Source organism: Rhinoderma darwinii, chromosome 4 (assembly GCF_050947455.1).
Source record: "Rhinoderma darwinii isolate aRhiDar2 chromosome 4, aRhiDar2.hap1, whole genome shotgun sequence".
Lineage (NCBI taxonomy): Eukaryota > Metazoa > Chordata > Amphibia > Anura > Rhinodermatidae > Rhinoderma > Rhinoderma darwinii.
The window spans coordinates 77151568-77223656 of NC_134690.1; the positions used below are offsets into that span (position 1 = coordinate 77151568).

Below are 72089 nucleotides of genomic sequence, written 5' to 3' on the forward strand. Positions count from 1 at the left end.
ATAAAAAAACAGAAAGATACAATCCCTAATTTATTGACTAGGTGATGTTATTTGGGCACTGTGTGATTAAATTATTATCTGTTAAAATCCATCTTGTGTGTTGAATGCAGGGAACTTTGGCACGCACTGCCGTTGCTTAGCAACGGATCCGTGATAAACGGGCGGCACACGGATGTCGTCCGTGTGCCGTTTGGTTTATTGGACGGACGCATAGATTTCAATGGGCCCCACGGTCACTGAACGATGGACAAAAGTAGGACATGCACTTATTTTGACGGAATGGACGAACAGAACCGTCAAAACAACTGAAGTGTGCCTGGCCCCATAGAAATGAATGTGTCAGGGTGCTATTAGTTACAAAATCAGATAGCACCCTGAATAAATTACTGAAGTGGGCATAAGGGCTTTTAACTGAAGTGGGCATGATGCCTAAGGCCTCATGCCCACTTCAGTTATTTTCTTCAGGGTGCTATCCGTTTTTTTAACTGATAGCACCCTGACACATTAATTTCTATGGGGCCATGCACACTTCAGTTGTTTTGACGGTTTCGTTCGTCTGTTCCGTCAAAAGTAGTGCATGTCCTAGTTTTGTCCGTCGTTCAGTGACCGTGGGGCCCATTGAAGTCTATGGGCCCGTCAAAAAAACGGACTGCACACGACGGACTCTCTATTCTCTCTACTCCAGTCCAAAAGACTCCACAAAAGACAAATTAGAAGTTTTCCATTAACCCCTTAAGGACGCAGCCTAGTTTTGGCCTTAAGGCTCAGAGCTCATTTTTCAAATCTGACATATTTCACTTTATGTGGTAATAACGTCGGAATGCTTAAACCTACCCAAGCGATTCTGAGATTGTTTTCTCGTGACACATTGGGCTTCATGTTTGTGGTAAAATTTGGTCGATATATTCAGTGTTTATTGGTGAAAAATTGCAAAATTTAGAGAAAATTTTGAAAAAATTGCATTTTTCAGAATTTAAATGCATCTGATTGTAAAACAGACGGTTATACCACCCAAAATAGTTACTAGTTCACATTTCCCATATGTCTACTTTAGATTGGCATCGTTTTTTGAACATTCTTTTATTTTTCTTGGACGTTACAAGGCTTAGAACATAAACAGCAATTTCTCATATTTTTAAGAAAATTTCAAAAGCCTTTTTTTTAAGGTTCCTGTTCAGTTCTGAAGTGGCTTTGTGGGGCCTGTGTATTAGAAACCCTGATAAAACACCCCCTTTTAAAAACTAGACCCCTCAAAGTATTCAAAACAGCAGTTAGAAAGTTTTTTAACCCTTCAGGCATTTCACAGGAATTAAAGCAAAGTGGAGGTGAAATTTGCAAATTTCATTTTTCTTGCTGAATTTCAATTTTATTCATTTTTTTTTCTGTAACACAGAAGGTTTTACCAGAGAAACACTACTAAATATGTATTGTCCAGATTCTGCAGTTTTTAGAAATGTCCCACATGTGGCCCTACTGCGCTCGTGGACTAAAACACAAGCCCTAGAAGCAAAGAAGCACCTAGTGCATTTTGAGTCCTCTTTTTTATTAGAATATATTTTAGGCAGCATGCCAGGTTTGAAGAGGTGTTGAGGTGTCAAAACAGTAGGAATCCCCCAATAGTGACCCCATTTTGGAAACTATACCCCTCAAGGAATTAATTTAGGGTTGTTGTTACCATTTTGACCGCACAGTTTTTTCACAGCACGTATTTGAATTGGGCTCTGAAATGAAAAAAATTTCATTTTTTCCAATAAAATGTCATTTGTGATCAAAATTTCTTATTTTCACAGGGAACAAAATACTCAATTTTGTTGCCCAATTTCTCCTGAGTGCATCAATACCCCATTTGTGGCAATAAATTTCCGTTTGGGCCCATGGGAGGCCTCAGAAGGGAAGGAGCGCTGTGTGTTCTTTGGAGTACAGATTTTGCTGGTTTGGTTTTCGGGTGCCATGTCGCATTTGCAGAGCCTCAGAGGTATCAAAGCAATGGAAACCCACCAGATGTGACCCCATTTTGGAAACTACACCCCTCAAGGAATTCATTTATGGGTAATGTGACCATTTAGACTCCATAGTTTCTTCACAGAACTTATTTGAATTGGGCTGGGAATTAAAAAAAAATATATTTTTTCCAATAATATGTAATTTTAGCTCAAAAATTCTTATTTTCACAAGAAATAAAATACTCCATTTTGTTGCCCAATTTGTCCTGAGTGCGGCAATACCCCATTTGTGGTGATAAACTGCCGTTTGGGCCCATGGGAGGGCTCAGAAGGAAAGGAGCGCTGTGTGTTCTTTGGAGTACAGATTTTGCTGGATTGGTTTTCGGGTGCCATGTCACATTTGCAGAGCCCCAGAGCTATCAAAGCAATAGAAACAAATCACAAATAACCCCATTTTGGAAACTACACCCCTCAAGGAATTCATTTATGGGTGTTGTGACCATTTTGACCCCATAGTTTTTTCACAGAACTTATTTGAATTGGGCTGGGAATGAAAACAAAATTATTTTTTTCAAATAATATGTAGTTTTGGCTGAAAATTTCTTATTTTCACAAGAAACAAAATACCCCATTCTGTTGCGCAATTTGTTCTGAGTGCCGCAATACCCCATTTGTTGTGATAAACTGCCGTTTGGGCCCATGGGAGGGCTCAGAAGGAAAGGACCACCATTTGGCCTACTGGGGATTTTCTGGTGCGAAGTCATGTATGCAGAAGCCCCTGAGGTACCAGTACAGTTGAAACCCGCAAGAAGTGACCCCGTTTTAAAAACTACACCCTTAAGGCATTCATCTAGAGATGTAGTGAGCATTTTGACCGGAGACCTACACCCCATAAACTGTAATGTGGGTTCTCCCGGGTATGGCAATACCCTACATGTGGCTGTTATCAGCTGCCTGGACATACAGCAGGGCCCAGAGGGGAAAGACGAGGGGGGATAAGCTGTGCGGAGTGCATCAGGGTAAGTAAAATTGGGGTAAATTATAAACCAAGGGATGTATGATAAATTTTAAAACACTTTCATACAGAGCTCTGGTTATTCGGGACACGTGTCACATTGATATATTGTGTCCTTCCTTATCCCCCTCTTATAGCAGACCCTGCACCTCTTTTGACTTTTTCCCTTCTTGCCAGTTTGGGGAACTTCTCCTGGAAAGTGTTGCCCTGGTACGATGCGTGTGGGCTCGCTTCCAGAAGTACTGGGTGCCCACCCCTTCTTGGTCCCTAAAGATTAGGTTCTTGATAATCACCTGCATTGTACAATGCCATCTGTATGATGTGCCCGGCCAGCTTCTTATACCACACCGCATGGCGCTGTAGGGCTTCAGGGCTTGATCTTACAAGTCCATCCCTCCCATGTACCTATTGTAGTCTAGGATGCAGTCTGGTTTGGGGGTGGCCTTTCCTTCATATATCCTAAACCTGTAGGTATACCCGGATGCACTCTCACAGCTTATACATCTTCACGCCATACCTTGCCCTCTTACCCGGCAGGTACTCGCGGAATTGAACCCTCCCTTTAAAATGTACCAGGGACTCATCAATAGAATCACACTTCTCGGGGGTGTATGCTTGGGAAAACCGGGCACTGGAACGGTCTAATAGGGGTCTCCGTTTATACAAACGGTCAAAACTGGGGTCATCTCGGGGTGGGCACGGCTCATTATCAGTATAATGTGAGAAGCGAAGTATTGCCTCATTTATTTATTTTTTTAGGTTCCAGTTCAGTTCTGAAGTTGCTTTGAGGGGCCCATATATTAGAAACCCCTATCAAATACCCCATTTTAGAAACTAGACCCCTCAAAGTATTCACAACAGCATGTAGAAAGTTTATGAACCCTTTAGGTGTTACACAAAAATTTAGAGCAAAGTAGAGGTGAAATTTACATTTTTTTTTGTCAGAAAATCCTCTTTATACCATTTTTTTTATAACACAAAAGGATTTATCAGTGAAACGCAACTTAATACGTATTGCCCAGATTCTGCAGTCTTGAGAAATATCCCACATGTGGCCCTCGGGCGGTAATGGACGGAAGCATCGGCCTCAGAAGCAAAGGAGCACCTAGTGGATTATGAGGCCTCTTTTTTATTAGGCACCATGTCCGGTTTGAAGAGGTCTTGTGGTGCCAAAACATTGGGAACCCCCCAAAAGTGACCCCAATTTGGAAACTAGACCCCTTGAGGAATCCATTGCAGTTTTCTTGGGGTGCATGCGGCTTTTTGATCAGTTTTTATTCTATTTTTAGTTGGCGTGGTGACTAAAAAACAGGAATTGTACTATTGGTTTTTTTTTCGTTTTTTTTTACAGCGTTCACCGTGCGCTATAAATGACATATTCACTTTATTCTGCGGGGCGATACGATTACGGCGATACCAGATGTTTATAGTTTTTTTTTTATGTCTTATGGCGTTTGCACAATAAAATACGTTTTGTAAACAATCATTCACTTTTTGTGTTACCTTATTCTAAGAGGCAGAACTTTTTTATTTTTTAATCAATAAAGCCGTGCGAGGACTTATTTTTTGCGTAACGAACTGTAGTTTCGATCAGCACCATTTTTAGGTACATGCGACTTTTTGATCTCTTTTTATTCCATTTTTTGGGAGGTGAAGTGACCAAAGAATTGTGATTGTGGTTCGGTTTATTATTATTTTATTTTACGGCGTTCACCGTGCGGGATAAATAATGAAATAATTTTGTAGTTCAGGCCGTTACGGACGCGGCGATACCAATTATGTATAGTTTATTTGTTTGTTTATATATTTTTATTAATAATAAAGGACTGATAAGGTAAAAAGGGGGATTTTTACTTTTATTACTTTTAAATCTTTTATTTTCTTATTTTTACACATCTTTTTTTAACTTTTTTTTAACTTTATTACTTTGTCCCACTAGGGGACATGAGGGCAGGAGGCCCTGATCGCTATTCTAATACACTGCACTACATGCGTAGTGCAGTGTATTAGAACTGTCAGCTACTCACTGACAGCAAGCATAGTGGGTCCTGACGTTGTCAGGACCCACTAGGCTTCCGTCTATGGCATCGCCGGACGCCATTGTTTGGTGTCCGGTTGCCATAGTCACCATCGCCGGCCGCTATCGCGTAGCAGGCCGGCGATGGCAGCTTAACCCCTAAAAAGCCGCGATCTCTATAGAACGCGGCTTTTAAGGGGTTAATCAGCGGGGACACAGCGATCGGTCCCCGCTGTAGGAGCTGTGACAGCTGCTGAACAAGACAGCAGCGTCACAGCTCCTGTATGTGTCGGGAGGACGGCCGAAACGGCCGTTACTCCCGAGACGTACTATTACGGCATGGAGCGCGAACGATACAGCTGCCATGACGTAATAGTACGTCAAGGAGCGGGAAGGGGTTAAGGATAAGATTATATAGGAGAATAACGATAAGCTCCTGGTCCCTGATACAAAATCTATACCAGTGTCCTCCAACTATCATATGCCATTATACTGCTGGTGTTATTTGTGTGGCAGAGCGGCATTGGACTCGCCCAGTGATAGAAAATGAAATGTGTGAAAGTAAATATATTATTATTCATTACAGATATGGGGTTATTTTATGTATGTGCATTAAACCCATTATGTATTTTACAGACATTTATAACATCTGATTATGTGGCACCAGTGACAGCCGACATGCTAGAAGATCCACTGTATATATGTAAGTACTATAGCAAATAACAACCTATAGAAATTCTATAATCTGATGTCACCCAGAATGTTCCTATAGAGACACATGACAAGAATGTGGGAACAAATTCTCCAAGGTTGTCAATAGGCAGATCATATATTTGTTGATATGATGAACCATACTAAGCGCACGTCATAATATCTTCACAGTTTATACTTTTTGTTCCAGAAACACTTAAGATCGGCTGCCTGCTGCCAGGGGGACTCTCTGAAGTAATATTTCATCTATATGCGGTATGTACATCATTAGTTACTATATACAGTACCCACCAGTAGCTCTGTACATTGAAAAAGTGATGAGCGGGCAAAATGCCAAGAAAAGCGTAGCAGTGGGGAACTTTGGATAGTTGTTAGGAATAGGCATAATGTAACTTAGGGGTATCTTTGTCCAAAATGCTGGCCACATTGGGACTGAATGTAGGTGTAAGGTAATTGGATGAGGGGACTTAGGGTAGTGTAGTGGGATTTTAGACAGCTTTGGTCTGCCAAGAACATTTGCAATGTGTCAAGGCCTGGTTAAAGTATCTACAATGGCTTCAAGAAGGGAGAGTAGTAACTAGGGGGCCCGTCAATGACCTCGATTTCACGGCGCCATAGGCTGGAATTTCAATAGGCCTAAATTATGCCTAATAGTTTGGTGTGAAACTGGAGGCGGCCGTACCACTACGATGCAATAGAAAAGGACTTAAGTGAGTTGAATTACACAGTCATGATCTGCAGGCATAGGTGATAATGGACACTGGCAGAATGTTTTTATATTTACAGCACTCAAGCGGAAAGCAATGGAAGGTGCCGGGATATTGCCACGTATAGAGCCCCCACAAGTCATGCAGCACAAGAACCTGGACTTGGGGTATACTGGATTGTTTGGAGCCGATGGCTGGAAGTAAGAAGTGTCCTGGCATCAAGGAAGCAAGGCAGGTATCCTCAATGGTATCATTCTAGCAAGAATTTGAGGGAACATGGCACAATGATGGGCCAAGTGCCAGGGTCCTTGCGCAGGGTCCCTGGGTCGGTGAGGGCAACACTATCCCAGGAGGGCCTCATAATCTCAACATGGGAGAGGGACACCTTGGGGGTTGCCAAAATGTTTATAACATGGGGTACTGGCACAATGTTTGGAATTACAGGAGCAGCGCATCTGGATGTAAAGAGAAGCAGAAGAAGGCAACAGTAGCTGGTTGAGTCTGATTCTGATCTGTCAGATGATTATGAGTGGTCTGATGTTGGGGAAAGAAGGGCTGATGGGCAAGACGTTTAAGGTGCTGAAAAAAAATGTTTAAGCAGGATAAAGTAAAAAGGTAAAAGCGGGGAGGCGTGATACCGAAAGCCAATCCTTTACTGGAAAGAGGGGGTAAAATTTGGGGCCAGGAAACATGTTTGTTGATTTCTACCTACACACACTTGTCCCAGTAAATGTTGGGAACGATAAGGGGGAAAGGCTTGTCTAGTTTTTGAGATGTGTATGGAAGCCGCTGCAGCTTAAAGAGGCTCTGTCACCACATTATAAGTGCCCTATTTCCTACATAAGGAGATGGGCGCTGTAATGTAGGTGACAGTAATGCTTTTTATTTAAATAAACAATCTATTTTTACCACTTTATTAGCGTTTATAGATTTATGCTAATGAGTTGCTTAATGCCCAACTGGGCGTATTTTTACTTTAGACCAAGTGGGCGTTGTACAGGGGAGTGTATGACGCTAACCAATCAGCATCATGCACTCCTCTCCATTTATTTACACAGCGCATAGGGATCCTGTTAGAACCTTATGTGCTGTCTTATACTAACACATTAACAATACTGAAATGTTTAGACAGTGAATAGACATTCCACGGGATGTCTATTCACAATCTCTGCACTTCGTTACTATTTCTATGGTAGTTATAGCAGAGGAAGCGTGATCTCGTTGTAACCTGTCATTTACCGCGTAATCTTGCGATCTCTGCATGATACTGATTGGTCAGCGTCATACATTCCCCTGTACAACGCCCACTTGGTCTAAAGTAAAAATCCGAACATGATAAATTCGAAAACAATCTTTCATACAAAGCCCTGGTTTTTCGGGACACGTGTCCAAATTGGTATGTTGTGTCCTTCCTTATCCCTCACTTTGAGCAGACTCTGCACCTCTTTTGACTTTTTCCCTTCTTGCCAGGTGGGGAACTTCTCCTGGAAAGTGTTGCCCTGGTACGATGCGTGTGGCCCCGCTTCCAGAAGTACTGGGTGCCCCCCCTTCTTGGTCCCTAAAGATTAGGTTCTTGATAACCACCTCTTGAAATTCCAGGAAAGTTCCCCTCTGGCCTGCACATCGACGTGGCACGTACGCATTGTACAATGCCATCTGTATGATGTGCACGGCCAGCTTCTTATACCACACCCTCGTTTTCCGCATGGCGCTGTAGGGTTTCAGGACTTGATCTAACAAGTCCACCCCTCCCATGCACCTATTGTAGTCCAGGATGCAGTCTGGTTTGGGCGTCTCTGTACTGCTACCTCGTACACATACCGCCCTGAACACAGACAGCGGATGGAAGGTGCATAAGCCACTCCCCCATCTGCGCACCCGCCCACCGCTGAGTCCAGTAAGTAAGATCAGGAAAAAAGGAAAGTATATGTGACGTAGTCACAAAACATCAGATGGGATTGTAGCAGGTACCTAATACGTAACCATAAGGCAGAGAACTGAGTGGACATGAGTGTGATACTATCTAGACATGTTGTAAACATTGTTATGTGTATGCATATAATGTTTTGAAGAAAAGTGGGGAATGTCCTACAGTAAGGGATGATGATGGTGATCAAGCCAATGTATAAAGCAAAATGCTGAAACCGAAAATGGTGAAGGTGCACATGGTGTGAATATCTAGTGAGAATAAGAACCGCATGTGAAGAAAGAGAAGGGAGACGGTCCAGGATGAAAGTAATAACTAGGGGACCGATATGTGACGAAAATAAAAAGCCAAAATCAAACAATAACCAAGTGAAAGATGAACGAAAAAAACAACCGACAAAAGAAAGAAGACAGAGGGAGGGGGGGGGGGGGTTCGGGAGCATGTGAGTGAATGGATATATTGGTAAACACTCTATGGATGGGATAGAAGTAAATGTGTGTATGGAGGGAACATATGTAGAACCAGAAAGAGGATCATAATCCGTGGAGTGTATATCTGTTCAATGTGAACAATTTTATATATGTGTATATATAAAAATGAGATGTGGCATGAAAACACATACACTACCGTTCAAAAGTTTAGGGTCACTTAGAAATTTCCTTATTTTTGAAAGAAAAGCACCGTTTTTTTTCAATGAAGATAACATTAAATTAATCAGAATTACACTCTATACATTGTTAATGTGCTAAATAAATATTCTAGCTGCAAACGTCTGGTTTTTAATGCAATATCTACATAGGTGTATAGAGGCCCATTTCCAGCAACCATCACTCCAGTGTTCTAATGGTACATTGTGTTTGCTAACTGTGTTAGAAGGCTAATGGATGATTAGAAAACACTTGAAAACCCTTGTGCAATTATATTAGCACTGCTGTAAACAGTTTTGCTGTTTAGAGGAGCTATAAAACTGACCTTCCTTTGAGCTAGTTGAGAATCTGGAGCATTACATTTGTGGGTTCGATTAAACTCTCAAAATGGCTAGAAAAAGAGAGCTTTCATATGAAACTCGACAGTCTATTCTTGTTCTTAGAAATGAAGGCTATTCCATGCGAGAAATTGCCTAGAAACTGAAGATTTCCTACAACGGTGTGTACTACTCCCTTCAGAGGACAGCACACACAGGCTCTAACCAGAGTAGAAAGAGAAGTGATAGGCCCCGCTGCACAACTGAGCAACAAGACAAGTACATTAGAGTCTCTAGTTTGAGAAATAGATGCCTCACAGGTCCTCAACTGGCAGCTTCATTAAATAGTACCCGCAAAACGCCAGTGTCAACGTCTACAGTGAAGAGGCGACTCCGGGATGCTGGCCTTCAGGGCAGAGTGGCAAAGAAAAAGCCATATCTGAGACTGGCTAATAAAAGGAAAAGATTAATATGGGCAAAAGCACACAGACATTGGACTGAGGAAGATTGGAAAAAAGTATTATGGACAGACGAATCGAAGTTTGAGGTGTTTGGATCACACAGAAGAACATTTGTGAGACGCAGAACAACTGAAAAGATGCTGGAAGAGTGCCCGACGCCATCTGTCAAGCATGGTGGAGGTAATGTGGTGGTCTGGGGTTGCTTTGGTGCTGGTAAAGTGGGAGATTTGTACAAGGTAAAAGGGATTTTGAATAAGGAAGGCTATCACTCCATTTTGCAACGCCATGCCATACCCTGTGGACAGCGCTTGATTGGAGCCAATTGCATGCCACAACAGGACAATGACCCAAAGCACACCTCCAAATTATGCAAGAACTATTTAGGGAAGAAGCAGGCAGCTGGTATTCTATCTGTAATGGAGTGGCCAGCGCAGTCACCAGATCTCAACCCCATAGAGCTGTTGTGGGAGCAGCTTGACCGTATGGTACGCAAGAAGTGCCCATCAAGCCAATCCAACTTGTGGAGGGGCTTCTGGAAGCATGGGGTGAAATTTCTCCCGAATTACCTCAGCAAATTAACAGCTATAATGCCAAAGGCCTGCAATGCTGTAATTGCTGCAAATGGAGCATTCTTTGACGAAAGCAAAGTTTGAAGGAGAAAATTATTGTTTCAAATAAAAATCATTATTTCTAACCTTGTCAATGTCTTGACTATATTTTCTAGTCATTTTGCAACTCATTTGATAAATATAAGTGTGAGTTTTCATGGAAAACACAAAATTGTCTGGGTGACCCCAAACTTTTGAACGGTAGTGTATGTGCTTGATATCGCTATCCTTTGCTTTACTGAGATATATGTAACTGAACTCTATATACTTTATGCATAATATGTTTATGTTTCATGCTTTATGTGAAAAAACCCCAATAAAAACTATTGAAACGAAAACACATATGTGCTCTGTAAATAAAAAATGCAAACGACATGTTCGTATATATAACAACGTGAGTATGAATTACATACATGGTGTGGGAAACGGAAAAAAGGAAAAGAAAAGAAGGGAGGGTGGAAAGGAAATGGGAAGGGCAGGGAGGAGAGCTGGGAAAAGGTTGGGAAGAGAGGGCAAGAACTAAAACACTAATATGATACAAAATTAATAAGTATATCACTCATATATGTATGACTGCTTTGGGAGAAACAAGAATATTGAAGCAAAGGACACGTCCGTATACGGTCGCAGTATTCAAATAGTGACCGGTTTCTTCCTGCGTTCTTACTATTGAGTCCACTCAGTAAATCCTTTATAGGGCTATATGTAACCAGTCCTGTAAAGGGAAAAGGAAGACAGGGAGAGGTTAATCAACAATATTAAATATACAATACATGGAACGATTAAAAAACCAGGCCCCTCTAGGAGTCAATGGTTCTAGAAACGGAGCGAAGCTCAGAGATTCATTCAAGCCATGTGGATACATTGCCCCAAGGGTCCATATCCAACGAGTCTCACATTGTGCCAGCTTTTGTTTAACAGCACCTCCCCTCATACCCGATATGATGTGGTCAATCCCTCTCACCTTTAATTGAGATGGATCACAGGAATGATGTAACCTGAAATGTCGGGCTACTGGTTTGAGACCTTCCAAATTGTCCACTTCTGTCGCTCGCTTGATGTCGGACATATGTTCCCTTACTCGGACCTTCAATTCTCTGGATGTAAGGCCAACATAGATTTTGGGACAGGGACATACCGCATAATACACTACAGCTTTTGTGGTGCAGGTTATTGAATAGGTCATGTAGTATATTTTTGTACCTGAGGCATTCGTGAATGTTGATGCCTTCTCTATATTTGGACATGCAATGCAGTGTCAACAAGGATTACAGCCCCATTTCGGGCCCTTAGTCCCAAAAGGATACTTGCTTTTGATTGGATCGTAGTGGCTCCTCACCAGTTGGTTCCTCAGGTTTTTAGAGCGTCTTGCTGTAATGCTTGGGTGTCTGGTGATGAATCTCTCCAGTGTAGGGTCTGTCAATAAAATGGGCCAATATAGTTTAAAAATGTCCCTCATTTGTAACCACCTTGAGTGGTAGCTGGTTATAAACCTTACCTGTGTTTGTGTGTCTGTCTTTTTCTTTGGAAAGAGCAGGTCATCTCTAGTAGTGTGTTTCACCCTGTGATATGCCTTTTTAATGGACCTCATACTATATCCGCGGTTGAGGAAACGATTTTTTAAGTCCTCTGCCTGTTCTTCAAACAATTTGTCTGATGAACAGATTCTCCTAATCCGCAGAAATTGTCCAATGGGGACTGCCTGAATAGTCTGTGGGGGATGGGAAGAAGAAGAGTGTAACAATAATCTGACCGAGGTCTCCTTACGATACATATCGCTTTGCAGAAAGCCATGTATATCCTTGACAAGTTTAATATCTAGAAATTCTATTTGTTTGCAGTGGAATTTATGGGTAAATTTCAGGTTTAACCCCTTAGTGACCGGCCTATTTTAGACCTTAGTAACCAAGCCATTTTTTTTCGTTTTTCCATCGTCTCATTCAAAGAGCTATAACCTTTTTATTTTTGCGTCGAGATAGCTGTATAAGGTCTTGTTTTTTGCGGCACAAGTTGTAATTTTTAATAGCACCATTTTGGGGTACATAGAATTTATTTATTAACTTTTATTAACTTTTTTGGGGGGGAATAGAAAAAAAACAGCAAATTCGCCACACTTTTTTGCATCCTAAACTTACGCCGTTTACCGTGTGGTATAAATAACACAATAGCAACGATACCAAATTTGTATAGTTTTTGTATGTTTTACTACTTTTACACAGTGAAAACCCTTTTTGTTCAAAATTATTGTTTTTTTGTGTTTCCATATTTTTATTTTTTTGCCGATGCAATTGTAGGAGGGCTTTTTTTTGCGACGACTTGTAGTTGTCATTGGTACCATTTTGGTGTAGATGCAACTTTTTGATCACTTTTTATCACATATTTTTTAAGGCTGGATTCAAAGAAAACAGCAATTTTTGCATGGTTTTTTTATTTTATTTTTTTACGACGTTCACCGTGCGGGTTAAAATATGTAATAAGTTTATAGTTGGGGTCGTTACGGACGCGTCGATACCAAATATGTGTAACTTTTTTACTTTATTTTGTTTGTTAATAATAAAGCAGTTTGTAAAGGGGAAAAGTGGGTTTTTCATTTTTTTTCCTTCACTTTTTTTTTTTCACTTTTTATTAAAATGTTTTCACTTTTTTACTAGTCCCAATAGGGGACTTCACTATGCGATCCTACGATCGCATTTATAATACACTGCAATACTTCTGTATTGCAGTGTATTATGCTTGTGCGTGTAAAACGGACAGGCATCTACTAGGTCATGCCAGAGGCATGATCTAGCACACTACAGGCAGACCTGGGGGCCCTTATTAGGCCCCTCGGCTGCCATCGGAGACACAGACATTCGGCGATTTTATTGCCGGGTGTCAGTGGGATGAGAGGGAGCTCCCTCCCTCTATCCAAAACCACTCAGATGCAGTGCACGCTATTGAGCACCGCATCTGAAGGGTTAAACAGGTGAGATCGATACTAATTTCCATCTCACACGTTCGAGCAGGGCCCCCCCCCCCCCCAGCCCTCAGCTACCTCTGGCAGCTGATAGCAGGGAGATTTGACAGCTCCCTGCTCTGTTTACTTATTCCAATGCAGCGACATAAAAAGTTTATTGCGTCGGAATAAAACCTGATAGTGACCGACGTAAAAACACTATGGGGCGGTCACTAACGGGTTAATGTATTCTCATTTAGAATGGTCACGAATGCATTCAACTAAGACATCGCTGTCCCACATCCTCCTTGCAGATGCTATGACCATCGATTCCAATCAAGGAGAAGCTCCTGTCTTCTGTGTCCATGACGTCATTGGCTTCTCCTGGAGTGGACTCCCCGGTCATAGAGTCTGCAATGCTGTGACTGGGGATTCTGCTTCAGGAGTTTCCCCTGATGTCACTGTCCATATATGGACAGAAACATCAAGCAGCGCTCCAGGAGCGGAATCCCCGGCCACACGGGGATTCCGCTCCTTCAGGGAGCTACAGTGTCGCTAGTAGACAGCAGAGCAGGGAGATACCTCCATGCTCTGCTATAGTGCCCCCGTGTAGATAGCAACCCCCCCCTTCCAGTAGAGATAGTGCCACTGTAGCTCCCTGAAGGAGCGGAAACCCCGTGTGGCCGGGGATTCTGCTCCTGGAGCGCTGCTTGATGCATCTTTCCATATATGGACAGTGACATCAGGGAAAACTCCTGTCCTGGGATACCTCCCTGCTCTGCTATAGTGCCGTTGCTACCGCTATAGCAGCCGCAGCAGCTGCTAGCGGCGCCACCGCCCTCATGCCTGGTGTCACCGCTAGCAGCCGCTAAGGTTGCTACAGTGGTAGCGACGGCCAATAAGTGAAGAAGCGCCCGGGTGGAAAGGCGACTGCAGTTAGTGTGTGTATCCCCGCTGGTAGTTGCAACGGCGCGGGGATAAACACACCCGCTGGCGCCCCTCTTGCAGTGTGGCGGCTGGCGCCCTGTGTGACCGCACTGGTCGAACATAGCTAAGGCCGGCCATGCTTGAGGCCTTATCTTGACTTTTTCAATGACTTTTCAATGGATTTTGTTGTGTGATATCACGCTGCAACAAATGATATTTTATTTCACATATAGCGAAAGGTAGTAATCCAAAAATAGGTTTTTAACGTTTCTGTCTATACATTCGACCTTCTTCAGACACGGATTATGACCGTAGATAAGGATATGCGGCGCTTGTGACCTCGGTCGCTGTAAGGTAATTGCGCCATTACTTTTGGATTACTACTTTTCGCTATATCTGAAATAAAATATCACTTATTGCATAATACCTTGGAGTGCTGAGTTCCCATGTTTTATACATTGGCGTGGAAACCTACTCATGGACCCTTGAAACACGGAGTGCTGTGGGATCAAGAAAGTATCACGCTGCAACAAGATATCAGAGTCAAGTTAAAGATGGCTACATCTGTATAACAGTATAAAATCCATCTAGTAACAGATTACACGTTTCATACATTACATGTTCTTAGTCGTAGCCCCTATAATAACACATGTATCTTTCTTCCATGTTTATAAAACAGCAGCCCCATGTAACGCCTATATCCAGTGTATATACAGACAGTCTATCCAAGCAGTAGGAGATAATCGATGATGTAACTGATACTGCAGCCGCTTGAGATGTCACTGATGATGTCATAGATAGTACTAGTCATTAGGTTCTATGTTCAGCTGGATTACACTCACTTTGCTTGATATTGGATCAGTGTGTATCCTACAGCTCACAATTTTTTGACTTTTTCTACAATTTCTGGCAATGACATTTGGACCAGGACTGTGATTGACTGTGTGATTGACAGGTAAGATGCAGCATTTTATCATTAATTATACATGTTACTGGATACGTGAAGTATATATACGCTCTAGAAATCTCATATAATGCCAGATTCACACTGGACATTACTGCAGCAATTTCCAACCACACCAACACCTCACCACAACTATATGGTTGTAGAAGTATTTTTTTCTGGTGATTGTCGGGAGTTGCTGTTGCTTTTTTTTAGACAAACAGTTCAAGTTCCAGTAAAATGTTTCTATTAATGCAACTAACAACTGAACATTTTACATTCAGATTTCAATGTTTCATATTTTCTCATTAAAGTTACAACTTAGTACAACAGAGTATGTTCACACAGCCTATTTTCAGCCGTTTTCCTGGCCGTAAACACCCCAAAAAACAGCCGAAAATACGGAGGCTGAACGCCTCCAAACATCTGCCCATTGATTTTGATGGAAAAAACGGGGGTTTCGATGGTGCGTTTTACGTGGGCGTTTGATAAAATGGTGTAAAAAAAATGGCCCGCAAAAAGTTTTTTTTATGCATTTTTAGCATACAACAATTATAGGCCATGTCCCTAAACATTCTTAAACTATCAGCACTGATTGTATAGTATCAGACCATGGCCATGGACAAAAGGAAATAGCAGCACGCAGTTGTAAATTTAGTCTTACATTTCCAGGAGTAATAAAAGAGGAATGGCACAATGAAGCGCTCTATCATGGTCTCAGGTCCAGGAGTAGGAGGGCTGCTCAAAGTATAAGGAGAGCACCCAACTAATGCCCAGCATATAAAGTAGGAGAGTCCAAGGTAAGTGCCGAATATTTCTTGTATCTCTACACAAGTCATGGACACCAGGGCCTGGGTGTGACTGCAACCTCTTCACCCCTATAGTTGTGTTCTCTGGGTTTACACTAATATTACAAAATGTGTTCAATGTCTGACTCGTCCTGTGATAGAAAATGAAATGTGTGAATGTAAATATATTATTATTAATTCTAGATATGGGGTTATTTTATGTTTATTCCATTATGTATTTTACAGACATTTATAACATCTGAATATGTGGCACCAGTGACAGCCGACATGCTAGGATATATACTGTATATATGTAAGTATTATAGCAAATAACAACCTATAGAAATTCTATAACCTGATGTCACCCAGAATGTTCCTATAGAGACACATGACAAGACTGTGGGAACTAATTCCCCAATGTTGTTAAACCAGGGCCGGTCTTAGGGGTGTGCGAGCTGTGCGGTTACACTGGGTGCATCACCTGTCACTAATGAATGGGGTGCCACTGGTCTTGATCTCTGGGGCACCCATTGCTTGAATACTCAATCCCACTCTTCATGTAAAAAAAAGTAAAGGGCACTGCTCAGGGTGCAGATACATTCCCTTAATAATGGATTACATTACAGTGTGGCAGACAATATCTGTCTGGGGGTGTTATTTGGGCACTGTATGATTGCATTATTTCAGTACTATATTCTACGCCATAAACTGAATTTACACGCTGCAGATTTGCTGTGCGGCAAAATTCAAAAGTGTTACAGGTGAATAGTTACAGTTTCAAAAACTCATCCACATGTAGCAAAAGTAAACGCTGGGAATTTTGCTGCAGCTCTATATTATTATTATTATTATAGACATGCTACATAAAAAAGATATTATGATATTAGTCATATATAAGGGACTTGTTATTTATGTAATTTCCTAATACATTGTTGGACTATGGAGGCAGTACACAGCGCACACAGTGTCTACATTACCAGTACTGCAGTCTGTGCGCCACATACAGGTCCGTCCACATGAAATTGCTGTGTACATGAGCCCCAGTGTATATTTCCTTCATTGTTGGGTTGTCTATACTGAGCATACGTCTGTCTGGAGAAATAAAACTACACAATTATTGTTTTTTTCCAGAACACCTTAATATCGGCTGCCTGCTGCCAGGGGACTCTCTGAAGCAATATTTCATCTATGCAAGGTGTGTCTATTATTAGTTACTATGACACTTTTTGTATGTCCTGGGTCAGAATGCCCCTTTTGTATGGCCCCACAGTAATGAAGCCCCTTTTGTAAGCCCCCACTGAGTCCTTTTATTCCCTATATTAATAGTGCCCACTTTGCACCTATAAAATAAAAAATTATACTCACCTAATAGACGACCAACCGGGTCAGACGTTCCGCTTACTACGAAATCAGCGGCCTGGCGCAGACGGCGTGATTCAGTGACGTCATCCTGCTGGGCCGCTGACATCATTAGTATACTCCCGGTGCCTCATTGGTTACAGGCCTGAACTAGGCCATGGCCTATGAAATCATACGGCAGAGCAGGAACCCAATGGCTCCCTGTGCCGTTATTGTTTCTCCAAATTTCAGGGGCGTATGGAGCCCTGGAGCAGTGGGCCACCCCAAAGCCCTGAACCCCAGGCGTTCACCCTATTTACCCCTTTGGTAATCTAACACTGGTTGAGGACTGTACTCTGTTCTAGATGAAAATATTGCCATTGATTGAGATTTGTCCTAATACATTGTCTTTCTTTCTCCTAGAATTAATTCTTCATAAGAGTTAATGATAACCACATGTCCCAGGAGACCAGATCAAAGATTAAGCAAAGCCCTCCACCTCACCTCACATAATGTTCTACATTCAGCCGGATGTATTCAGTAGGAGAGTCCAAGGTCAGTGTATTTTATTAACTGCATCTCTACACGATCGCACAGGGCGCATTACTGGTCAATACTGAAGAGGGCACAACCACCATAGATGGCCTGAGCACCCTCAACTTGCACTCCCGATCCGACATTTAGGGCACAAACCTATAATATAAAAAAACAGAAAGATACAATCCCTAATTTATTGACTAGGTGATGTTATTTGGGCACTGTGTGATTAAATTATTATCTGTTAAAATCCATCTTGTGTGTTGAATGCAGGGAACTTTGGCACGCACTGCCGTTGCTTAGCAACGGATCCGTGATAAACGGGCGGCACACGGATGTCGTCCGTGTGCCGTTTGGTTTATTGGACGGACGCATAGATTTCAATGGGCCCCACGGTCACTGAACGATGGACAAAAGTAGGACATGCACTTATTTTGACGGAATGGACGAACAGAACCGTCAAAACAACTGAAGTGTGCCTGGCCCCATAGAAATGAATGTGTCAGGGTGCTATTAGTTACAAAATCAGATAGCACCCTGAATAAATTACTGAAGTGGGCATAAGGGCTTTTAACTGAAGTGGGCATGATGCCTAAGGCCTCATGCCCACTTCAGTTATTTTCTTCAGGGTGCTATCCGTTTTTTTAACTGATAGCACCCTGACACATTAATTTCTATGGGGCCATGCACACTTCAGTTGTTTTGACGGTTTCGTTCGTCTGTTCCGTCAAAAGTAGTGCATGTCCTAGTTTTGTCCGTCGTTCAGTGACCGTGGGGCCCATTGAAGTCTATGGGCCCGTCAAAAAAAACGGACTGCACACGACGGACTCTCTATTCTCTCTACTCCAGTCCAAAAGACTCCACAAAAGACAAATTAGAAGTTTTCCATTAACCCCTTAAGGACGCAGCCTAGTTTTGGCCTTAAGGCTCAGAGCTCATTTTTCAAATCTGACATATTTCACTTTATGTGGTAATAACGTCGGAATGCTTAAACCTACCCAAGCGATTCTGAGATTGTTTTCTCGTGACACATTGGGCTTCATGTTTGTGGTAAAATTTGGTCGATATATTCAGTGTTTATTGGTGAAAAATTGCAAAATTTAGAGAAAATTTTGAAAAAATTGCATTTTTCAGAATTTAAATGCATCTGATTGTAAAACAGACGGTTATACCACCCAAAATAGTTACTAGTTCACATTTCCCATATGTCTACTTTAGATTGGCATCGTTTTTTGAACATTCTTTTATTTTTCTTGGACGTTACAAGGCTTAGAACATAAACAGCAATTTCTCATATTTTTAAGAAAATTTCAAAAGCCTTTTTTTTAAGGTTCCTGTTCAGTTCTGAAGTGGCTTTGTGGGGCCTGTGTATTAGAAACCCTGATAAAACACCCCCTTTTAAAAACTAGACCCCTCAAAGTATTCAAAACAGCAGTTAGAAAGTTTTTTAACCCTTCAGGCATTTCACAGGAATTAAAGCAAAGTGGAGGTGAAATTTGCAAATTTCATTTTTCTTGCTGAATTTCAATTTTATTCATTTTTTTTTCTGTAACACAGAAGGTTTTACCAGAGAAACACTACTAAATATGTATTGTCCAGATTCTGCAGTTTTTAGAAATGTCCCACATGTGGCCCTACTGCGCTCGTGGACTAAAACACAAGCCCTAGAAGCAAAGAAGCACCTAGTGCATTTTGAGTCCTCTTTTTTATTAGAATATATTTTAGGCAGCATGCCAGGTTTGAAGAGGTGTTGAGGTGTCAAAACAGTAGGAATCCCCCAATAGTGACCCCATTTTGGAAACTATACCCCTCAAGGAATTAATTTAGGGTTGTTGTTACCATTTTGACCGCACAGTTTTTTCACAGCACGTATTTAAATTGGGCTCTGAAATGAAAAAAATTTCATTTTTTCCAATAAAATGTCATTTGTGATCAAAATTTCTTATTTTCACAGGGAACAAAATACTCAATTTTGTTGCCCAATTTCTCCTGAGTGCATCAATACCCCATTTGTGGCAATAAATTTCCGTTTGGGCCCATGGGAGGCCTCAGAAGGGAAGGAGCGCTGTGTGTTCTTTGGAGTACAGATTTTGCTGGTTTGGTTTTCGGGTGCCATGTCGCATTTGCAGAGCCTCAGAGGTATCAAAGCAATGGAAACCCACCAGATGTGACCCCATTTTGGAAACTACACCCCTCAAGGAATTCATTTATGGGTAATGTGACCATTTAGACTCCATAGTTTCTTCACAGAACTTATTTGAATTGGGCTGGGAATTAAAAAAATATATATTTTTTCCAATAATATGTAATTTTAGCTCAAAAATTCTTATTTTCACAAGAAATAAAATACTCCATTTTGTTGCCCAATTTGTCCTGAGTGCGGCAATACCCCATTTGTGGTGATAAACTGCCGTTTGGGCCCATGGGAGGGCTCAGAAGGAAAGGAGCGCTGTGTGTTCTTTGGAGTACAGATTTTGCTGGATTGGTTTTCGGGTGCCATGTCACATTTGCAGAGCCCCAGAGCTATCAAAGCAATAGAAACAAATCACAAATAACCCCATTTTGGAAACTACACCCCTCAAGGAATTCATTTATGGGTGTTGTGACCATTTTGACCCCATAGTTTTTTCACAGAACTTATTTGAATTGGGCTGGGAATGAAAACAAAATTATTTTTTTCAAATAATATGTAGTTTTGGCTGAAAATTTCTTATTTTCACAAGAAACAAAATACCCCATTCTGTTGCGCAATTTGTTCTGAGTGCCGCAATACCCCATTTGTTGTGATAAACTGCCGTTTGGGCCCATGGGAGGGCTCAGAAGGAAAGGACCACCATTTGGCCTACTGGGGATTTTCTGGTGCGAAGTCATGTATGCAGAAGCCCCTGAGGTACCAGTACAGTTGAAACCCGCAAGAAGTGACCCCGTTTTAAAAACTACACCCTTAAGGCATTCATCTAGAGATGTAGTGAGCATTTTGACCGGAGACCTACACCCCATAAACTGTAATGTGGGTTCTCCCGGGTATGGCAATACCCTACATGTGGCTGTTATCAGCTGCCTGGACATACAGCAGGGCCCAGAGGGGAAAGACGAGGGGGGATAAGCTGTGCGGAGTGCATCAGGGTAAGTAAAATTGGGGTAAATTATAAACCAAGGGATGTATGATAAATTTTAAAACACTTTCATACAGAGCTCTGGTTATTCGGGACACGTGTCACATTGATATATTGTGTCCTTCCTTATCCCCCTCTTATAGCAGACCCTGCACCTCTTTTGACTTTTTCCCTTCTTGCCAGTTTGGGGAACTTCTCCTGGAAAGTGTTGCCCTGGTACGATGCGTGTGGGCTCGCTTCCAGAAGTACTGGGTGCCCACCCCTTCTTGGTCCCTAAAGATTAGGTTCTTGATAATCACCTGCATTGTACAATGCCATCTGTATGATGTGCCCGGCCAGCTTCTTATACCACACCGCATGGCGCTGTAGGGCTTCAGGGCTTGATCTTACAAGTCCATCCCTCCCATGTACCTATTGTAGTCTAGGATGCAGTCTGGTTTGGGGGTGGCCTTTCCTTCATATATCCTAAACCTGTAGGTATACCCGGATGCACTCTCACAGCTTATACATCTTCACGCCATACCTTGCCCTCTTACCCGGCAGGTACTCGCGGAATTGAACCCTCCCTTTAAAATGTACCAGGGACTCATCAATAGAATCACACTTCTCGGGGGTGTATGCTTGGGAAAACCGGGCACTGGAACGGTCTAATAGGGGTCTCCGTTTATACAAACGGTCAAAACTGGGGTCATCTCGGGGTGGGCACGGCTCATTATCAGTATAATGTGAGAAGCGAAGTATTGCCTCATTTATTTATTTTTTTAGGTTCCAGTTCAGTTCTGAAGTTGCTTTGAGGGGCCCATATATTAGAAACCCCTATCAAATACCCCATTTTAGAAACTAGACCCCTCAAAGTATTCACAACAGCATGTAGAAAGTTTATGAACCCTTTAGGTGTTACACAAAAATTTAGAGCAAAGTAGAGGTGAAATTTACATTTTTTTTTGTCAGAAAATCCTCTTTATACCATTTTTTTTATAACACAAAAGGATTTATCAGTGAAACGCAACTTAATACGTATTGCCCAGATTCTGCAGTCTTGAGAAATATCCCACATGTGGCCCTCGGGCGGTAATGGACGGAAGCATCGGCCTCAGAAGCAAAGGAGCACCTAGTGGATTATGAGGCCTCTTTTTTATTAGGCACCATGTCCGGTTTGAAGAGGTCTTGTGGTGCCAAAACATTGGGAACCCCCCAAAAGTGACCCCAATTTGGAAACTAGACCCCTTGAGGAATCCATTGCAGTTTTCTTGGGGTGCATGCGGCTTTTTGATCAGTTTTTATTCTATTTTTAGTTGGCGTGGTGACTAAAAAACAGGAATTGTACTATTGGTTTTTTTTTCGTTTTTTTTTACAGCGTTCACCGTGCGCTATAAATGACATATTCACTTTATTCTGCGGGGCGATACGATTACGGCGATACCAGATGTTTATAGTTTTTTTTTTATGTCTTATGGCGTTTGCACAATAAAATACGTTTTGTAAACAATCATTCACTTTTTGTGTTACCTTATTCTAAGAGGCAGAACTTTTTTATTTTTTAATCAATAAAGCCGTGCGAGGACTTATTTTTTGCGTAACGAACTGTAGTTTCGATCAGCACCATTTTTAGGTACATGCGACTTTTTGATCTCTTTTTATTCCATTTTTTGGGAGGTGAAGTGACCAAAGAATTGTGATTGTGGTTCGGTTTATTATTATTTTATTTTACGGCGTTCACCGTGCGGGATAAATAATGAAATAATTTTGTAGTTCAGGCCGTTACGGACGCGGCGATACCAATTATGTATAGTTTATTTGTTTGTTTATATATTTTTATTAATAATAAAGGACTGATAAGGTAAAAAGGGGGATTTTTACTTTTATTACTTTTAAATCTTTTATTTTCTTATTTTTACACATCTTTTTTTAACTTTTTTTTAACTTTATTATTTTGTCCCACTAGGGGACATGAGGGCAGGAGGCCCTGATCGCTATTCTAATACACTGCACTACATGCGTAGTGCAGTGTATTAGAACTGTCAGCTACTCACTGACAGCAAGCATAGTGGGTCCTGACGTTGTCAGGACCCACTAGGCTTCCGTCTATGGCATCGCCGGACGCCATTGTTTGGTGTCCGGTTGCCATAGTCACCATCGCCGGCCGCTATCGCGTAGCAGGCCGGCGATGGCAGCTTAACCCCTAAAAAGCCGCGATCTCTATAGAACGCAGCTTTTAAGGGGTTAATCAGCGGGGACACAGCGATCGGTCCCCGCTGTAGGAGCTGTGACAGCTGCTGAACAAGACAGCAGCGTCACAGCTCCTGTATGTGTCGGGAGGACGGCCGAAACGGCCGTTACTCCCGAGACGTACTATTACGGCATGGAGCGCGAACGATACAGCTGCCATGACGTAATAGTACGTCAAGGAGCGGGAAGGGGTTAAGGATAAGATTATATAGGAGAATAACGATAAGCTCCTGGTCCCTGATACAAAATCTATACCAGTGTCCTCCAACTATCATATGCCATTATACTGCTGGTGTTATTTGTGTGGCAGAGCGGCATTGGACTCGCCCAGTGATAGAAAATGAAATGTGTGAAAGTAAATATATTATTATTCATTACAGATATGGGGTTATTTTATGTATGTGCATTAAACCCATTATGTATTTTACAGACATTTATAACATCTGATTATGTGGCACCAGTGACAGCCGACATGCTAGAAGATCCACTGTATATATGTAAGTACTATAGCAAATAACAACCTATAGAAATTCTATAATCTGATGTCACCCAGAATGTTCCTATAGAGACACATGACAAGAATGTGGGAACAAATTCTCCAAGGTTGTCAATAGGCAGATCATATATTTGTTGATATGATGAACCATACTAAGCGCACGTCATAATATCTTCACAGTTTATACTTTTTGTTCCAGAAACACTTAAGATCGGCTGCCTGCTGCCAGGGGGACTCTCTGAAGTAATATTTCATCTATATGCGGTATGTACATCATTAGTTACTATATACAGTACCCACCAGTAGCTCTGTACATTGAAAAAGTGATGAGCGGGCAAAATGTCAAGAAAAGCGTAGCAGTGGGGAACTTTGGATAGTTGTTAGGAATAGGCATAATGTAACTTAGGGGTATCTTTGTCCAAAATGCTGGCCACATTGGGACTGAATGTAGGTGTAAGGTAATTGGATGAGGGGACTTAGGGTAGTGTAGTGGGATTTTAGACAGCTTTGGTCTGCCAAGAACATTTGCAATGTGTCAAGGCCTGGTTAAAGTATCTACAATGGCTTCAAGAAGGGAGAGTAGTAACTAGGGGGCCCGTCAATGACCTCGATTTCACGGCGCCATAGGCTGGAATTTCAATAGGCCTAAATTATGCCTAATAGTTTGGTGTGAAACTGGAGGCGGCCGTACCACTACGATGCAATAGAAAAGGACTTAAGTGAGTTGAATTACACAGTCATGATCTGCAGGCATAGGTGATAATGGACACTGGCAGAATGTTTTTATATTTACAGCACTCAAGCGGAAAGCAATGGAAGGTGCCGGGATATTGCCACGTATAGAGCCCCCACAAGTCATGCAGCACAAGAACCTGGACTTGGGGTATACTGGATTGTTTGGAGCCGATGGCTGGAAGTAAGAAGTGTCCTGGCATCAAGGAAGCAAGGCAGGTATCCTCAATGGTATCATTCTAGCAAGAATTTGAGGGAACATGGCACAATGATGGGCCAAGTGCCAGGGTCCTTGCGCAGGGTCCCTGGGTCGGTGAGGGCAACACTATCCCAGGAGGGCCTCATAATCTCAACATGGGAGAGGGACACCTTGGGGGTTGCCAAAATGTTTATAACATGGGGTACTGGCACAATGTTTGGAATTACAGGAGCAGCGCATCTGGATGTAAAGAGAAGCAGAAGAAGGCAACAGTAGCTGGTTGAGTCTGATTCTGATCTGTCAGATGATTATGAGTGGTCTGATGTTGGGGAAAGAAGGGCTGATGGGCAAGACGTTTAAGGTGCTGAAAAAAAATGTTTAAGCAGGATAAAGTAAAAAGGTAAAAGCGGGGAGGCGTGATACCGAAAGCCAATCCTTTACTGGAAAGAGGGGGTAAAATTTGGGGCCAGGAAACATGTTTGTTGATTTCTACCTACACACACTTGTCCCAGTAAATGTTGGGAACGATAAGGGGGAAAGGCTTGTCTAGTTTTTGAGATGTGTATGGAAGCCGCTGCAGCTTAAAGAGGCTCTGTCACCACATTATAAGTGCCCTATTTCCTACATAAGGAGATGGGCGCTGTAATGTAGGTGACAGTAATGCTTTTTATTTAAATAAACAATCTATTTTTACCACTTTATTAGCGTTTATAGATTTATGCTAATGAGTTGCTTAATGCCCAACTGGGCGTATTTTTACTTTAGACCAAGTGGGCGTTGTACAGGGGAGTGTATGACGCTAACCAATCAGCATCATGCACTCCTCTCCATTTATTTACACAGCGCATAGGGATCCTGTTAGAACCTTATGTGCTGTCTTATACTAACACATTAACAATACTGAAATGTTTAGACAGTGAATAGACATTCCACGGGATGTCTATTCACAATCTCTGCACTTCGTTACTATTTCTATGGTAGTTATAGCAGAGGAAGCGTGATCTCGTTGTAACCTGTCATTTACCGCGTAATCTTGCGATCTCTGCATGATACTGATTGGTCAGCGTCATACATACCCCTGTACAACGCCCACTTGGTCTAAAGTAAAAATCCGAACATGATAAATTCGAAAACAATCTTTCATACAAAGCCCTGGTTTTTCGGGACACGTGTCCAAATTGGTATGTTGTGTCCTTCCTTATCCCTCACTTTGAGCAGACTCTGCACCTCTTTTGACTTTTTCCCTTCTTGCCAGGTGGGGAACTTCTCCTGGAAAGTGTTGCCCTGGTACGATGCGTGTGGCCCCGCTTCCAGAAGTACTGGGTGCCCCCCCTTCTTGGTCCCTAAAGATTAGGTTCTTGATAACCACCTCTTGAAATTCCAGGAAAGTTCCCCTCTGGCCTGCACATCGACGTGGCACGTACGCATTGTACAATGCCATCTGTATGATGTGCACGGCCAGCTTCTTATACCACACCCTCGTTTTCCGCATGGCGCTGTAGGGTTTCAGGACTTGATCTAACAAGTCCACCCCTCCCATGCACCTATTGTAGTCCAGGATGCAGTCTGGTTTGGGCGTCTCTGTACTGCTACCTCGTACAGATACATGAGTACTGGTGTGGCCATGTATTGTTGTCAATACAAGGACAGCTCTCTTGTCCTTGTACTTGACACACAATATGTTGCTGCTAGAATGTGCCCTGCTCCCACCCCTTCTGAGTGTTTGCCCAAGCAGAGTCTTAGGGAGGCCTCTCAGATTTTTTTCTAGCAGTGCCGCATGCCGCAGGACTTTTGGAAGCGAGGCACTTGAAGAGTGGGACACTGGTATAAAAATTATCCAGGTAGAGGTGGTAACCCTGGTCCAGCAGTGGGTGCACCAAATCTCACACAATTAATGCATTAATTCTCAGTAAGGGGGGGCATTCTGGTGGCTGAATACTGTCCTTCCCTTCATATATCCTAAATTTGAAGGTTATCCGTATAATGTAGGAAGCAAAGTATTGCCTCATAACGCATCCTGGACCTGGCCATACTGTACATCGGGGTGTGGTATAAGATGTCCGTGCTCCAGTAGGTCCTAATGGACAGCTTTTTCAGAAGCCCCATGTTCAAGTGAAGTCCCCAGAACTTGCCCAACTCTGCTGCATATACAGGGGTCCACCTGTGGGATTGGGCATAAAATTATGTGGGGTTCTTAGTAATATACTGTTGGGCATATAAATTCGTCTGGGTGACCATAAGATCTATAAAGTCATCAGTGAAGAACTTGAAAAAGTCAATTTCAGTGAGCCCTGCCATATTAAATTTTATCCCTGAGCTGCCTGTGTACTCTGGGATTTGGGGCTCATAAATGTCTGGTGTGGGGGTCCAAATGGGGTCACTTCGCTCGGGGGCTTGAACTGCGGCGGGGTCATCTCACTCGGGGGCTTCAACTGTGGTGGTGGTCCTGGGGCGTCTCCTAGCGGGTTCCTCTTCTTCATCACTGGATGAGGAGGTGGATAAATAAAACAGAGTCTCACCATCCGACGACTCTGTGTCGGAGGCAAGAAATTAATATGCCTCTTCGGCACTAAATGTCCGTTGGGACATGTTTGATTGCTTCCCTAACTAGGAACAATAGGCTGCTACCTAAACCAGCCAAAAAAAATTGTTGTTTTTATAGAACGAGTGGGCTTCCCTGAGACTAAACCTAACTAGGGCGAGGGTTCCTAACACTAAACCTAACTAGATTTTATTTGAACTTCCCTGAGACTAAATCTAACTACGACGACTATTCCCTGACACTAAACTTAACTAGATTATTCCGAGCTTCCCTAACACTAAACCTAACTACGGTGACGGGTGCCTGACACTAAACCTATCTAGATTATTCCGAGCTTCCCTGACGCTAAACCTAACTACGGTGATGGACCCCTAACGCTAGATCTAACTACGGTGACGGATTCCTGACGCTAAATTCCCTGACGCTATACCGAACTACGCTTTTTGACGGTTCCCTGACACTAACTAACCCTAATACTAAACTAACCAGTTAAATTGTCTAAATTAACTGTACTTTTTATTTTTTTATTTTTATATTTTTGTTTGTTTTATATGTTTTTTATAAAGAAAAAAAAGAAAAAAATAATCCCCAGGGACCAAGAAATTGGTCCTGAAGACTAAGAAGTGGTCAGTGATAGGTGATCACTGACCAAAAACGTGGGCGGAACCCAAGGAGGAAGTGTACAGGAATGGGTAGTTGATGGGTGAGGTGGGATGCCGAAAAAAATAGTTTTTTAGACTTTTTTTTAACCTTTTTTTTACTTTCTCTTCTCTCTCTCTTTCTCACAACCGCTCTGAACGCCTCACTATCTCCAACAGAGGCGTTCAGGGCGGGAGCGGCAGGATGTTATGTCAGGGAGAGGAAGTGAAGAGACCGATCACCCCTATTGGACAGTTACTCACTAACTGACCAATAGTGGCGATCGTGGAGGTGGGACCATCACGACAGGTCCCGGCGTATTGAACTGTGATAGCCTGCTGTCGGAAACAGCAGCTGTCACAGCTCGTGCACGCGCCTGTGGAAAATGGCGATGCATTTTCCCTGCGACATACTATTCCGTCGCTGAGCCCGAACGTGCTGGTCAGCGCGACGGAATAGTACATCGCTGAGCGCGAAGGGGTTAAGATCGATATAGGCCTCATAAGGCAGGATATGCAGGCCATGAGGGAACGTATGTCCCATGCTGAGGAACGCATTTCCGACCTGTAAGATCGGATTGATCCTGTACCCAGGGTCTTAACAGCCTTGGAAGAAGCTGCAGAATTATGGAAGCAGAAATCTGACGACTTGGAAAATCATCTGCGCCGAAATAACATCAGAGTTTTGGGATTGCCTGAAAAAGCGTAAGGTCAAGATTCTATTGCCTTTATAGTTGCATGGCTGCATGAGCTGTTTCCTGATGCAGTGTTCTCTACTGCTTTCGAGGTGGAGAGAGCTCATAGAGTACCGGCACGACCCTTACCACCGGGATCACCCCCTACATCTATGCTGGCACGCTTATTGAATAGCAACGACCGGGACTTGATCCTTCGTCTTGCTCGCAAAAAGCAAGATATTAGATACAATGGAGCTGCAGTGTCTATATTCCCTGACTTCAGCGCGGAGTTACAGAAAAGTCGCGCTACTTTTATGTCGGTGAAAAGGAGGCTTAGCGATCTACAAATCCCATACTCCATGGCGTATCCTGCAAGACTACGTATTGTGGATGGAGATTGGTCACTGTTCTTTGCGACCCCAAAAGATGCCGATGACAGGGTGAGTCACCAGAGCGGAACTGAGACTCTCTGCCGCATCCTGCGTTGATGCTATGCTGACCACTTTAAAGATGGCTGCGTGATTCCATGCGTCCTGCTGTTTTTTTTTCCCCTCTATATGTATCCTTGAACTTGCAATATGTATATATATCAGATGGACGCTACGATGTATCTTTGACATATTGCTTCTTTCTGGCATACTCTGGATAATGAACACGGCTTTCCGTGGTTCAGATAACCGTCATACATGCTTTTTTCTTATGTCTTGATTAGATAGATACTAGGTATTAACTCATATACTAACACATGGGTTCTTCCCTCGTATATATGAAAAGCCACTATGGCGAAGGCAATGTGTCGTCACTGTTGATGCTTAATGGCTTTACTGAATGCTATATTAATATGTTACATGGTACATATGTTCCCCTTTTGTACCAAAGACCTGAAAGGTTTCATGTTTTAAGTCTTACATACCTCCAATGGATCAGTTCGCAGTATAGCTATATGTATATCAGGGACTAGAAGAAAGGGAGGAATCCTCCAGCTCACCTGATTGTAGACGTCACACTGTCTTTAGCGCCCGGGTCCTCGTGTCGGCACACGTAATGGATATAGCAATGAGAAGAAAGGAAGGATCCAGCGCTGAGACCAGGTGATCTGTTAAATTTGGAAACTTCTTCCAAGTTTTATTGACGACAAAGGGTGATTAAAATAGACATTCTGTGTTAGTTCAAAGTCCAAACGGCTCGTTTGAAGGGGAGAGGCGGGTGCCTACGCGTTTCAGACGTGGTCTGCGTCCTTAGTCATGGCTTTCTGTCAAACTCTGACTGGTGCAGGTAGATTTTGTATCCGGTCAGCCATGTGGAATTGATTGCGGTCCAAAGTAATTGTTCTGATGGAACGCTTCCCCATTTTGCATCCGGGAAGCTAATTGGATGAATCTGAGGGCAATAGCCGGACATCGCTGATCAGGTAAGATACATATTTTTTATAAATATAACTTATATTGTGACATTCTTATGATTGTAACATGGATCTTGCTATTTTGTTAGGCAGATGAGAGGACCAGTTGACAGAGTTTGTCTGATTGTGAACACGGTGTGTTAAAATGTATACATGTGAGAGGAAAGTGTGTGGTATAAAATAATTTAGTCATGTTTATACTGGAGATGGATAAGAATATTGATACAATGTATATGTATTATTGTACTTCTTTAGTTTAATTAATTAATTAATTAATTAATTTATTTATTTGTTCCTTAGTATGTAGCAAGTGTTGAATTGAGTACAAATGGTACGTCCATGGGTTCATTTCAGATTTGTATCGAGGGGTTCATGTCATATTATATGCTTGCATTATTCCTTAGAAATAGAGAATAATATTTATTATTTAATCCTGTAGTACTATTTGGAGAATTAAAATTGGACATGTTAATTTTGAGTGTAAATCAGAGCGTGTAAAAGATATATTGGATATATTGGATAGAATGGTCTTGTGCTGCACTTTTGCCCAGGGCAAATGGATTAAATAATAAATATTATTCTCTATTTCTAAGGAAATTAACCCAAGGACGTACCATTTGTACTCAATTCAACACTTGCTACATACTAAGGAACAAATAAATAAATTAATTAATTAAACTAAAGAAGTACAATAATACATATACATTGTATCAATATTCTTATCCATCTCCAGTATAAACATGACTAAATTATTTTATACCACACACTTTCCTCTCACATGTATACATTTTAACACACCGTGTTCACAATCAGACAAACTCTGTCAACTGGTCCTCTAAATGCCTAACAAAATAGCAAGATCCATATTACAATCATAAGAATGTCACAATTAGAGATGAGCGAACTTTTCAAAAGTTCGGTTCGGCTAGTTCGCCGAATTTCACAAACAAGTTCGATTCGGACCGAACTAGTTCTGACCGAACCTGTCACTTCCGTGCGCCGAGCATGCTACTGTCCAGGGTGCTGATAGAGTTAATGGGCTGCACTAACTCTTTCAGCAACCTTGACAGTACATGCTCGGCGCGCGGAAAATACAATTTTAATGTAATAAAAAAATAAAAATAATACGTTCGTACTTACTTTCCTCCTGTCCGGCCTCCAGCGATGACGTTTCATCCCTTTCGCCGCTGCAGCCAATCACAGGCTGCAGCGGCGACATGGATGAAACGTCATCGCTGGAGGCTGGACAGGAGGAAAGTAAGTATGAACGTATTACTATTTTTTTTTGGCATGTGTGTATGTTGGCATGTATGTATGTATGTATGTATGTATGTATGTTGGCATGTATGTATGTTGTCATGTATGTATGTATATATGTGCATGTATGTTTGCATGTATGTTGGCATGTATGTATATATGTGCATGTTTGTATGTATATTTTCATGTATATATTTGCATGTATGTTTGCATGTGTGTATGTTTGCATGTATGTATGTTGTCATGTATGTATGTATGTATATATGTGCATGTATGTTTGCATGTATGTTGGCATGTATGTATATATGTGCATGTTTGTATGTATATTTGCATGTATATATTTGCATGTATGTTTGCATGTATGTATGTTTGCATGTATGTATGTTGTCATGTATGTATGTATGTATATATGTGCATGTATGTTTGCATGTATGTTGGCATGTATGTATATATGTTCATGTTTGTATGTATATTTGCATGTATATATTTGCATGTATGTTTGCATGTGTGTATGTTTGCATGTATGTATGTTTGCATGTATGTATGTTGTCATGTATGTGTATATTTGCATGTATATATTTGTATGTATGTATGTATGTATGTTTGCATGTATGTATGTTTGTTTGCATGAATGTATGTTTGCATGTATGTATGTATGTAGTCATGTATGTATGTATATATGTGCATGCATGTATGTTTGCATGTATGTTGGCATGTATGTATACATGTGTATGTATATTTGCATGTATATATTTGCATGTATGTATGTTTGCATGAATGTATGTTTGTATGTATGTTTGCATGTATGTATGTTTGCATGTATGTATGTATGTATGTATGTATGTTGTCATGTATGTATGTATGTATGTATGTATGTTGTCATGTATGTATGTATATATGTGCATGTATGTTGGCATGTATGTATATATGTGCATGTTTGTATGTATAATTGCATGTATGTGTGTATGTTTGCATGTATGTATGTTTGCATGTATGTTGCATGTATGTTTGCATGTATGTATGTTATCATGTATGTATGTATATATGTGCATGTATGTTTGTTTGCATGTTTTTATTTTTGCATGTATGTTTGCATGTATGTTTATATATATGTGCATGTATGTAATTATGTTTGCATGTATATTTGTGCATGCTTGTATGTATGTATCTTTGCATGTTTGTTTGTATGTATGTTTTCATGTGTGTGTGTATGCATGTATGTATGATAGTTTGCATGTATGTATGTATATATGTGTGTATGTTTGCATGTATATATGTGCATGCTTGTTTGTATATATGTATGTTTGCATGTATGTTTGTTTGTATATATGTCTGTATGGCCATGTATGATACTGTCTGCTGGCACCCTGTATCTAAGTCAACTTCGCGGCAGGCTTCTATACATGGTATAACAGTCAGTATCACACATTAAACTGAATCTAAGCCTACGACATGTTTTATTTCATTTTTTTTTTTTTTACAGGTTTGGTGTTTGGACTACGTCGGTTACGAGGACTACTTCGATGACTGGTTTTTTTTCTACAATAAAATGGTTAATGAGGGTTGTGTTGGGGGTGCTTTATTTCAATAAAATATTTTATCTATATCTTTGTCTTTTCAAATTTTATTACTACCACTTTAGTAATGGCCGCTGTCAACATCCATTACAAAGGCGAGGCTTAGTGTTAGCCGGTGCAGAGGCTAACACTAACCACCATTATTACCCCGGTACCCACCACCACCAGGGGTGCCGGGAAGAGCCAGGTACGATCCAGTACCCGACCATCTGTTGTGATGGTCGGGCTGTGGGGCGGCCGCAGGCTGGTATTATGAGGCTGGGAAGGGCCAAAAACAGTGGACCTTCCCACCCTTGTAATGCTAGGCTGCTGCTGCTGTGTTGTATCTGGCTGGTTATAAAAGTGGGGGGGACCCCACGTAATTTTTTTAAATAATTATTATTTTTTATTTTTTTAAAAAGACATGGTGTTCCACCCAATTTATCATAACCAGCCACAAACAACACAGTGTTATTAGCCTGGGAATGCCAGACTGCTGCGGCCTTGTTTATGGCTGATTATTAAAAATGTGGGGGACCCGTCTATTGTTAAATTTGTTAAATTAAAAAAAAAAACGACGTGGTGTCCCCATTTTTATAACCAGCCCGATACAACACAGCAGCAGCCTAGCATTACAAGGGTGGGTAGGTCCACTGTTTTTGGCCCTTCCCAGCTCTTCCCGGCACCCCTGGTGGTGGTGGGTACCGGGGTAATAATGGGTGGTTGGTGCTAGCCTCTGCACCGGCTAACACTAAGTACCGCCTTAATAATGGACGCTGTCAATCAGCCAACTGCCATTATCTAGGCACTAATAAAGTTTAAAAAAAAACACAAAGACAATTCTTTTTTATTGAAATAAGAAATCCCCAACAAAACCCTCGTTAACCATTTTATTAAAATTTGAAAAAACGTAGATCTACGCAGTAGTCCAACGAATCGAAGACGTAGTCCAATTGGTACATCAAAATCTGCAACAACATAAAAAAACAGTTATCAATGTGAACAATAACAATACTTCTACTCACCTACACACATATATACACGCACACACAAACAAACAACCATACACAAACACACACATATACACAAACACACACATATACACAAATACACACATATATACACACACACATAAACACACACCCATATACACACATATACACAAACACACACATATACAAAAACACACACACACAAACATCTACACACAAACATATACACAAATACACCCATATATACACCCACATATACACAAACACACTCATATATATACAAACACACATAAACACACATATACACAAACACACATATAAAAACAAAAACAGACAAAGACACATACCCAAACACACACACTCTTTCTTTTAAATGCTGCTGGGGAACCCGCTCGATCCACTATATAAGGCTGTGCTATAGTGCAGCATTTAAAAGAAACAGGATCCTGACCTGTCCATAGAGTTTAAGGCAGCACAGAGTATTTCAGGAGATGAGCGTGCAGATTCAGTGCTGCTGTGAACTCTGCTCTTACCATTACGTAGCTCTCAGTCTGTTACCTCTCCTCCACTCCTGTCCTCAAGAACACCTTCACATGATTGGCAAGTCACCACGTAATGGTAAGAGCAGATTTCACAGGTGCACAGAGTATTTCAGGAGATGAGCGTGCGGATCTTGTGCGGGGTGGTGACTTGCCAATCATGTGAAGGTGTTATTGAGGACAGGAGTGGAGGAGAGGTAACAGACTGAGCTACGTAATGGTAAGAGCAGAGTTCACAGCAGCACAGAATCTGCACGCTCCTCTCCTGAAATATCCTGTGCTGCTGTGAACTCTGCTCTTACCATTACGTAGCTCTCAGTCTGTTACCTCTCCTCCACTCCTGTCCTCAAGAACACCTTCACATGATTGGCAAGTCACCACCGCGCACAAGATCCGCACGCTCATCTCCTGAAATACTCTGTGCTGCTGTGAACTCTGCTCTTACCGTTACGTGGTGACTTGCCAATCATGAAGGTGTTATTGAGGACAGTAGTGGAGGAGAGGTAACAGACTGAGAGCTACGTAATGGTAAGAGCAGAGTTCACAGCAGCACTGAATCTGCACGCTCATCTCCTGAAATACTCTGTGCTGCCTTAAACTCTGTGGACAGGTCAGGATCCTGTTTCTTTTAAATGCTGCACTGTAGCGCAGCCTTATATAGTGGATCGAGTGGGTTCCCTAGCAGCATTTAAAAGAAACAGGATCCTGACCTGTCCACAGAGTTTAAGGCAGCACAGAGTATTTCAGGAGATGAGCATGGCCGGCCACAGGCAGCCGGTCGTTTTTCAGAGCCGTGCTCCCATTATGCACACGACCGTAAAAACACCCGTTATTGCGGGTCGTAATTACGACCCGCAATAACGGGCTCATAGACTTCTGTTACCCACGGGTACCTTCCCGTTTTCTCACGGGAAGGTGCCCGTGCCGTTAAAAAAATAGAACATGTTCTATTTTTCTATTTTACGGGCTGTGCTGCTATAATTAGGGTATGTTCACACGACAGCATCCGTAACGGCTGAAATTACGGGGATGTTTCCGCCTGAAAACATCCCCGTAATTTCAGCTGTAACGGCACGTGCAGGCGCTTGAACGCCGCGTCCATTACGGACGTAATTGGCACTGCTATTCATTGGAGTAAATGAATAACGGGTCCAATTACGGCCAAAGAAGTGACCGGTCACTTCTTTGACGCGGGCGTCTATTTACGCGCCGTCATTTGACAGCGGCGCGTAAATATACGCCTCGTGTGAACAGACAAACGTCTGCCCATTGCTTTCAATGGGCAGATGTTTGTCAACGCTATTGAGGCGCTATTTTCGGGCGTAATTCGGGGCAAAAACGCCCGAATTACGTCCGTAATTAGTGCGTGTGAACACACCCTTATAATGACAGCACGGCTCGCAAAAGCGGCCGGCTGCCCGTGGCCGGCCGTGCTTGTAATTACGAGTCGTAATTACGAGCACGGCCCGTAAAATAAAAAAATAGAACATGTTCTATCTTTTTAACGGCACGGGCACCTTCCCGTGAGAAAACGGGAAGGTACCCGTGGCTAACAGAAGTCTATGGGCCCGCTATTTCGGGTCGTAATTACGACCCGTAATAACGGGTGTTTTTACGGTCGTGTGCATGAGGCCCCGTAATGACGGGTGACTACATGTGTGCACCCGTCATTACGGCAGCGTTGCTAGGCGACGTCAGTAAATAGTCACTCTCCAGGGTGCTGAAAGAGTTAACTGATCGGCAGTAACTGTTTCAGCACCCTGGACAGTGACTACCGATCACAATATAGAGTACCTGTAAAAAAAAAAAAAAGACGTTCATACTTACCGGGAACTCCCTGCTTCCTCCAGTCCGGTCTCCTGGCCGTTGCCTTGGTGACGCGTCCCTCGCGACATCCGGCCCGACATTCCTTGATGACAATGCAGCCCATGTGAGCGCTGCAGCCAATCACGGGCTGCAGAGGCCTCTGCAGCCAATCACAGGCTGCAGAGGCCTCTGCAGCCAATCACAGGCTGCCGCGTCAGAAAAGAAGGTTGGACTGGAGGAAGAAGAGGGACTCGTCACCAAGACAACGACCGGGTACGTATGAAATGCTTTTTATTTTATTTTTAATCAGCAGCCTCTTTTCTCTATCAGTGATTGATAGAGATAAGTGGCTGCCGGTTTGTATAATATTTTTGACCGGGTTCGGTCAAAACGGGTTCGGCCGAACTCGGTGAAGTTCGGATTCGCTGCAAACCGAACTTTTCCGGAAGTTCGGACCGAAACCGGGTTCGGTTGTCCCGGTTCACTCATCTCTAGTCACAATATAAGTTATATTTAGAAATAACCGGAAAGAGGAAGCAGAGCCAGAAGCAAGTAAGGAAGGCCAGCAGGAAGGTTAACAATAATTTTGCAGTTTTTAATTTGTTTGTTTTTTTGTACTGAATGGTTGCTTTTTAACCAGTAAGCAGCAGCTCCAATGTGCGTCTAGCTGTGGTGTATTTACGTTGCTCAGCGGTCTCATGCTGCAATCTAGCACATCTTGATGTCACGCTCACAACGTCATAAGCGTTAACTCTAATGTTTAAAACTCTATAGAACTAATGACGAAGCTCTTTATAATGTTTATATATATTTATTTTTTCTTTTACTTAATAATTTTTATTATTGCTAAATGTCCAAAGCGCTGAAGAGCGATCCCAGTGACACCAACTGCTGTGTCTGGATAGGGCAGAGGGAGCGGCTCAGCTTCAGTGTGTGGTAAGCACTTGTGAGCTTGATGCCCCCCTGCTGTAGAGAAGACTGCAAAGGTAAGTGTAAAATGAATAAATGGGTTACATATAGAACTAGAATAATATTTACACACAGGGGTGTAACTACATTGTGCTGGGCCCCATGCCACACTTTTGAATAGCCTCATCCACCTTAAGCATGGACCCCAGAACAGACATAAAAATGTAAACTGATGTACTCCCCACTACTCGCTCCTCTTGCCTTCATGGCCTGGTACACAAGGCCCACTGCCACATCCGGCCGGGCAGCATTAGTAAATTATATAAGACGCAGCATACACCATCCTAACGCCTCGTTAAATACGTTGATCCAATTTTAAGTGGGGCTCGCCCATTCCAGGTCGACCCACCCCGCCCCCCGGTGACCACAATTGTTATGCCACTGTTTTAACAACCTTTTTCTCCTTTGCTCTTATGCATCTATTTTTGATCATAGATGGGGTTTTAAGATTGTACCAAAACAAATCCTGTATCTTCTATTTTGTTTAAGTGAACCTGTTGGCCTGTTAATGTTGCCCTAGCTGCGGGCAGTATGATATAGTGACAGGTGATTAAACTAAACTATGTGTTACTCTAAAGTGCTGTGACATTTTAGAGAAATCATAGCTTTAGCACTGGCATGTGTCCATTGTTAGGGCAGCATGAGTGTGCTAAAAGGTTCCTATTAAAGGGGTTTCCAGTCCTTAAAAATTGATGGCCTATCCTCAAGTTAGGCCATCAATAGCTTTAGGGTCGGTCCGAGCGCTGCTTCCCATACATTTCTTCTTGCTCACTGTGAATCGTCGACACGGATATAGCGTTTATTCACAGTATTGCAGCCCTCTCCCAATGTGTGAAGGCTGCAATACTCTGAATTGCACTACATCTGTGTCGACGATTCTCAGAGAGCAAGTAGAAATGAAGGGGAAGCAGCGCTCGTACAAGCGCTGCACTCCCTTCAAAACAGCTGATCGGCGGGGGTCCCGGTATTTGGACCCCGACCCATCAGCTATTGATGGTCTATCCTTTCGGTACCATCGGCAAGATGGCGCCGGCTCAGCTTCCGGCTCAGACGCTGAGCCGGCGTCATCAGCAGTTTGGTTGTGTGTTGCCATTGTTTGACCTGCCCCAGTCCCGCCCCCTATAGCGCACTGCGCATGTCCGGGATCCCTGTACGCGTCGGGGACCAGGATGTGCGCTACAGCGCTGGGGGCTGGAAGTGGGGCATGCCTCACTTCCGGTTTCGGCAACAGGCATGCGCCGGAATCTCAGTGCACAGAGAAAACGAGCAAGTACACCTGGGTCTGATCCTAGTTAAAGCTTGACTGCATTTAGACACTATGCACTCCTTGAGGAAGCACACCGCGAAATGCGCGTTGGGGTCCTTTGCATGGTATCCTGACTTCCATGAGCACTAATATGGGTAAGGTTTTTTGAAGGGGAGGGGGGGGGGATACTATCCATCTGTGACCTACTGTCTCTTTCATATAAGTGTTTGAAATTTATTTGACTACTATGTCCATAACTAATTGATATTATATGATGATTCAGTGTTCACCGATTTTCCCACCACCCATCCTCCATACTCCTTTTTAGGATATATTACATATTCCCATAAATGATACAGGGAGTCCGCCTCCCATGTTTACTGGAACACTATAGAGTCTTCTTGTCCTTTTTGTACCTTTTTTAAACGGTTTGTCCAAATTTATGTGATCAATAAAGATTGTTATTTTTTATACATATATGGCTTCTATGCTCCGTCCTGTCTCTTTTGTTTAAATGTTTTTTAATTCACAGCCCAATTCAAATAAATTTTGTGAAAAAACTGTGGGGTCTAAATGGTCACAACACCCATAAAATAATTCCTTGAGGGGTTTAGTTTCCAAAATGGGATCACTTCTGGTGGGTTTCCATTGCTTTGATACCTCTGGGGCTCTGCAAATGCAACATGGCACCCGAAAACCGATCCAGCAAAATCTGGACTTCAAAGAACACATAGCGCTCCTTTCCTTCTGAGCCCTCCCATGGGCACAAACAGCAGTTTATAGCCACCAATGTGGTTTTGCCGAACTCAGGACAAATTGGGCAACAAAATGAGATAATTTATTCCTTGTGAAAACAAGAAATTTTGAGCCAAAACTACATCTTATTGGAAAACATTTCATTTTTTTTTAAATTCCCAGCCCAATTCAAATAAATTCTGTGAAAAAACTGTGGGGTCTAAATGGTCACAACACCCATAAATGTATTCCTTGAGGGGTCTAGTTTTCAAAATTGGGTCACTTCTGGTGGCTTTCCATTGCTTTGATACCTCTGGGGTTCTGCAAATGCGACATGGCACCCGAAAACCAATCCAGCAAAATCTGCACTCCAAAGAACACACAGCGCTCTTTCTCTTCTGAGGCCTACCATGGGCCCAAATGGCAGTTTATCACCACAAATGGGGTATTGCACTCAGGAGAAATTGGGCAACAAAATGGGGTATTGTAATGTCGGGGTAGGGAGACAGACAGGTGAGCCCTAATCTACCCGCCACTCAGTCCCCGCCTACTTGCAACGACCCGCCGTAGGTGACGGGGTACAACTAGGCGACGGTCCCTACACTCAATAGGTGCATGACAGACAAACAGACAAGGGTACAAAGAAGCCGGGGATTATACCTGGAGGCAAAACACAAGCAGGATCTTCCTCCGAAGGAGGGCTGGCCATGAAGCTATGCGGCAGTGCATCAGCCTTAATATTTTTAGACCCAGCCCTATAGGTGACCAAAAAGTTGAATCTGGTAAAAAATAACGCCCATCGAGCTTGTCTCGGGTTTAGCCTCCGGGCAGATTCTAGGAAAACCAGATTCTTGTGGTCGGTAAGGACCGTTACCTGGTGCCTAGCCCCCTCCAGGTAGTGGCGCCACACTTCAAATGCCAATTTAATGGCTAAGAGTTTGCGGTTGCCAATATCATAGTTACTCTCAGTGGGCGAAAACTTCCTGGAGAAGTAGGCACAGGGACGGAGATGGGTGAGGGACCTGGTACCCTGGGACAAGACAGCCCCCACTCCCACCTCGGACGCGTCAACCTCCATGATAAATGGCTCCATTTGGTTGGGCTGAACCAGCACAGGGGCCGAGATAAAGCACTTCTTAAGGACCTCAAAAGCCTGGACAGCCTCAGGAGGCCAGTGGAGGAGATCAGCACCTTTGCGAGTGAGATCCGTAAGAGGCTTAGCGATGACCGAGAAGTTAGCAATAAATCTCCTGTAATAATTAGCGAACCCCAGGAAGCACTGTAACGCCTTCAGGGAGGCAGGTTGGACCCATTCCGCCACAGCCTGAACCTTGGCGGGGTCCATGCGGAATTCATGAGTGAGGATTTGACCCAAAAATGGTATCTCCTGTACCCCAAACACACATTTTTCGGTCTTAGCAAACAGTTTGTTTTCCCGAAGGGCCTGGAGCACCTTCCTGACATGCTCAATGTGGGAGGACCAGTCCTTGGAAAACACAAATATGTCATCAAGGTACACTACAAGAAATACCCCCAGGTAGTCTCTTAAAATCTCATTTATGAAATTCTGGAAGACCGCGGGAGCATTACACAACCCAAAGGGCATGACGAGGTATTCGAAATGACCTTCGGGCGTGTTAAACGCAGTCTTCCACTCATCCCCCTCTTTGATGCGGATAAGGTTATAAGCCCCCCGTAGATCAAACTTAGAGAACCATTGGGCCCTCTGAACCTGATTGAAGAGATCAGGAATCAAAGGAAGGGGATACTGGTTCCTTACAGTGACCTTATTCAAGTTTCGGTAGTCAATGCATGGCCTAAGACCACCATCCTTCTTCCCTACGAAGAAGAAGCCAGCACCTACCGGAGAAGTAGAGGGGCGAATGTAACCCTTGGCCAGGCATTCCTGGATATACTCTCTCATGGCTTCACGTTCGGGACAAGAGAGATTAAATATCCTACCCTTAGGGAGCTTAGCTCCTGGTACCAAATTAATTGCGCAATCGTATTCTCTATGAGGAGAATGGGAAGTTGCCCACGGGAACACCGTGAGCAACAAGCGAGGTGAACGAGCCGAGTCAAACCAGGAGATGAGCGAGGTACAAAAACGCAGAGCAGAAGAGTGGTCAGTAAAGCCAAGGTTAATAACAAGCAGAGGGTCAGTAGTTTAAAAAGCTGCAGCAGGGCCAGGAAACCAGCAGAGAAGAATCACAAGCAAAGGAGGAACAGGAAAGGCAGGTATAAATAGACAGAGGGCGGGAGCTAGCTCCGTCTGGCCAGGTTGTGATAGGCTCTCCCACTCCTAAGCCTGCCATCCTGAGTGGTGGAAGATGGAGTCAGTCTCACAGACTTAGAAGCAGGTGCAGACTGATTACCTATGGGCGTTGACACAGAAGGTGTGTCTGGCAGATCCTTTACAGGTATTTTGTTTCCTGTAAAAATAAGAAATTTTGATGAAAAATTATATTTTATTGGAAAAAATTTCATTTTTTTTATTTCACAGCCCAAGTCAAATACGTGCTGTGTAAAAACTGTGGGGTCAAAATGGTAACATTAACTATAAATGAATTCCTTGAGGGGTGTAGTTTCCAAATTGGGCTCACTTTTGGGGGATTCCTACTGTTTTGGCACCTCAACACCTCTTCAAACCTGGCATGCTGCCTAAAATATATTCTAATAAAAAGAGGCCCCAAAATGCACTAGGTGCTTTTTTGCTCCTGGGGCTTGTGTTTTAGTCCACGAGCGCACTAGAGACACATGTGGGACATTTCTAAAAACTGTGGAATCTGGACAATACATATTTAGTAGTGTTTCTCTGGTAAAACCTTCTGTGTTACAGAAAAAAAATGGAATAAAATTGAAATTCAGCAAGAAAAATGAAATGTGCAAATTTCACCTCCACCCTGCTTTAATTCCTGTGAAACGCCTGAAGGGTTAAAAAACTTTCTAAATGCTGTTTTGAATACTTTGAGGGGTCTAGTTTTTAAAATGGGGTGTTTTATAGGGGTTTCTGATACATAGGCCCCTCAAAGTTAATTCAGAACTGAACAGGTTTTTGAAATTTTCTTAAAAATATGAGAAATTGCTGTTTATGTTCTAAGCCTTGTAACGTCCAAGAAAAATAAAAGAATGTTAAAAAAACGATGCCAATCTAAAGTAGACATATGGGAAATGTGAACTAGCAACTATTTTGGGTGGTATAACCATCTGTTTTACAAGCGAATGCATTTAAATTCAGAAAAATGTAATTTTTTTCTACATTTTCTCTAAATTTTGCAATTTTTCACAAATAAACACTGAATATATTGACCAAATTTTACCACTAACATAAAGCCCAATGTCTCACGAGAAAACAATCTCAGAATCGCTTGGATAGGTTTAAGCATTCCAAAGTTATTACCACATAAAGTGAATTATGTCAGATTTGAGAAATGGGCTCTGAGCCATAAGACACAAACTAGGCTCTGTCCTTAAGGGGTTAAACGGACATGAAAATGGTGAAGGATGTGTGCATGAGGCCTGAGGGTATGTTCACACGTAGAGTCAAAAACGTCTCAAAATACGAAGCTGCTTTCAAGGGAAAACAGCCCCTGATTTACAGAAGTTTTTTGAGCAACTCGCTTTTTTTGCGGCGTTTTTCGCGGCGTTTTCGCTGTGTTTTCGCAGCCTTTTTTACAGCTGTTTTTGGAGCCGTTTTCATTGGAATCTATGAGAAAACGGTTCCAAAAAGTCCCAAGATGTGTCCTGCACTTCTTTTGATGAGGCTGTAATTTTACGAGCCGTCTTTTGACAGCGACGCGTAAAATGACAGGTCGTCGGCACAGTACATCGTAAAGACCATTGAAAGTAATGGGCAGATGTTGGAGCCATTTTTTCAGACGTAATTCGAGGTGTAAAACGCCTCCATTACATCTGAAAATAGGTTGTGTGAACCCAGCCTAACAATGTGGTATCACTATACCTGGAGACACTGTAGCTGTCGCTGTATTTGTGGACTTTGTGGCTGTCGCTATTTTTGCTTTCCTACCTGCCCCGAATGAAGTTTGTAGGCCAAAGCCAAATAACAAGGCGATTTTAGAATTGTACAGGTATAATGTTTAGTGTAGGGACCCCCTGTATGAAGTCGCCTTGTAGTGGAAGTTGGGCTCACGCAAGTGGATTATATTCAGCGCTACAAATCTCACAATTATAAGTATGGTAGATATAGCAGTAATGCAAATTAAATAAATCCATATACCATGTTTGCGTATATATTAGTTTCCGCATTATACTGCTGTAATTTTGTGTTTTTTTGCTATATTTGGGGACACTGTGGCTTTCACTGTATTTGGAAACACTAAAGTTGTGGCTAAATTTGGGGATATGGTGGCTATCACTGTATTCGAGGACGTCACACCTGCATTTGCAATTTAATTGTTCTGTCACAGGAGCTTCAGTCACCCCTAAAGCCCAGACCCAAACTCCAGTCACTTACATAACTTAGACAAGAAGCCTCAATGACACATATCTGCCATCAACTACTTTACCCACTGATTATTTACTAGGGGTTTAACAAAAATATTGCATTAACCTCTTAATGACCAGCCTATTTTAGACCTTAATGACCAAGCCATTTTTTACGTTTTTCAATCGTCACATTGGAAGAGCTATAACTTTTTTATTTTTGCGTCGACATAGCTGTATAAGGTCTTGTTTTTTGCGGGACAAGTTGTATTTTTTAATAGCACCATTTTTGGGTACATAATATTTGTTGATTAACTTTTATTAACTTTTTTTGGGGGGGGAATAGATGAAAAAAATTTCACCGCTCTTTTTTGTGTCCTAAATCTACGCCTTTTACCTGTGGTATAAATAACACAATAACTTTATTCAGCGGGTTGTTACGATTGCAAAGATACCAAATATGTATAGACTTTGTATGTTTTAGTACTTTTACACAGTAAAAACGCCTATTTAAAAAACAATATTTGCTTTTGTGTCTCCATATTTGAAGAGCCATAACTTTTTTCTTTTTTCGCCCATGCAGTTGTATGAGGGCGTTTTTTTTGTGGGACGACTTGTCGTTTTTATTGGTACCATTTTGGAATAGGTGCGAATTTTTGATTACTTTTTATCACATTTTTATTTAAGTCAGAAATTCCCAGAAAACAGCAATTTTTCCATTGTTTTTTATTTTATTTTTTACGACATTCACTGTGCAGCTAAAATAATGTAATAGCTTTATAGTCTGGGTCGTTACAGTCGCGTCAATACCAAATATCTGTAACTTTTTGCTCAATTTTGTTTTTTTAATAGTAAAGCAGTTTGTAAGGGGAAAAAGTGGGTTTTTCAATTTTTATTTCAAATTTTTTTAAATTAACTTTATTAAACTGTTTTTTGTTTTTTTTACTAGTCCCACTAGGGGACTTTAATATGTGATCCTCCGATTGCTTTTATAATACACTGCAATACTTTTGTATTGTAGTGTATTACTGCCTGTCCGTTTAAAACGCCGGGTGCCGGTGGGATGAGAGGGAGCTCCTTCCCTCTCTCCAAAACCGCTATGATGCGGCGCCCACTATTGAGCACCGCATCTGAAGGGTTAAACGGGTGAGATCGATACTAATATCGATCTCACCCGTTCGAGCCGGGATTCCTCCAGCCCTCAGCTACCTCTGGTAGCGGAGAGCAGGGAGATTTAACGGCTCCCTGCTCTGTTTATTTATTCTGATGCAGCGCCGTGAAAAGGCGTATGCATCAGAATAAAGCCCATTAGTGGCCGCCGTGAAAAGGCGAATTGGCAGTCACTAATGGGTTAAGCTTTTAGGAAATACAGCCATTTATTTACATCATCCCTCCATTTTTACATTTAAAAAACAAATTGGATAAATTAACAAAAGATTTTTAAAGCTCTTTTTATTGAAAATTCAGTAGACAATAAGAAAGATACATTACAGCAGAAATGTCACAACAGATTGTATGAATTACTTTTTACGTATGTACTACAATAAATTGTGTGCATTAAACATTTTCTCTCCCTGTTTTTGGTACAAAAAAATGTTTCCTACAATAGTAAGACATCATGTGGGTCATAATATCAATATACAGTATATGCACATGGTACAGATTAGGAAAAAGAAACCAAGGGAATCCGATTTCCTCATCACATTTCAGAGTTACATCGGATAGGCAGACATTGAAGCCCTAAGTCAGTTCTCAGAGTAAAGTGTGAGTGTGGATGAATAGCTTGTATCCCAAAGTATGGTACATTTTTGGGGACACCACCTATTCTTGTATACCAAGCGCTCATATGGGATTATTGTTTGAATCATATTTTTCCATTTCCTAACAGAGAGTGATTGCCTTGCCATCCACCACATAGCAATGGTTTTCCAGGCCAAGAGGAGGGCCTCCTGTGAAAGTGATTATTTGTAGTAGGACCAGGTATCAAGAAGACAAACATCAGGAGTCATAGGAACTGGCTTCTGGGAAATATCAGTCAGTAAGGATACAATTACCTGCCAAAAGTGTGAAATATTGGGGCGTTGCCATATAAGGTGCCAAAAGTCGGCGTTGACTGCCATACATCTATGACAATTGGTAGATGGACTACAACCCCTTCTAAGCAGTGGCATTGGTGTGAGGTAGCAATAATTTCTTATTGTGAACAGCAGGAGATACTAGAAAGGGATACTCCAGTGCATCCAACCAATCCGCATCTTTTAAAGTGGTATTCTCATCTAATAAAAACTAGGTGAAAAGCTTTGATATTAACCTTAAAGAAACTCTGTCACCAGTTTATAAGTGCCCTATCTCCTATCTAATCTGATAGTCGCTGAGATCCCGCTGTGCTGTCACTTACTCCCACATTAACTTTACCGGACCTACGGGTCAATGACCAGACATCGCCTCCAGCCAGGAGGAGATGTCTTTTCATTCTCCCGACAATCCGGTAAAGTTATTGTGGGAGTGACAGCACAGCGTGATCTCGCGAGATCACGCTGTGCTGTGAGTACAGCTGAACATGAATGAAGAGAAGTGTATGACTCTTTTAAAAAAATAAAACTGATGTTATCTACAATACAGCAACTATCAGATTAGGTAGGAGATAGGGCACATATAAACTGGTGACAGAGTCTCTTTAAGGTTAATATCAAAGCTTTTCACCTAATTTTTTTGAAAGTGTGACCTGGGATATTTTCTTGTTAATAAGATGAGTATTTGGTGTAAAAATAAAACCAGATGATCCCTGCATATAGAGTCAAACTACCATCACTATAGATATAAGGATTATTGTTAATACTTGGCTGTAAGTCACTGACTGTCGGAAGTCTAAACACATGGACATCACTAAATGATGAGTTTCCCTCCTTGTAAAGCTTTGCCGGGCCTTTACTGCAGCCGCCCTCAGTTTGGTTTTCAAAATTGGGACAATGTGTCTATCACCATATCGGGGGAAACTGTGCCTGTCAATATATTTGGGGGACACAGTGATTAACACAATATCTGGGGGCGCTTTGACTGTTAGTATATTTTGAACAATGTGGCTGTCACTAAATCTGTGGACACTGTGGCTGTCATTGTATTTCAAGACACTGTGCCTGTCACTGCATTTGATGACACAGTGGCTGTCATTAGATTTAGGCACACTGTGGCTGTCACTGTATTTGGGTATCTAATATATTTTATAACCCCCGCCCCTCTCTGTTGGTATCTGTAAGGGTATGTTCACACGGCCTATTTTCAGACATAATTTGGGCATTTTACGCCTCGAATTAGGCATGAAAAGACGGCTCCAATACGTCTGCAAACATCTGCCCATTGCTTGCAATGGGTCTTATGATGTTCTGTTCAGACGAGGTGTAATTTTACGCGTCGCTGTCAAAAGACGGTATGTAAAATTACGCCCGCATCAAAGAAGTGCAGGACACTTCTTGGGCCGTTTTTGGAGCCGTTTTTCATTGACTCCATGAAGAACAGCTCCAATTACGTCTGTAAAAGACGCCGCGAAAAACGCGAGTACATGCAAAAGCCCCTGAAATTCAGGAGCTGTTTTCACCTGAAAACAGCTCCATATTTTCAGATGTATTTTGCGTTGTCATGTAAACATACCCTAACACTGAAAGAAAGGAGGGGAGAGCAGATAATGTCAGTCCAGAGGGAGCAGTGAGCTGTCAGATCTATGACAAAAGCAGCAGCACAGCCAGCTATGTATAGGAATTGCACAGACTCTAGAGCAACAAAATGGTAGAACATTTTAAATAAAGACTATTTAGAAAGTTCTTAAATTTTACAATTTAACCAACGCCCACCCATGAACCTTACATCCAATAAATGCATTTCTTCATTGATTTGTAAATGTCTTCTTTCCTGTAGACTTCTGCTGATGCCTCTCCTGAATGTCGATGATGAGCGGACGTCCTTCACATAGTGTCAGTAAATTCTCCAGTGCGATCAGAAGGGAGGACATTATCACAAACCCATCACACAGACCACCATATGTCACTTTCATACAAGAAATGACTCAGACAACGTAAGGAGTGTTAAACTATGTGAATTTTATTGTTGTGTGTATGTGTGTGTGTTGTGATTGTGTGTTACCTCCCATCACTCACAAAGAGCGTAGAGCGACACTCAGGACAGGCAAAACCCCCAGTGGAGGAAACCTGCAGGGAAACCATGGCCGCTGTACTGTCCTTCCTCTGGCATACTAAGAGAGGTTAACGCTATATAACGTATGTGCGCGTGTACAGTATACATGTGTATATGTGGATTCCCCCATACAAGGAATAGAGCCAGAAAATGTAAAAAGTGACTGTGTTACTATGTGCAGTGTGTCAGTGAGTATGATTGTGTATAGTTCTGTATGTGTGTGTGTAAGTATTAGTGTGTATGTATTTATTATGTGTTTTTGTGTGCGTGCATGCATGTGTTATACATTACCTGCTCCTCATGTTTGGTCATCCATCATGGTCTTCATCTCTCTTGTGGATCAGGCAGCAGAACCTCCTGGGTGGGAATAGAGGTACAAGAGAAAACGTTCAGCAACATGTGGATTAGAAGATCCATTACTGCATTTTACTTCGCACTTTTGTGATCATTTTTTCCTACCTACTTCTTTATAACACCAACATTTTACTTACCAGCGTTATTATTAGTCAGGGACCTCAATCGGTGTCTCCGGGTCCACTGCTGTGTCTATCCGGCTAATGATGTTTCCTTCCACTTTCCACATGCACGGATGCAAAATGATGTTTCTACAACGGGCACAGGACAGCGCGCTCTTCCATGGGCCTCGGGTGTAAAACTCCTCTTTATTTCTCCTTGACGCACGTATGGCCCAGCTGTGATGGATTTGCCTGTTTCTCATCCATGCCCAGTGGAAAGGGTCTTGTGCCATGATCTAAAGTGGAATAGTAAATGAGGTAAAATTGGCTTCTCATCACAGACTCTTAATCAAAGACGGCACTTGTTCTGTTTTTTATTACAGACCAGATCACATGTGGTCCGGGCCACCCACGCTCTAAAGTCCATCCGGCAGAGCAACTGGTCGCGTTGGTGATGCAGCTCTTCTGTCTTCATTTCCCAGTCACTTCCTAAGGCCCACGCGTAGATCTCGTCTCTGAAGTCCTCGTCCTCCTCGAACTGGTTCGCTAGAAATCTGAAAAAAGTAATAATTTATTAATGACACATGGAAGAGCAGTGCACTGTATACATCTATATCTCAATGTAAAGGAAACTTGTGTTACTATAAATGATAGCGATGGGGTCCAAGGATGTTAGAATTACCCCTCCCCCCAAAGTCAGAAGGCTACATAGTGTAATCTATAGGTTTGATATTTTGTCTTTTGGATATTAAAATGTTAAAATATTTTTATTTTACTGCTAAAACATGACCATAATTGTTTTGTAACCTATAAGGGATAAAGCTAATGTAAAGCGAATAGGGCCACAATCAGGAATTTCTGGGCCCCATACAGCCAAAGAGATTGGGTCCCCCCTTCATTACCGTGGGTGGGCAACGGAAAATGGGGCGCTCACGTTTGTACGTTATATGCAGTAACTGATTTTATTCAAGTTATAGGGAACGAAACCATGAAGCAGTCAGTGACCAGTTGATACCCTGGATTTTATTGAATTCAGCCAAAACATATGGCACACAATGGGATACGTCGCCTGGGGAACGGTATCCATATCCGTATCCATAAATGAACAGATACGTCAGGGGCTTTACCTGGGCCAAAGTCCACGGGCAGACTGCTTGTGATGCTCTGTCTGGGGACTCCGGCATTGGGAAGCCCCTGACATTGCAGCTTTTTCACCGCAAAAATTGCAACATCTGCTATTTGTTGCGGGTTTTACCTCCCCATTAAATCCAATTGGGAAAACTCTCAACAGAAAAGCAGCGATTCCAAAGCATAAATTGACATGCTGCGGATTAAAAAAACGCACCGCAGGTCAATTTATGAACTGTTTTTCTGTATATTTTTAGTCAGCGTGTGGATGAGATTTGTTCAAATCTCATCCACTCTGCTGCTGCTACTGTATTACGCTACGGATTTTCCAAAATGAAATCCATTGTGGAAAATCCGTAGTGTTTATGCTACGTGTGAATTTACCTTTACAGATTTTGCTAAGGATTCGCAGCAAATTAACCCTTTGCATTGTAAAGGGTGACATGCGTGCCAATTTTGCAACATAATAGGCATGCTGCTGATTTAACAATCAGCAGAATACCCTAAAGCCCATGCAGATTTTTTTTCTGCTGCATGTGAATGCGGATTTGAAAACCTAATTCACATAAATTGTACAAATTGTAATTTGTAGTGGATTTTCAGTGTTCAACAGCACCAAAAATAGGAGACATAGGCATTCATAGAACGCTTGTTGCCGATAATTGCCCCGTGTAAACAGGGCAGCGAACACAAGATGAACGATCATCTACTGGTCGTATCCTTTTAAATAAGTGAAATATTATCGTTGTCGGCATCACATCTCCCTGTGTAAATGATAATAACGTATGGGGACGAGGGATCCGAGTAACGACCGCTCGTCTCCATCCATAGCTCCGTGTGACAGGAGCAAACGGGCCTTAATTAACGATGTCTCGTTGAACAGCGCTGGCTGCACCTTACGATTATCTGCCGGTAAAACGGCCTTTAGGGTCTATTCACACAGTGCAGTCAAATGCAATTTTTTGCAAAATCTCAGCAAAAACTTGATTTAACTGCTCTGTGAAAATATAGCCTAAAAGCACAGTTTTTTTCATGTTTTGTTCCATTATTATTTTCATGTAATTTTTGTAATTGCGGCACAAATAAGGCAGTTTTGCCGCAATTTTTAAATGTCTGGTGGGCGGCTCTCTCCACACGGAGCTGCTTTCATGCTTCTCATGCAGCAGCTTCCCCTACTGTCCTCTCGGAGTCCCAGCGTTACAGTTACTTACAAGGAAGGAACGGAAGGGTCCGTTCCTTTCTCCAAGTAACTAACGCTGGGGCCCTGATAGAAATGTTTACAGTTACTAAGACGCGGGCAGACCCCTTTTTTTCAGCATTGTGGCCGGGCCCCTGACTGCCGTACCAGCTGTACTGCCCTGATGGTGACCCTGAAAGCACATGATCCACAACTACTTGAGCGTATTCCTTCAAACATGTGATACGTGAATATACTCACAGGGATGCAAAGAAATTCTCTCTATATTCCTCGGTACGCAGTCCGGCTCTCTTGAAATACACGAGGACCATGGCCAGCAGATACTAGTGGAAGAAGACAAGAAGTTAGAATTTGGAGATAGAGAAATGGTCTCTTCTTATGTCTTATCTTTATGTGGTGATTCTTTTATATGTTTATTAATGTCAGTCCATAATCCCAACACATAAATCACAGGATTATCCTCATTGTTCTGAATCTAATATTATTATTTTACCAAGGATGTAGATGTAAAGTAGAATATCTCTTAATTCCACATAAACCCTTTTATTCAAATCTGATCTTTCTTGTCAGTCATGTCTATATCTGGCTGATTGTCTATTTGTTTTGTCATTATAAAATTACCTTGTCCGAAATCCTCAAACAGATGTCCTTGGCCAAAAACAGCTGGATCTGCTCATCATCTACGAAAAAAGTTTATTTCAAATTCTTTAAATGCAAAATAGTTTATATACAAAGAATTAAAGGTTAAGTAAATGCTTAACCCCTTAATGACCGCCGATTAGCCTTTTCACGGCGGTCATTAGTGGGCTTTATTCTGATGCAATAGCCGTTTCACGGCGCTGCATTAGGAGAAATAAACATAGCAGGGAGCCGTTAAATCTCCCTGCTCTCAGCTGCCAGATGTAGCTGAGAGCTCGGGCAACCCTGCTCGAATGTGTGAGATCGATATTAGTATAGATCTCACCCGTTTAACCCCTCAGATGCGGCGCTAAATAGCGTGCACCGCATTCGAGTGGTTTTGGTCTGAGTGGTTTTGGAGAGAGGGAGGGAGCTCCCTCTCATCCCACCGGCACCCGGCGATAAGATCGCCGAGTGTCTGTGTCTCCGATGGCAGCCGGGGGCCTAATAAAGGCCCCCAGGTCTGCCTGTAGTGAATACCTGCTAGGTAATGCCAGAGGCATGTCCTAGCAGATGCCTGTCCGTTTTAAACAGACAGGCAGTAATACACTGCAATACAAAAGTATTGTAGTGTATTATAAAAGCGATCGGATGATCGCATAGTAAAGTCCCCTAGTGGGACAAGTGAAAAACAAAAGTTGAATAAAGTTAATTTAAAAAAAATGTGGAAAAAAAATAAATTAAAAACACATTTTTTCCCCTTACAAAATGCTTTACTATTAAAAAAACCAGAATGAAGCAAATAAGTTACACATATTTGGTATCACCACATCCGTAACGACCCCGACTATAAAGCTATTACATTGTTTAACCCGCACGGTGAACGCCGTAAAAAATCAAATCAAAACAATGGACAAATTGCTGTTTTCTGTGAATCCTGACTTAAAAACATGATAAAAAGTGATCAAAAAGTCGCATCTACTCCAACATGGTACCAATAAAAACTACAAGTCGTCCCGCAAAAAACAAGCCCTCATGCAACTGCATCGGCGGAACAATAAAAAAGTTACGGCTCTTCAAATATGGAGACACAAAAACAAATAATTTTGAAAAAAAAGTGTTTTTACTGTGTAAGTAGTAAAACATACCAAATCTATACAAATTTGGTATCGTTGCAATCGTAACAACCCGCTGAATAAAGTTATTTGTAATTTATACCACACGGTAAACGGCGTAGATTTAGGACGCAAAAAAGATGGGCAAAATTTTAGGTTTTCTTCTACCCCCCCAAAAAAAAGTTTATAAAAGTTAATCAATAAATTATATGTACCCCAAATGATGCTATTAATAAATACAACTTGTCCCGTAAAAAACAATACCTTATACAGCTATGTCGACGCAAAAATAAAAAGGTTATAGTTCTTCGAATGTGACGATGGAAAACTTAAAATATTGCTTGGTCATTAGGGCCCAGAATGCAAGCAGGGAGAAGGGATAAACAACGGCCCCTTTGTTGTTTACCCACGCATAGCACCATATATATGGTTGTGGCTATGTCTGATACTGCAAATCAGTCCCATTCACTTTATTGGGACTGAGCAGCAGTGAAATGCAGTACCAGGCACAGCCACAACTATATATATGGCGCTGTGCTTGAGTAAACAGTAAAGGATTTATTAGGGTATGTTCACACGCTTAACAAAAAACGTATCAAAATACGGAGCTGTTTTGAAGGGAAAACAGCCCCTGATTTTCAGATGTTTTTTGAGCAACTCGCGTTTTTAGCAGCGTTTTTCGCAGCTTTTTCGCAGCATTTTTTACGGCCGTTTTTGGAGCTGTTTTCATTGGAGTCTATGAGAAAACGGCTCCAATAACGTCCCAAGAAGTGTCCTGCACTTCTTTTGACGAGGCTGTCATTTTATGAGCCGTCTTTTGACAGTGATGCGTAAAATGACAGGTCGTCAGCACAGTACATCGTAAAGCCCATTGAAAGTAATGGGCAGATGTTTGCCGACGTATTGGAGGCGTTTTTTCAGACATAATTCGAGGCGTAAAACACCTCCATTACATCTGAAAATAGGTTGTGTGAACCCAGCCTAACACTCGCTGGAACACTGCAGCTCCTTTACTTTGCTTACTATAGTGGTGCCAGGAGCCAGACCCTCACTGATAAAATATTGATGGCTTATGTTTAGAATAAGTTGTCATATGTTTGTACATGAGAATAAATGTAAATCACACTTTGTGTGATCAAATTCCCCCTCCCCTCCTATCGGACAATACATCAAAATAATAAAATAAAAATGTATTCACCTCAACGCTCCACTTCGCTTCTCCCCACTTAGGCTCTCCCTGCGGACCACAGCTCGTACAAGGCACTGGCGCAGAGCGTTGTATGTGACGCAGCACTGAGGTCGTTGAGTGCTGCATCACATATATGGCCCTGTATGTTGTATGAGCCGCAGCATGCTGAGAGGGCATAGGGAGAAGATGAGCGGTGAGCATATATATATTTATCTAATGTCCGATCCTGGGAGAAAAGGGATAGGGCTGCGGTCACGTTCCCACACCCTGTGAGTGCAATTGTTACGCCACGATTGTGGTGAATGGCCAGCTGAAAGATGAGGCAAAATTATTATGAGAAATTAGCTTCTTATTAAATGTGTGGCATCCTACTCCAGCGAACTGTTTACTAAGACCGGGGTATGAAACGTCAGTCCTAATAAATCCCCCTCGTTGTGTCTGGTCAGAAATCATTGGAAGGTGCAGTGAATCTTACCGAGGAGATTGTAGAAAGCAGTCCGTTCTTCTGGCTGCAGGGTATGCTCCTTCCTCCTCTTCCGGCACTCGTCTATCATGTAGGTCAGCGAACTGTCATAGAAGAAATAGTTATTACAGTCAGCAGTCCAATGTAAAAATATAAAATCTTTATTTTCATGATCGAAAAGGTCCATTTTGTAAAACATTTGGGGTACAGAATTACATAAGAGTACAGAAAGTATAAATGCAGCGTACATATAAAGAACTGCTGTGAAAGGCAATATTCCCACGCAGGAGAGTAGTCTACATGACTCCAGGCCCCCTACGAAGAGGACGGATTCAACAGCCGCATAAGAGTACAGAGAACGAAGAGAAAGTTACAAAAAAAAAAGAAATAGAGGAGGGTGAGGAGCAGATTAAAGTGAGTGGGGTGTCCCACCATGACATCCCGCAAAGTAAAGAGCGCTACTCAGGCTGCCGCGCAGTACTCAGCTCTCGTATAATGTCTTTATAGGAGTCAGAACCCTGAAAAGCAATCCAAGGAGTCCATGTTTGGCGAAGAAATAGATATTACAATCAGCAGTCCAATGTAAAAATATAAAATACAGACAATTATGTGCTAATAAGTTTACAATGAAATGAGTAAATGACAGGGAAATCTTAGTAAAATCCATGTTTAAGAACATTTCCTCGTGGTATGTCTCTGGGGTTAGTACCTCTCAGAGCATTAGTTAAAGGGAAGGTGTCACGAAAAAATTTTTTTTATATGTTATTGCTTTTAGTATGTCATTAAAATACATTTTATTTATTTGTGTGTTTGTGTTTCTTTTTTCTTTCTTTTACTTCTCTATGGGGGCTGCCATTTTTTTTTTCATCTCTGTATGTGTCGATTAACGACACATACAGAGATGGAATACGGCACATACATCCCCATAGAGAAGGCGAACGGGAGCCGTTCCATTCACTATAGTGTACGCCGTCTGTGTGGGAACGGCGGAAGCGCCGCTCCCACACAGACCAAAAGGTAGGTCTTCGGCAGAGCGACATCCGGCGCCATTTTCATGTGGACCGGAAGCCGCGGCCGGACAGTATGACGACTACTTCCGGTCACGGCTTCCGTTCATATGTTAAGAAGCAAGGGCAAGGGGCGGAGGCAGTGGCGGCGACAGCGACGGTGGCGTCAGGAGCAGGTAAGTTATGTTTGTGTATGTTCGTTTTATATTGTGTGATTACCACGGTATCTAATCCTCCTACATTGTGCATTCGCTCAAAAAATGGCGGCACACAGTGTAGGAGATTTGAACATTCAACCCCCTCCTTTCTCCTGGCACTAGCCAGGATAAAGAAGGGGGATTGTTTGGGGACACTAGAAAGAGTGTGTCTTCTCCAATTTTGCAGCATAAGGCAATGAGGTTGCTTTACCACATGCCAATGCTGCAATTTTGGGAATTGCTCCCTCTAGTTACCAGCACATGGAAATGTTATAAATTAGAATCTAATTTATAATATTTCCAGACTTGTGAAAAAATTAAAAAAATTAGAACAATGTGTAATCATTTATATACTAATTGTCTAACTAGAAAAAAAAAAAATTTCTAGCGACACATTCCCTTTAAGCTTTGTATGACCTTGGTAGAAGGACGCGTCACCCTTATAGGGTGTTTATTCCCATGGGTGAAGAGGTTAATAAGAAGCTGATACATTAGATTTGTAATGGTTTGTAACACTAAGTATGGATTTGGTATGTAGTGACTGCAGTGATATAAAATCTTGTACTGACGTCTCCTCCACATGTAGAGTGACCATCTCTCTCTTCCTCTTCCTCGCCATCTCTTCTCCTCTTCCTGGGAAACTTAAATAGAAGAGAAAATTACCATGAATATTTGGGAATGTGACTGACTGTGCGCATACCTGTACCATGTACAGGCTAGGGTGGATTATACATAAACCATACAAGTAATTTGAACGACACACAACTAAACTTTTAAACGTGGGTTGACACGAGGGTCGGCCACAGCTTTATTTATTTAAGTATTTTCAAAATAATGTTTTCTTATTATACCCGTATGCCAGCCCGATATCTACAAAGGGGGCTGTATGGCATTATCTACAGGGGGGACTCTGTATGGCGTTATCTACAGTGGGGGCTGTATGGCGTTATCTACAGGGGGATGTATGGCGTTCTCTACAGGGGGGCTGTATGGCGTTCTCTACAGGGGGCTGTATGGCGCTATCTACAGAGGGGGCTGTATGGCGCTATCTACAGAGGGGGCTGTATGGCGTTATCTACAGGGGGCTGTATGGCGCTATCTACAGAGGGGGCTGTATGGCGCTATCTACAGAGGGGGCTGTATGGAGTTATCTACAGAGGGGGCTGTATGGCGCTATCTACTGAGGGGGCTGTATGGCGTTATATACAGAGGGGGCTGTATGGTGCTATCTAAAGAGGGGGCTGTATGGCGTTATCTAAAGGGGGGCTGTAAAAAAGGCACTATCTACAAGGGGGGGGGTTGTGTGACACCCAGGGGAGGCGGGGGCCCCAGTCAAAAGTTTGCTATGGGGCCCAGTCTTTCCTAGTTACGCCCCTGGGCGGGTGCCCTCTATCCCTATAGGTCCTGTGGCCCACCTAAATTGATCTTGGACAGACCCACCGCTAGCAGGATATATCCCTCCTTTAACCCCTTCCGTGCCACACAGTCATGGGCCCAATGGCTAATAATCCTGATGGCCTCAAGTTTCCTGAAGAAGATGTTACAAAAACTTAATTAATATAAACATGTAGTGGGTGTGCTGGACTGACGTTATATAGAGGGTGCAGAGGTAGCAGTCACACCCAGGATCTACTGCCATAGGGGGCCCAAAATCCACTCTTCCATAAGAAGACACCAGTATTATAAATGACACATGGTATAGAAAGGGCCCTGCTACAGATTTTACATTAGAGACCAGGAATATATTTATATATTATAGTAAAAACACAATAAGCACCCCTCTAACATTATCCACATCCCCGGACCCAATTTACACACATTATAGATTAAAGAAAATTTTAAAACTTGGTTGAAAATAAAAAAAGAAGAATCACAGGACAGCTGCACTGAGGTATAAAATGTATACACTATGAATATTAAAGGGGTTTACTCATAATTGAGTGTTATGGCATATTGCTAGGATACGACATAACATTCTGATTAGTGGGGTCTGATCTCCGGGACCCCTGCCGATCCTGAGAATGAAGAGACAGCATTGTGTAATCAATTAAATCAGACTATGTTGTAGTTCCCTGGAAACCGGGGGGGGGGGGGGATGCCACTGTGAAGGGCAAAACTGAAGAAATGGGGTGATGGTGCTGGCAGACTGATCAGAATATGGTGGAAGATCCTATTGATATCATTTTCTAGAATGGAAACCTCTCTAAATACAGAATAGTAATAAGCATACGGTCCTACAGCTTGGGATCCATCAGCAAGATCTGAGGAAGGAGATGATACGTCGGGTTATTTTACTCTTGTCTCCTTAGTTTATCCAGATTTTGGGTATTTAGGTGAAAACCTTTGAGTTTATTAATAAAATACAATCAATTTCAGTAGTGGAAGAAGCATCTGTGTCTGTGTCTGGGATGACGTGGTCATTATGGTTAGTAAATGGCGGCACTTTACCTGTGAAGTCTTGAAGACAGTTGGTGTTGTCTCTCAGAAGACGCAGATACGCAGTAGTGTCTTCTCCTCCGATAAAAGTAAACGTTTGTCAAATCGCTTTGAAGAACAAAATGGAGCCTGTCTTATCTCTGAAAAGAGCAATCGCAGACTGGCACCAACTGATGATTTTTCTCTATCTTTAAATTCAAATCCTGCGATTCTATTGGTTGTTGTTGTTTGCGGCACTTGCCATGATGATTCATGCCTCAGCAAGTTTAAAGGGAAAGTACACTGAAATAATGTCATGGTGCGTTTTAATATAAAATTGATATATAATGTATGTATCTTTGGTGCAGGTGCTGGAGTTAGAAGCATGTTGACTGATGTCTGACCTGGCGGAGGATGTCATCTTTACCATTTAACATCTTGCAGGCCTCTCATAAATTTGACGCATCCACAAATCCAAAAATCTGTTGGACGTGGGTAAAATGTGCAAAAACTGAGGACCAGAAGCTTTATAATGTGATCTTATAATTTCTATTCAGATTTACAAGAAATTAACTGGCATTGTTGTCATACATGTGCCCCATATGTCATACATTCATAGCCATATATATTTCTATTATATAAATTCTCTATATACTGTGTATTGTCCTGATCTCTATGTACAGTGACATAACTATTAGTATACTGGTTGCATAGGTAGAGAAATGTAGTGTTACATTGTTACATGGTGTCCATTCAGATGAAAGTCATGCATAAGATATATTGAATTTATTCACAGCCCGCCACACAGGGTCTTGATGTTAGTCACCGCCAGGATGTTGTGTGTTGCGGTACATACAAGGTCTTTGTGCTGGCTGGCATCAGGACCATGTGTGCAGCGGCGCCCAAAAAGAAGAGAAGCCAGCGAGGAACAGTAAGTAAATAGAGCGGTCTGAGTTAATTTCCTTTAGTCTAATCTGGGGTTTTATTAATTTTGGGGTCTGATTTAGGGGTCTTGTCTGGGGTCTGGAATAATTTAAGGAACTGGTCAGGGGTTTGGACTAACTTAGGGGTCTAGTTAGTGTGCCCCTGTGATGCCGATTCTTGCGAGACTCATCATTGGTTTTAATGATTGTTTTGACTGCAGCATAAAAGATGATATATTTTTTTTTAGATATAATTGTGGCTGTTTGGCACTTATTTTATGTACAGTGTAGGTCACTTTCCCTTTTTCTTTTCTTCACATAGCCAAGACCGCCAAGACGACTTCTCATAGCCATGACTTGTCTGCATTTCGACACACTGACATCTTTAGTTTTTTTCCAGAAGAACACTACAAAGTGGAAAAATTATCAACTTCGGCACAAAATGTTGGAGTTTAAAAATATATAAATTTTATTACAAATAGACATGACAGAATAAAAAGATGAGTCACACAATGAGAAGGCGTCAGCCTATGCTAGACCAAAAAGTAAATGTAATGGGCATGTTTATGCATATTTGTAGCAGGATGCAGACACAAATGTATATCAAAGTCCAAGGAGGACAGCCAAGCCGCATGGGAAGTGCATCAGATAGTTGATAGATGTGAGATAGTAGTCAAAATTTGCAGTGATAGACAGTACAGATATATAGCTTATAGCCACATGCTAATATTCCCTATACACATCAATAATGGGGCTAATGGTTATATGATGGAAAATCCAAAGGACTGAATGACATCAAACTGCCAACATGAGATAACAGACGAGTGTAAGGAATAAGTACATACCAAAAGTCATGGTCTCACATAGGAAGGACGCCAACACCCAACGTGCGTTTCGGTGAATGCCTTCGTCTGGGGTTGGCATCATCCTAGCGGGATCCCCTCCTACCTGGCCCATGTGTTACAGATCAAAAATCACCGGTCACCTTGGATAGAGGACACCGGCGTCAGATAGGGGGTACAAAGATGGCCGCCGCCCCACTTCCGGAAGCCGCGTCATCAGGGAGGATGTGGGACAGCGATGTCTGAGTTGGATTCATTCATGACTAATCTGAATGAGAATACATTAAACCTGAAATTTACCTATAAATTCCACTGCAAACAAATAGAATTTCTAGATATTAAACTTGTCAAGGATATACATGGCTTTCTGCAAAGCGATCTGTATCGTAAGGAGACCTCTGTCAGATTATTGTTACACTCTTCTTCTTCCCATCCCCCACAGACTATTCAGGCAGTCCCCATTGGACAATTTCTGCAGATTAGGAAAATCTGTTCATCAGACAAATTGTAAAATCGTTTCCTTAACCGCAGATATAGTATGAGGTCCATTGAAAAGGCATATCACAGGGCGAAACACACTTCTAGAGATGACCTTCTCTTTCCAAAGAAAAAGACAAACACACAAACACAGGTAAGGTTTATAACCAGCTACCACTCAAGGTGGTTACAAATGAGGGACATTTTTAAACGATATTGGCCCATTTTATTGACAGACCCTACACTGGAGAGATTCATCACCAGATACCCAAGCATTACAGCAAGACGCTCTAAATACCTGAGGCACCACCTGGTGAGGAGCCACTACAATCCAATCAAAAGCAAGTATCCTTTTGGGACTAGGGGCCCGAAATGGGTCTGTAATCCTTGTGGACACTGCATTGCATGTCCAAATATAGAGAAGGCATCAACATTCACGAATGCCTCAGGTACAAAAATATACTACATGACCTATTCAATAACCTGCACCACAAAAGCTGTAGTGTATTATGCGGTATGTCCCTGTCCCAAAATCTATGTTGGCCTTACATCCAGAGAATTGAAGGTCCGAGTAAGGGAACATATGTCCGACATCAAGCGAGCGACAGAAGTGGACAATTTGGAAGGTCTCAAACCAGTAGCCCGACATTTCAGGTTACATCATTCCTGTGATCCATCTCAATTAAAGGTGAGAGGGATTGACCACATCATATCGGGTATGAGGGGAGGTGCTGTTAAACAAAAGCTGGCACAATGTGAGATTCGTTGGATATGGACCCTTGGGACAATGTATCCACATGGCTTGAATGAATCTCTGAGCTTCGCTCCGTTTCTATAACCATTGACTCCTAGCAGGTCCGGGTATCACCATGTCAGGTTTGAAGGGCTCTTGCGGTGCCAAAACAGTGAAAATCCCCCAAAAGTGACCCCATTTGGGAAACTACACACCTTAAGGAAATTATCTAGGGGTATAGTGAGCATTTTGACCGCACAGGCTTTTTACAGAAATTATTAGAAGTAGGCCTGAAAATGACAATCTAAATTTTTTCAGAGAAAATGTAGGTTTAGCAAATTTTTTCTCATTTCCACAAGGGCTGAAGGAGAAAAAACACTGCAAAATTTGTAAAGCAATTTCTCCCGAGTAAAACAATACCCCACATGTAGTAATAACCGGCTGTTTGGACACACGGCAGGGCTTAGAATGGAAATAGCGCTATTTGGCTTTTGGAGGAGGCCAGGTCGCATTTGCAGAGCCCCTGAGGGGACAAAACAATGAAAACACCCAAAAAGTGACTCCATTTAGGAAACTATACCTCTTGAGGAATTCATCTAGGGGTGTAGTAAGCATTTTCACACCACAGATGTTTCTTAGAATTTATTAGAATTGGGCAGTGAAAAAAACAACAATCCTTTTTCTTCAATAAGACGTGGCTTTAGCAAAAAATTTTTCATTTTCTCAACAAATAAAGGAAAAAAAGAACCCAACATTTGTAAAGCAATTTCTCCCAAGTACGGCAATACCCCATATGTGGTCATAAACTTCTGTTTGGGCACACGGCAGGGCTCAGAAGGGAAGGAGGGCCATTTAGAGTGCAGATGTTGCTGGATTGGTCTCTGGGTGCCTGTGGGCCAAAAACAGTAGAAACCCCCCAGAAGTGACCCAATTTTGGAAACTACCCCTCAATGCATTTACCTAGGGGTGTAGTAAGCATTTTAACCCTGCCGATGTTTTGTAGAAATTAGTGTGCACTCGATGTTGCAGAGTGAAAATGGGATTTTTTCCATAGATATGCCAATATGTGGTGCCCAGCTTGTGCCACCATAACAAGACATGCTCTCTAATTATTATGCTGTGTTTCTCGGTTTTAGAAACACCCTACATGGATGGGGCACTAATCTTTTGCCTGGACATTCGACCAGGCTTAGGAGTGAAGGCGTACCATGTAAAATTGAGGCCTAATTTGGCCATTTACAAAGTATTGGTTGACAATTGCAGAGGCTCAGATGTGAAATAATAAAAAGAAACCTCTGAGAAGTGACCCCATTTGGAAACTACACCCCTCAAGGAATTTATTAAGGGGTGTAGTGAGCATTTTCGCCCCACAGGTCTTTTCCATAAATGATTGCACTGCGGATGGTGCATATTAAAAATTTATATTTTTCCCTAGATATGCCATTTCAGTGGCAAATATGTCATACTCAGATTATGCCACTGGAGACACACACGCCAAAAATTGTTAAAAGGGTTCTCCCGGGTATGACGATGCCATATATGTGGAAGGAAACTGCTGTTTGGGCACACTGTAGGGTTCGGAGCGGAGGGAGCGTCATTTGCCTTTTGGAGAGCGGATTTTGCTTGGTACTATAGTTGTTTGAGTATTGCTGGTGTTTCCATTTATAATGTGGGGGTACATGTAAGCGGGTCGGAGTATATAAGGGGCATAGTCAGGTGGTATAATAATGGGGTAAAAAAAAAAAAAATCAATAGATGTGTGTTACGCTGTAAAGCAATCCTTTCTGCACAGGCCAGTGTCGCACTGATAAATGGTGTCATTTCTTATCCCCCTTTTGGTCCGCACTCCGCACCTTTGTAGTTTGGGGAATTTTGCTGGGAAAGTGTTGTCCTGGTATAATACGGGCGCCCTCGATTCCAGCAGATATGTTTGGGCCCTCCCCTTCCTGGTTCCCTAATTTTAGGTCCTTGATAAATCGCCTCTTGAAACAGAAGAAATGTTCCCCTCGGGCCGGCACAACTGCATATTTTTTATTTCCTGACTTATTGGAGCCTTAATTAATTTTATTTTTTCAAAGACATGGTGGTATGAGGGCTTTTATATGCGGGACGAGCTGTAGCGATTATTGGTACCATTTTGGGGTACATGCGACTTTTTGATCACCTTTTATCCTATTTTTTGGGAAGCCAGGTAAACAACAAATTCTGCCATAGTTTTTCTTAGTTTTTTTTTATACACCATGTGTTATAAACTAGATGTTCACGTTATTCTGCGGATCAGTACGATTCCGGCGATACCTAATTTATAGAACTTTTTTATATTTTACAACTTTTTGCACAATAAAATTACTTTTGTAAAAAGAATGTATTTTTTCTGTCGCCAAGTTGTGAGAACCATAACTTTTTAATTTGTTTGTCGATGGAGCTGTATGAGGGCTTGTTTTTTGCAAGACAAGCGATAGTTTTTATAGGTACCATTTTTGGATAGGTGCGACTTTTTGATCACTTTTTATTCCAATATTTGTAGGGCAAAGTAACCAAAAAACAGAAACTCTGATATAGTTTTTTACGGTTTTTTTTTACGCTGTTCACCGCGTGCAATAAATAATATAATATTTTAAAACCTCAGGTCGTTACGGTCGCGGTGATACCAAATACGTATGGCTTATTCTTATTTTTCAATAATAAAGGACTTGATAAGTGAAAAAGGGCGATTGTGTTTTATTTTATTACTTGAAACTTTTATTGTTCTCAAACTTTTATTTTTTTCACTTTTTTTGACACTTTTTTAATACTTTTTTTTTACACTTTTTTTCAAGTCCCACTAGGGGACTTGAAGTTCCAACTGTCTGATGTTTTTTTTCTAATACATTGCATTACCTACGTAGTGCAATGTATTAGATCTGTCAGTTATTCACTGACAGAAAGCCGATTAGGCTTCGCCTCCCGGTGGGGCCTAATCGGCTTTCGTAATGGTAGAGCAGGATGCCATTGTGTCTCCTATTGCCATAGCAGCAGTCGCCAGTCCCGATTGCCTGTCAGGGCTGGCGATCTGCTAGTAACCGCTACGATGCCGCAATCGCTTTCGATTGCTGCATCGAAGGGGTTAATGTCAGGGATCGGAGCTAGCTCCGGTTCCTGCCGTTACAGGTGGATGTCAGCTGTAACATACAGCTGACTTTCATTGCTGATGATGCTGGATCAGCTCCTGAGTCGGCGCCATCTTGCCGGCGGCTACGGAAGCCGGTCAGGCTCCGCCGCCGGGCAGATCTTGACGGGCTTCCATGCTAGGCAGATCGGGAGGCCAGTATTAGCCCTCCGGTTGCCATTGCAGCCACCGGAACCCCGACAATTTCATTGCTGGGGTTCTGATGAGCTACAAACAGCTTAAATGTAGCGATCACGTTTGAACACTGCATTGAAGGGGTTAATGGCAGGGATCGAAGCTAATTTCGGTCCCCGCAATTACAGCCGGATGTCAGTTGTCAGATACAGCTAAGATCCGGCGATGATCCGGTGCCAAACATTTGTCGTAAGTATACAACATTTTGCGGGAAGCACTGGCTTTCCATGACGTAAACTTACGACAAATGTCGGGAAGGGGTTAAAGTCAAGTTAAAGATCACTATATCTGTACATAGAAGCTGACATATTGCAGAACAATTATATCAATAGTGTCACTTATATAAATTAATTGTGTAAAACTGTCACTTATGTATTTAAAGGGGTCGTCTCATCATAACAACTTTACCTTGAAACAACGTATTCTTTTTATTCCGGACACTACAGACACTGACCAATAGGCGACTATTTTTCTAGACTGTGCTCCATTTATAATTCAAGTGTCTTCTTTTGGGGCCCCTTAGGTAGCAAGGCACCAGTGAGGCTTTTACCCCTGCAACTCCTATTATTAAGCCCTTGATGATTATACAAAGTTCAGCCATAAAATTAACCCCTTAAGCCTCCATAAAATAAATGTACGTCATGGATTGCTTTACATAGGGCCACCGTGACGTACTATTCCATCATGGTGATTGTGTGGGCACAGGAGGAGCCCGGCTGTGATTGAAACCTCTGATCTTGACCATTTAACCTCTTAGATGGTGTAGTCATTGGCCACCGCAGCATTTAAGTGGGTAGACAGTGGGAGGCGGCTCCCTCTATCACTCCATAAGCGCCCTGTGATTTGATCATGGGGCTGTCAGTACGCTGACTACAGAACACAGTGGAAGGTAAAAACAGCAAAAAAATAATCACAGAGAGGACCACCACTGAAAACTCCTGAGGGTGCCTAGAGTTAATACATTTGTGGTCAGGTCTCTACAGATACAATACACAGCTACCGATGATGTGGTATCCGGCATCTGACACACTTATTGGTTCCCTATCTGTTGACACACGTTGGCAGCTCATGTCATGAGAAGCCTCATGGACTACACTCTGGGCGTTCGATCATGGGAGACACGTGATACTCCCACCAGTGACACATGCTTGATAGACGTCTGCACCGTGCAATGGTACCGCTCATCATCACATCCGGGGCAGTACTTTATGACATCAGATGCTATTTATATTATGTGCAGGGAATACTCCTCTATCCCCTGCACCATTATGGACTGACATCGGGTGGCCAGCTAAACTATGCGGCTGACTTCTTTCTACACTGGGGACATACAAGTACTATTGCTGTGATCAGTGCAACTTTAATTTGTATTGGTCCCTCATTTTGGAATATATAACTATATAATTATTGTCATGATCAATACAACCTTCTGTACTGTGTCTTATATTTACCCAAACAACAATTATCTCACACATCTATTACTGTATACTCAGGATCTGATTGATATGGCCAATAACTATATTTGTTTCCCTTATGAACTATAACCTTCAGACATAGGGAATGGCATTGGAATTGGATGTTTTTGGTCACCATTTCTTTGGTCCCACTAATAATTATGCAGGTGGATCTAGCGTATAATAGGTACTGTAGGCTCGAGTGTTGGATTGCTTTTATCAGAGCGGCTATCCTGCAGTGGTGGGAAGGGTTTAAGTAGAGTATAACAGATTGAGTTCCCAGCATTATCATTCCCTTACCCCCCCCCCCCCTACAACATTACGAATTATATTCACTTGAGACTGGTGTTGTTTTATTAAATTTCTTTTGATTCTCTTGATTTTTTTTGCTGTTTTTGACATTCCACTATGTTCTGCATAAAGCTTAGTGTCAGCTGAGTTGTCTGTACTGTGACTTCTTTATCATAACAGAGCCATACCAGGCCCTCATACAAACTATGTGCTTCCGCAATAGAATCTATAAAACATAAAAGGGCCGAGCAGTGCTCCGGCGTCTTTTCGCAAATCACACTAGCTGGAATCGCAAATGCAAACGTTTACCATATTAACCAATTGGTAAACATTTGCGGAATCAGGAGATAACGCCTTTTCTCCTCCTCCTTCTTTTTTGCTCTAGTCCCTCTTCCCCTGATCCAGATAGAACATCTCCAAGGGGAGGAGGGAGAACCTCTCCACATACCTATCCTTCCCTATACGTTTCCTGACCTCCTGCTTAAGATGGGCCCCGATCCCTCGAAGCAGACATACACAGCCAACTGATCCCCGTTTACCTAATTAGGTGCCTCAGTCTGGACTGAGACCGCAACCGCCTCATGACTCACCAGAAGAGGGTTAACAAGGGAAAATGTGGAAAAACGATATATCGATGGAACAAACCGGATTCAAGCCGGCATCAGCTGATCACATAAATACACACTCATAGATGTGACTAATACAAAATCCTCTATAATAGCTAGGGGAGAAAAATAGGAACAAATATTTACCAGATGGCTGTGAATAGTCTTAAAAAGCTACCGTATATTATCCTAATAAGGCTCAGCAGTAGCCAGGGCCGGCCTTAGGGGTGTGAGACCTGTGCCATTACATAGGGCGCATCCCTCGAGCAGGTGGAATCTGGTGCTGCGCTGGCTCCCTTCCACTGCTTGTGTTTTAGAAGCGGCCAGGCAACTCAGCAGCTGCCTTTCCGCCTGAGCGCTTCTCTCACTAGCGTGGCGTCTCTAGCAGCGACAGCGGACATGAGGGTGCCCATCATGGCCGGTGTCGCCGCTAGCAGCCGCTGTGGCTGCTACAGTGGTAGTGATGCCACATTTAATAGTATCTGCATCTTTAAGACGCAGATACTATTGAATACTATAGCAGAGCGGAGAGTATCTGTCACAAAGTATTGCAGTTTTTTATGCATTTTTTTAATGCATTTTTACCATACAACAATTATAGGCCATGTCCCTAACCATTCTGAAACTATCAGCACTGATTGTATAGTATCAAACCATGGCCATGGACAAAAGGAAATAGCAGCACCCGGTTGTCAATTTCTGCTTACATTTCCAGGAGTAATAAAAGAGGAACGGCACAATGAAGCGCTCTATCATGGCCTCAGGTCCAGGTGTAGGAGGGCTGCTATAAGAATAAGGAGAGCGCCCAATTAATGCCCAGCATAGAAAGTAGGAGAGTCCAAGGTAAGTGCCGAATATTTATTGTATCTCTACACAAGTTATATCACATATTTACTGGCTGGATGCTTTTTAGTAATCATGGATATTTTCTCTGGTACCGAAATCCAAGAAGCCAATTTCAGTTTTTTCAAATTGTCCCTCAGAAAATAAGGTTGTACTTCCTAATATTCCTCACTTCAATGCTAAGGGTGGAAGAATAGAAAAAATGCCCCTTGCAAAATGTACTGAGCGCTTATTACTGACAAGCTACAAACCTGTACTATATTAGGAAAAGAGACCAAGAGCCTGGAAACCCGATGTGGTCAACTATGGATCCAGACTAAGCTGCCACCTAAACTTATTTGTTGTCAGCAAACTTGGTGCATGCCCAGTATATTCATTACATGTATCCAAATTATATGTGTCCAGAGACGCCACAAAACAAAAAGAGAATCAGAAACTCCACATTTCTCCATGATTTCCCTTTAAGGTTTGGTTTATATAGAGACATAACGTTTAGCTCCTTGGCCTTGATGTCAAATCTATACCAGGTCCCGCCAATCACCATATACCATATATAATCTGGACACCACAGATACAATAGGCTGGTTTTATGGAAAATGTGGTCCTAGGCAACAAGCAAATTAGACTCGCACCCACCCCCATCCCACCACAAAATCTTTTTATACAGTTTTTTTTTATTTATCTGGTGGTCTAGGGCAGTGAAAGGGTTCAGTGTAAATTCACTGGTGGTTTAAGGATGTTACGGGATTATTTTTAAATTATCTGGTCGTCTAGGGCAGTTAAGGGGGTGAAAAGTAAAATCAGGATTCCTCTAGGAGATGGGGCATTTGGGATTGGCATTTGTAAATTGCCCAGATTGTGTGTGACCCCCCTAATACCAGTCATGGACACCAGGGCCTGGGTGTGACTGCAACCTCTTCACCCCTATAGTTGTGTTCTCTGGGTTTACACTAACATTACAAAATGTGTTCAATGTCTGACTCGTCCTGTGATAGAAAATGAAATGTGTGAAAGTAAATATATTATTATTCATTCTAGATATGGGGTTATTTTATGTTTATTCCATTATGTATTTTACAGACATTTATAACATCTGATTATGTGGCACCAGTGACAGCCGACATGCTAGGATATATACTGTATATATGTAAGTATTATAGCAAATAACAACCTATATAAATTCTATAACCTGATGTCATCCAGAATGTTCCTATAGAGACACATGACAAGATTGTGGGAACTAATTCCCCAATGTTGTTAAACCAGGGCCGGTCTTAGGGGTGTGCGACCTGTGCGGTTACACTGGGTGCATCACCTGTCACTACTGAATGGGGCGCCACTGGTCTTGATGTCTGGGGTACCCATTGCTTGAACTCTCAATCCCACTCTTCATGTAAAAAAAATAAAGGCCACTGCTCAGGGTGCAGATACATTTCCTTGATAATGGATTACATTACAGTGTGGCAGACAATATCTGTCTGGCGGTGTTATTTGGGCACTGTATGATTGCATTATTTGAGTACTATATTCTACGCCATAAACTGAATTTACACGCTGCAGAATTGCTGCGCGGCAAAATTCACAAGTGTTACAGGTGAATAGTTACAGTTTCAAAACCTTATCCACCTGTAGCAAAAGTAAACGCTGGGAATTTTGCTGCAGCTCTATATTATTATTATTATTATAGACATGCTACATAAAGAGGATATTATGGTATTAGTAATATAAAGGGGTCTTGTTATTTATGTAATTTCCTAATACATTGTTGGAATATGGAGGCAGTACACAGCGCACACAGTGTCTACATTACCAGTACTGCAGTCTGTGCGCCACATACAGGTCCATCCACATGAAATTGCTGTGTACATGAGCCCCAGTGTATATTTCCTTCATTGTTGGGTGATCGATACTGAGCATACATCTGTCTGGAGAAATAAAACGACACAATTATTGTTTTCTCCAGAACACCTTAAGATCGGCTGCCTGCTGCCAGGGGGACTCTCTGAAGCAATATTTCATCTATGCAAGGTGCGTCTATTATTAGTTACTATATGCAGTGTCCACCAATACCCTCCACAGTTAGAATGACACTTTTTGTATGTGCTGGGTCAGAATGCCCCTTTTGTATGGCCCCACAGTAATGAAGCCCCCTTTTGTAAGCCCCGACTCAGTCCTTTTATTCCTCATATTAATAGTGCCCCCTTTGCGCCTATAAAATAAAAAATGCTACTCACCTAATAGACAACCAACCGGGTTAGACATTCTGCTTCCTACAAAATCAGTGGCCTGGCGCAGACGGAGTGATTCAGTGACATCATCATGCTGGGCCTCTGATATCATTAGTATACTCCGGGTGCCTAGTTGGCTATAGGTCTGAATTAGGCCATGGCCTACGAAATCATACGGCAGGGCAGGAACCCAATGGCTCCCTGCGCCGTTATTGTTTGTCCAATTTCAGGGGCGTATGGAGCCCCAGAGCTGTGGGCCACCCCAAATCCCTGGACCCCTATATACCCCTTTGGTAATCTTACACTGGTTGGGGACTGGACTCTGTTCTAGATGAAAATGTTGCCATTGATTGAGATTTGTCCTAATACATTGACTTTCTTTCTCCTAGAATTAATTCCTCATAAGAGTTAATGATAACCACACGTCCCAGGAGGCCAGATCAAAGATTAAGCAAAGCCCTCCTCCTCACCTCACATAATGTTCTACATTCAGCCGGACAAATTCAGTAGGAGAGTCCGAGGTCAGTGTATTTTATTAACTGTATCTCTAAATGATCGCATAGGGCGTATTACTGGTCAATACTGAAGAGGGCACTACCACCATTGATGGCCTGGTCACCCTCAACTTACACTCCCGATCCGGCATTTAGGGCCCAAACCTATAATATAAAAAAACAGAAAGATTCAATCCCTAGTTTATTGACTGGGTGATGTTATTTAAACACTGTATGATTAAATTATTTGGACACTACATAGTGCATCATAAGGGGGAGGACGTCACAGATACTGCACATGTCACCAATAAACCTAAGGCCGGCCCTGGATGTGACACAATAGCTGCCACGTGACATGCCATCCACACTGACATGACCGCTGTGGCCTAGTAACTAAAGACAACAGAACCACCAGCGCAGGAGCAACAGGGAATTAAAAAAATTAGTAGGGGCTATTTGTTATTTTTAGACATATGTGGCTCATACTAAGGTTTTTGAAACTGTCAGAAAATCAATTTAATAATTATTTTGTCTGTTGAATCCAGAAATACAATTTACCATTTTCTACTCTCTCTACTCCAGTCCAAAAGACTCCACAAAAGACAAATTAGAAGTTTTCCACTAAGAATAAGATTATATAGGAGAATAACGATAAGCTCCTGGTCCTTGATACAAAGTCTATACCAGGGTCCTCCAACTATTATGTGCCATTATACTGCTGGTGTTATTTGTGTGGCAGAGGGGCATTGGACTCGCCCTGTGATAGAAAATGAAATATGTGAAAGTAAATATATTATTATTCATTATAGATATGGGGTTGTTTTATGTATGTGCATTAAACCCATTATGTATTTTACAGACATTTATAACATCTGAATATGTGGCACCAGTGACAGCCGACATGCTAGAAGATCCACTGTATATATGTAAGTACTATAGCAAATAACAACCTATAGAAATTCTATAATCTGATGTCACCCAGAATGTTCCTATAGAGACACATGACAAGACTGTGGGAACAAATTCTCCAAGGTTGTCAAAAGGCAGATCATATATTTGTTGATATGATGAACCATACTAAGCGCACGTCATAATATCTTTACAGTTTATACTTTTTGTTCCAGAAATACTTAAGATCGGCTGCCTGCTGCCAGGGGGACTCTCTGAAGTAATATTTCATCTATATGCGGTATGACCATCATTAGTTACTATATACAGTACCCACCAGTAGCTCTGTACATTGAAAAAGTGATGAGCGGGCAAAATGCCAAGAAAGGCATAGCAGTGGGGAACTTTGGATAGTTGGTAGGAATAGGCATAATGTAAGTTAGGGGTATCTTTGTCCAAAATGCTGGCCACATTGGGACTGAACGTAGGTGTAAGGTAATTGGATGAGGGGACTTAGGGTAGTGTAGTGGAATTTTAGACAGCTTTGGTCTGCCAAGAACATTTGCGATGTGTCAAGGCCTGGTTAAAGTATCTACAATGGCTTCAGGAAGGGAGAGTAGTAACTAGGGGGCCCCATCAATGACCTCGATTTCATGGCGCCACAGGCTGGAAGTTCAGTAGGCCTAAATTAGGCCTAATATTTTGGTGTGAAACTGGAGGCGGCCGTACCACTATGATGCAATAGAAAAGGACTTAAGTGAGTTGCATTACAAGTCATGATCTGCAGGCATAGGTGATAATGGACACTGGCAGAATGTTTTTATATTTACAGCTCTCAAGCGGAAAGCAATGGAAGGTGCTGGGATATTGCCACGTATAGAGCCCCCACAAGTCATGTAGCACAAGAACCTGGACTTGGGGTATACTGGATTGTTTGGAGCCGATGGCTGGAAGTAAGAAGTATCCTGGCATCAAGGAAGCAAGGCAGGTATCCTCAATGGTATCATTCTAGCAAAAATTTGAGGGAACATGGCACAATGATGGGCCAAGTGCCAGGGTCCTTGCGCAGGGTTCCTGGGTCGGTGAGGGCAACATTATCCCAGGAGGGCCTCATAATCTCAACATGGGAGAGGGACATCTTGGGGGTTGCCAAAATGTTTATAACATGGAGTACTGGCACAATGTTTGGAATTACAGGAGCAGCGCATCTGGATGTAAAGAGAAGCAGAAGAAGGCAACAGTAGCTGGTTGAGTCTGATTCTGATCTGTCAGATGATTATGAGTGGTCTGATGTTGGGGATAGAAGGGCTAATGGGCAAGACAAGTAAGGTGCTGAAAAAAATGTTTAAGCAGGATAAAGCAAAAAGGCAAAAGCGAGGAGGCGTGATACCGAAAGCCAATCCTTTACTGGAAAGAGGGGGTAAAATTTGGGGCCAGGAAACATGTTTGTTGATTTCTACCTAAACACACTTGTCCCAGGAAATGTTGGGAACGATAAGTGGGGAAAGGCTTGTCTAGTTTTTGAGATGTCTATGGAAGCCGTTGCAGCTTGAGTGGTTGGGTAGCTGTCAGAGGGAAAAGAGGCAGAGGAGGTTATTAT

At 42.2% G+C, this 72089-nt stretch overlaps 1 protein-coding gene across 1 annotated transcript; it reads right to left on the minus strand.

Annotated features, from left to right (window-relative positions):
- Nucleotides 1-48079: 48079 nt before the first annotated feature.
- LOC142760429 (speedy protein 1-B-like) lies at nt 48080-53840 on the minus strand. Its single transcript, XM_075863619.1, has 5 exons — nt 53762-53840; nt 50986-51044; nt 50605-50687; nt 48424-48592; nt 48080-48334 (listed from the first exon to the last, which is right to left on the minus strand). The coding sequence occupies exons 1-5, from the start codon at nt 53838-53840 to the stop codon at nt 48086-48088; spliced, it is 639 nt and encodes a 212-aa protein (XP_075719734.1). The 3' UTR covers nt 48080-48085.
- Nucleotides 53841-72089: the final 18249 nt, after the last annotated feature.

What these genes read in the sequence shown, in the direction of transcription:
- LOC142760429 (XM_075863619.1), bottom strand. Translation starts at nt 53,840, where the DNA reads ATGATAGACGAGTGCCGGAAGAGGAGGAAGGAGCATACCCTGCAGCCA. An exon ending in GTTTGAGGATTTCGGACAAG is followed by an intron (nt 50,688 to 50,985) that starts GTAATTTTATAA and finishes TTCTTCCACTAG; the next exon opens with TATCTGCTGGCCATGGTCCT. An exon ending in GAGAATTTCTTTGCATCCCT is followed by an intron (nt 48,593 to 50,604) that starts GTGAGTATATTC and finishes TACTTTTTTCAG; the next exon opens with ATTTCTAGCGAACCAGTTCG.